At 50.9% G+C, this 60,948-nt stretch overlaps 1 protein-coding gene across 3 annotated transcripts; it reads right to left on the bottom strand.

The window, feature by feature from the left end:
* Positions 1–9,499: 9,499 nt before the first annotated feature.
* SEC14L5 (SEC14 like lipid binding 5) lies at positions 9,500–51,521 on the bottom strand. 3 transcript variants are annotated; one of them, XM_038540471.1, is made up of 17 exons: positions 51,317–51,521; positions 50,488–50,600; positions 43,057–43,215; positions 33,789–33,938; positions 33,295–33,426; positions 31,118–31,246; positions 30,263–30,458; positions 26,981–27,093; positions 24,641–24,830; positions 22,204–22,292; positions 22,041–22,111; positions 20,004–20,175; positions 19,717–19,851; positions 18,335–18,469; positions 17,589–17,816; positions 16,492–16,670; positions 9,500–13,649 (listed from the first exon to the last, which is right to left on the bottom strand). In XM_038540471.1, the coding sequence occupies exons 3-17, from the start codon at positions 43,195–43,197 to the stop codon at positions 13,541–13,543; spliced, it is 2,169 nt and encodes a 722-aa protein (XP_038396399.1). In that variant the 5' UTR covers positions 43,198–43,215; positions 50,488–50,600; positions 51,317–51,521; the 3' UTR covers positions 9,500–13,540. The 3 variants fall into 3 exon arrangements, with proteins under 3 accessions (XP_038396399.1, XP_038396400.1, XP_038396401.1); XM_038540472.1 differs by lacking the exon at positions 51,317–51,521 and adding an exon at positions 45,698–45,803; XM_038540473.1 differs by lacking the exon at positions 43,057–43,215.
* Positions 51,522–60,948: the final 9,427 nt, after the last annotated feature.

A 60,948-nucleotide genomic window follows, 5' to 3' on the forward strand; every position in this document is an offset into this window, starting at 1 on the left:
CTGCTCTCTCCCTTCCTCCCCTGCGGGGCCTCGGAACCATGGAACCTCTCCGAGACCATGTCCTATTAAAAGCCTGTTTCGACCCACTTCGCCTGACCTTTCTATTCCATTTCACTACCGATCGGATTAAACTGGACACTTGGTGCCGAAACCCGGGAGGAGATCGAGGCCCCCGCTGGTGGGGAGCCTCTCTCCTCTCCCTACCACGACCCTAACTGAACCCAGCGCCCGGAAACACCGGGTAAGTTCCCCTGATTCTGTGCCTCTGTCCGGGTGGTCCTGCCTGAAGCCACGGCCGCACCAGGGCAACTCCACCGAGCCACGGGGTGGCCCTCCGCCGGTCCCTGGGGATCAGGAGACGTCCTCATCCTCACGGTGACCTCGGTTTCTGTCCGTGACCCTGAGCTGCAAATGGGGACGCCTGTTTTCAGCCTCTGGGTTACCCGGCAGGAATCCTGGGAACTGCCCTTGGGTTGTCTACCGGCCAATTTCGAAACTCTGGGGTTCTCACAGGAGCCCAGAAAACGCCGTCTTACCAGATCCTTATGGATCCGAACAACCTCCGTCACTGCCAGGGTAAATGGTCTGAGGTCCCTTACATTGAGGCTTTTTGGAACCTCCGCTCTCACCCCTCCCTCTGTTCCTGATGTTCCACTGCTCCAGTCCTTCCGGTGCATGCGGGCGCCACCTCCTTCTGCCCCCGAAACAAAAGCCCCTGATGCCTATCCTCCTTCCCCCCTCTCAGAACCTCCCGAGGGTCTCACTTGTCCCCCAGTCAGGGGAACCTCTCCCCCTGCCCCCTCCCTATCTGAAATCCCCTGCTCCCTCTCCTCCTCCTCCTGCCTCCCAATCACACACTTCTTTTTTTTTTTTTTTTATATGATAGTCACAGAGAGAGAGAGAGAGGGGCAGAGACACAGGCAGAGGGAGAAGCAGGCTCCATGCACCAGGAGCCTGATGTGGGATTCGATCCCGGGTCTCCAGGATCGCGCCCTGGGCCAAAGGCAGGCGCCAAACCGCTGCGCCACCCAGGGATCCCCAATCACACACTTCTTTACCCATTTCTGACCCTCAACCTTCAAGCTCTTGCCTCCCCTCCGACCTCCGTGCGCACAAGATCCCACAAGGTCTCCTCCTCCTCTGACCTGGCCTCCCCCCTGCGAGAGGTGGCGGGAGCTGAAGGGGTTGTTAGGGGCCAGGCTCCTTTCTCGCTCCAGGACCTTTGCCAAATTGAAAAATGGCTGGGCTCTTACTCTGCTAATCCAGGAATCAAGGAATCAAGGATTTCCAAGATTTGGCCCAGGCATAGGACTTGACTTGGCCTGATTTGCATGTTGTCCAGCCTGCAGCCCTTGCACGGAGGCAAGGGAGGGTATTCAGGCCACTGCCCAAGAACATGCCGGGGGCCGTTAGACTGATGCCAGGCATCGACGCCGTGGATCCGGACGGGATCATCCGGAGTGGCTGCCGGCGCCGCGACCGCGTGGCCATTGTTTCCTCGCTGGCACGCGGGCGGCCTCTAACAAGGCCATCAACTATGATAAACGGGGAAGTCGTTCAGAACCCAGATGAAAACCTTGCCATTTTCCTTAATAGGCTCACTGAGGCCTTAACCCAGTACACCCGCCTGGACCCTGCCTCCCCGCCGGGACTACTGTCTTGGCGACCCATTTTATTTCTCAGCCCTCCCCCGATATCCATAAGACATTAAAGAAGGCCGAGGAGGGTCCTCAAACTCCCATTCCCGACCTGGTGAAAATGACATTTAAAGTCTTTAACACCGGAGAGGAAGTGGCTGAACTGAAGAGGCAGGCTAGACGACAGCAGAAGGTCCAGCTCCAGACCCAAGCCTTGGTGCAGCCCTGTGGCCAGTGGGCTCGCTTCAGATGCGGCACCGAGGGACACTGGGCCCGTCAATGTCCCAATCCCAAGGAGCCAACGCGGCCACGCCCTCAATGTCGAATGATGAGCCACTGGAAATCCGACAGCCCGGTCTCGGAGGATCCTCGGTGCCTCCACGCGGAGGAAACCCTGAGTCCGTAAGTCAGCCTTCCAACTGCTCGGGTTGGACAATGACTGGTGGGGCCCAGACATACATCAATCCCTACACATTGGTCCCAAGGCCTTACACCAGTTCCTAGAACCCCTTTTCCACTATCCACATCTCCGAAAGGTTATTGGAGAGGTGCATTAATCTTGTAAACCTGCTCCACTGTAAACGCTCAAGGGGGAATTCGCAGGCCGGGACCCAATCACCAGCTCTGCGGCCACCAACCTGGCGAGGACTGGCAGCTTGACTTTTCCCACATGCCGCACCATAAATGCTTTCGCTACCTATTAACCTTAGTGGACAACTTTACAGGGTGGATAGAGGCTTTCCCCACAGCTCAGGAGACGGCCGATGTGTGGCCACCATACTCATCGAACACATGATTCCGAGATTCGGCTTCCTGCGGACCCTACAATCTGACAATGGCCTGGCTTTCATCTCCAGCATCACCCAGCAAGTCTCCGAGAGCCTAAATATTACCCAGAAACTCCATATCCCGTATCACCCCCCAGTCTTCGGGTAAGGTAGAGAGGGCCAACAGCTTTCTCAAGGAACATCTCACCAAACTTACCCTTGAAACCTGCCTGTCCCAGCCAACCCTCCTCCCACTGGCTTTAACAAGGCTCAGAGCGGGATCCCTGGGTGGCGCAGCGGTTTGGCGCCTGCCTTTGGCCCAGGGCGCGATCCTGGAGACCCGGGATCGAATCCCACATCGGGCTCCCGGTGCATGGAGCCTGCTTCTCCCTCTGCCTGTGTCTCTGCCTCTCTCTCTCTCTCTCTCTGTGACTATCATGAATAAATAAATAAAATCTTTAAAAAAAAAAAAAAAAAAAACAAGGCTCAGAGCTACCCTGAGAGGGCTGTCGGGTCTAAGTCCCTTTGAGCTTCTCTATGGGCAGCCTTTCCTGCTCACTCAAAATCTTCCATCATCATCTCCTCCTCTCCTATCTTGCCTACCTTACCTAACTCTTCTAAGAGCCCTCCTGGGGCCCATGCGGATTCAGTCACCCCTACTCCAGGAGAACCCACATCAGATACTCCCCACTCCTGGCCCCAGGATATAGTGTCCTACTAAAAGAACTACACCCAAAAACTTTACAGCCTAAGTGGACTGGTCTCTATACGGTGGTCCTTACGACCTCCACGGCCGCCAAACTCACAGGACACCACCCGTGGGTACACATCTCTAAATTAAAGCGAGCCTCCTCGCAAGATGTATGGACGGCACAACCTTTGGGACCTACTCAAATACAGCTTTCGCGCCATCCTCCTCCTGGTCCTACCTCCTAGTCACTCTACCACTGACCCTGGGTTTAGGTGGAGGTTTGTTTTATTTATTTATTTATTTATTTATTTATTTATTTATTTATTTATTTATTTACGTTTGTTTGTTTGTTTGTTATTTTACATGACAGAAACCTGGGACCAGGGAATCCTGTCTCACCTTATTTCTACCCCTGATTGTCAACCTTTAGGTTGCCAGGCTAGCATCAATTTCACCTTTGATAGATTTTACTCCCTCCCTCCACCTGGTCCTAATCCTAGTTCTGATCCAATAATCTGTTTCACCTGTGATCAGACTCATCCTAACTGTCAAAATTATTGGGTCCAAACTAATGGGGGCTGTCCTTATTCGTACTGCAATATCTATCATCTTTGTCATGGTCCTTTCACCGGTCCTTCTATGGCCCATCATCAACCTTGTCGTTTCTACCAATAGTCCAGCAAATATGCCCTAACTGTTCCGGACCCTTGGGACCCCTGCTGGGCAACGGGGGTAATGGCGAAACTTTACCGCTGGGGTTGCTCCTCCTACCCTACCGCCTCCCTCCAAATCTAGATCATACATAAGGGTCTTACAAAACCAATCTACCCTAAAAGATCAAAAGCTGACCCTATACGTGCACAGGAACAACTTCTCCAAACCCACCTACAGACTAACCCACCTCAGGACCAGGACCCCTTCTCCTGGGTAAAACTTACCCAACAAGGCACTTCCCTTGCCAACCTTCCTGGCACGGGCAATCTGTCCCATTGTTTTATCTGTGCTGCTTTAGGCAAAACTCCCCTTGTGGCCGTTCCCTCCCCAATGCATTCAGCCCCACCAGCCCCACACCCAAACCTCCGGGTGCCTCATCCCTCTCTCACTAATGTTCCCCTATTTACTGACCCTCTTAATCATCAATTCCCCTTCTGTTACTCCACCCCTAACTCATCCCTTTGCAGAGTCACCCAGTCAAACGTCACCTCGTCACCTCTCGTCACCTCTCATCACGCTCCTATCAGTGGTTTATTTTGGTACAATGGCACCCTATCTAAATCTCTCAATACCTCTGCCTCCCTCCTCTGTGCCTGTCTCCCTAGTTCTATGATTAACTATCTATAGTCAGGCAGAAATAGCCCTCCTTACCAGCCCTCCCCCCAAAAAACAAAAAAGGGCAATCTTTCTCCCACTAGTTGTTGAGGTCTCCCTGGCCTGAACCCTGGTTGGGGACAGGGGCCTTAATCCACTCTGTAGATTCCACCAGGGACCTATCTGAAAGGCTTTGAGTGGCCATCAAGGCCTCAGCTGAGTCTCTGGCCTCCCTCCAACACCAGATAACCTCTCTGGCCCGGCTGGCGCTCCAGAACCGACGCACCTTGGACCTCCTCACCGCAGACAAGGGAGGAGCCTGCATGTTCCTCAACGAAGAGTGCTGCTACTACATCAATGAAACAGGTGTAGTAGAGACCAATCTCCACACACTCACCAGAGTTCGTGAGTCTCTCCAGGCCCAGTACCACCCTGGCGGCCCAACTACACCCCAATGGTGGCAGTCCCCACTAACCACATGGCTCCTCCCCCTCCTAAGCCCGCTCCTAATCATCGGCATACTATTAATGGTGGCCCCTTGCATTCTCCGATTCATCCAGGAACAAGTTTGGGAAATGTCTCGAGTATGTGTCCACCAACTCCTACATCCCTACTCCCGCTTGCCCACTTCTGCGGGACCCCACTTAGCCCCTATATCAGCAGGAAGTAGCCAGATCTGAAAGGACACCCTATAACAAGAAAAGGATAGGAATGTTGTAGGAATGTTGGGCCCGGCAGGATCAAGGGGAACCAGGATCAAGGGGGATCAGGAAGAATCAACACAATGGCGATGGACCACCCACCTTGTGGCCTCCACCTCAGAACGTTCCCACCACCAGCAGACTGCCAGAGGACACGTCATTGGGGGAAGCCTGGACGTCTGCAGGAAACCTGAGCAGTACTTCCCCAGACCCCATCTAAGGGCATGGGCAGTTACTGCCCCAGGCCAATTCCACCAGTAATGTGCCTAATATTCATCACCCTGTAGGACAACCAACCCCTTCCCCTCCCCCCTTAAAGAGCCCACTTGCCCTCCCCTGCACCACTTCCCCGCTCTCTCCCTCCCCTGCGGGCTGCAGAACCTCCCCCGAGAGCGCCTCCCATTAAAAGCCTGTTTCGACCCACTTTTGCCTGGCCTCTCTATTCCATTTCACTACCGATCTGATTAAACTGGACACATCTCTCTCCCTGAAGTTGAGAACTGCCATGCCAGCCTCCGATACTCCCTCCAGCGTGCTGTGTTTTGGTCCCACAGTAGGAGCTACAGGCCATGTTGTCGGTACCCTTGGGCATGCTGAGCCTACACCTAGTGAACCATCCCCGAAGGCCATGCTGCCCACGGCCAGGCTGCTGTAATTTCTACCTCTTGACTCAGCCTGTTTGCTGGGCTTGTGACCCAGGTTGGAGGGAAGGGAGGGGTGGTGTTCACAGTGTGTCTGGGAACCTCAGGACAGCTGCTTATCCATGGAACTAGGCAAATGCTTCAAGTTTTAATTCCTCCTTCCAGAAATGTAAACAACCAGCTGAACTTGTGTTTCAGCTCCACCTGGAAGTCTCATTTTGTGTTTTGCTCTCTTTTAGTGCACAACTGGTCCTTAGGCTCCTTTGGTGTTTTGCTCCCAGTGTTCAAGGGTAGGATGTAGTGACAAGAGCTTGGAGGAGTTCCCAAACACCTTTGAATCACGTTTGCATATTCCTAAGACACAGTTCCTGAGCCCAGCTGCAGGTCAGAGTGTATTTCCCCAACAATGTTCTCAGAGAATCATATTGCAGATGTCCAGATCCTGTCCCAGAGGGGCAGGGGGTCTGGGAATCTACAGGGAGCACCTCCAGGGGTTCTGAGGCAACAGGCTATAGAAACCCTTGTCCTGAAAACTCTGACCTCTGCAGAGTTTTCTCTGTCCTTGGCTGGGCTGGCAGCTGAGCTGGGAATGTTACAGTACTGTGAATGGGCCTGATGGATTTTAGGCCAGAGGGAGTGAAGAAGGTCCATCGTGGTGTGCCGGAGCGGTCCCTGGTTCAAGGACTAGGATACATTCACCCTCCCTGTTTGTGTGGAGTTATGTATTTTGCCTTCCCAACACCAGTTCCTCTTCTTTTAGTATGTGTTCTGTCTTTGGATCCCTCCCAGCAGCAAAACCTGAGATAAGAATATGAGGGCAAGTAGTTTATTTGGGAGGTGACCCCCAAGAAACCCTGGTGGGAGACAGGAAAGTGAGGTTGGGTAGGAAAGGCAGCCGGTACATAGTACACTAGTGAGCAGCTCCCCACTTGATCACCTGGGGTCTCTGGGAGAATGCAGAGGACAGCTTGCGATTGTGCCTCCTGTGGGGTGTTTGTCAGCCAACACTCTCTCATCATGGGTTGGGGGCTTCTCTTGGGGGTTAACTCACTGGCACTTCCAGCCTGCCCTAAAGAGGGGCTGAATTCTGTTTCAGCAACTAGCAGTAGCTACCAGAAGCTTGTAGTTTCTTGCATCCCAGATGCCTCCCGGTGGTAATGAGAAAGCCCAGAGAAGGTAGGCAGGACACTGAGAGCCATGGCTGTGAGCCTCCCTCCCATTGCCTTTATGGTACTATCTCTCCCCATTCTCCATCCCTCTGGTTTGGTTGGTACCATCCCCTCCAAGTCCCAGATGTCATGAATAAATGGGTCAGAGATACTCTGTCCCAGTGGGCTCACTAGAGCCCACCCTGGAACTTCTGCTAGAATTTGGGGAAAAACACATCCACCTGCCAGGTTCTGAACTATGTGGAGAAGGAGAGTGAAGCTAGTGTGGAGAAGAACCAAATTAAGAGAAAAGGGACATTGTTTCAGCCCCTAGATCCAGCTATGCTTGAAGCCAGTATCCTTCTTGGACCAATTACATGGACCATTTTTGCTTGAGGCACTTTGTGTTATATTTGGGGGTCTTTGGCTATCCAAAGAGTCTAACAGTCCTAATGTACTGTTCCTGGAGAGGCACATTTTGGACTCAGGCATTTGCAGAGCATAGATGGGACATGGAGCAGAGGCAGAAAAGTGTTTTGAGATTCTGACGCTTACCTCTGGTGGTGGGTAGAGACACATGTTGACACAAATATGCAAGAGCTCAAGTCCTCAAGCTTCGGGATTGCTAGTTGGGGTTTAATGTGGAATAGTTCTGGGGGCATGAGGATCCCCTCCCCACCTCATGGTAGTGATGAAAGACCCCTGGGCACAGAATGTGGACCAGATGTCTTGGTGGCCCAACTTGGAATCCCTAGAGTCCTGCATGCTGTGCAAGTTGCCATGGTAACACACAGCTGCTGGGATGCTCTATAAAACTCAAGCATCAGGAAAGTCTCCAGGAAAAGGTTCAATCCTGGGCTTAACAAGTGGGCTTTCAAAGGCTCTTAGCCTCAATATGGGAACAATTCAAGCGTGAGGCCCGAAGCTGTCATTGGATTTGCAAAGGGGTCTGTGTGTCAGAAAACTTTGGGCTCCAGGAAACTCTTAAGTGAGAGGTTTTAAGTTATGCTTTTTGGGGACCTGTGTTCCTCAGGAATGCCTTGGCAGGGGAGGGGAGCACTGAAGGCAGGAGAGGGAAATGGACTGGAAGAGAAGTTTGGAAGCCACAGCCACCTCTTCTGTCCCTGGGAACCACCTGGCACTTTTCCTTCCGGCTCCTTCCAGGCCCAGCCTAGACTCCCCACTAGTGCTCTGAGACCTGCCTCCGTGGAGGCCCCAGAGGTCTGCTTTGGACCTGACCCCTGGCCTCAGAGGAGGAATTGGTCCCAGAAGCAGCCTCTAGGCCACAAGGGAGCCCTGGCATGATCCACCCTCTCTGGGCCCCTCAAACCCCAAGGGGCATCTGGGGAGGCAATTCTGCCCAGGATAGACGTCAGCAGTGACTCATGGCTCCGACCTGATCCCAGCTGGCCTGCCCCAGGGACCTCTGTCTTTCTCAACACCCACCACATGCAGGAATCAGTCAGCTGTCCTTTAAGAGCTCTTGCCCGCAGTTGCAGAGAAATCCATGGAAAAATCCCAGAAAGTGAATATACGCACTGTACCAAAGCAGCCAAGGGCTGCTTCCTCCCCCTCAATTGGATGCGTTGGGAAGGGCTGGGTAACCAAAGCCAGTATAGACAGGTGGCCCCAGAGCAGTCACATAAAATAACTACACCTCCTCTGCTCCCCCAAGTGGGATCCTTGGCCTCCTGCTCTGTGTCCCAAGGAAGCTCACGGGAGGGACAGGTGGTGCCCCGGACAGGGCCCTCACCCAAACCCCAACCTCAGCACTCTGGCTGTCCTTGGACATAGGGCTAGGACTTTGGTCAAACTCCAGGGAACAAGGCAGAGTTGGCCCATAAAGATGGACGGCAGGGCCCTCACCTTCACTTGGACACCTGGCAAATAGAATCCAGGAACCCACCTCAAGGTTCCAAGTCAGCAGAGCCGGGGGATTTGCATTTAATGCCATTGATAAACTACACATATCTATTTATGCACGAGATGCACATGCAATGGTTTGAATAATGTCCCCCCCACCCCGGAATTAATGTCCACACAGAACCTCAGAATGTGACTTTCTTTGACAGTAGTCTCTGCAGATATAATCAGTTAAGGATCTCAAGCTAAAATCCTACTAGATTTAGAATGAGCCCTACATCCAGTGACTGGTGTCCTTACAAGATGCACAGAGAAGCAGCCATCCGCAGATAAGCAGAGATGGGAGCGATGTAGCCACAAGCAAGGAGCTGGAAGAGGCAGGAAGGATCCTCTCCTAGTGTTAGGAGGGAACGAATACCTACAAACACCTTGATCTCAGAATCTCAGACTTCCGGCCTCCAGATCTGTGAGGGAATCAACTCCTGTTGTTTTAAGCTACCAAGTTCGTGATAATTTGTTCGGGCAGCCGCACCCCTAGAGAACTACTACCGTGCATCTGTGCTTTATATGTAACGTGATTTTTTTTTTTAATGGGCTCCCCTCCACCTCCGCCCAAGAACCAACTTGCAACCCTTTGAGGGTGCTATCACTCCTTTTGAAAATGCTTTTGAGTCTTAGAAAAAACAGTGCGGAGTAACAAGCCCAGGGAAACCTCCAGGGTTTAAGGAGGTAGACAGTTGAGGTACATCCACACTTGAAACGTTTAATGCTTTCGGTTGGAGCAAATGATCAGGCAAATAGGGAACGTCATGTTTTACTGGCTGAAATCGAGTGCGGGGAACAGAATTACAGTATTCTCATCCAACAGTTCGTTTTACAGGAGGAGCAATATATTCCAGAGTGCAGGGTGGGGGGAAGAAGTTGTCAGAAACCCCTTATTTCAGCCTGTACAGAGAACATCCTCTAGCCAGAGAATGGAAGAGAGTGGAAATAACCACTCTGAATGATGCTCTTCCAGATTAGTGGATTTGCCCAGAAAAACGCAAGCAGTTTCTAAATGGGAAAGTAAGAGGGAAGGAATAGTCTGACACCCACTTTCCTCCAGATGCACGTGGTGCCGAGCCTTCTGTCCCATGAGAAACAGTGACAGGCGGGCATCCTCAGGAAGGAGTCTGGAGTGTTTGGTTGGGAAGCCTTCGATCATCAGGATAACCTGTGACGTTTATCATGTGCTTTTTTTTAAACTTTATTTATTTATTCATAGAGACACACAGAGAGAGAGAGAGGCAGAGATACAGGTAGAGGGAGAAGCAGGCTCCATGCAGAGAGCCTGACGTGGGACTTGATCCAGGGTCTCCAGGATCACGCCCTGGGCTACAGGCGGCGCTAAACCGCTGCGCCACCAGGGCTACCCCTATCACGTGCTTTCTGTGTGCTGGGCACTGGGTTGTGGACTCTACAGCTGCTCTCATTCGTCCCACTACAACCCAGTGAATGAGGTAGGCATATCCCCATTTTACAGATGAGGAAACTGAGGCACGGGGGAGTTAAGTCACCTGCTGGGGGTTACACAGCTAGTGAAAAGAAGGCTGGGGTTTGAACCCCGCCCCATCTAAAGTTTAAGACCCAAGCTCCTAAAACACAGTGCATGGGCAGGATCCTTTGGCTTGTGGGTTGTTTCTGTCCTGGTCACAACAGGTTAATGAACAAGATGGGGAAACACCAAGCCAAGGGGCTTCCAACCCTGAGGTCTAGGGAAATACAGAAGCCAGGAACTTGGCAGCCCTTCCTTGGATTTTTAATTTCACGCCTCCCAAAGGTAGGAAAGACCTATTGATTGATGGAGCTTCAGCTTAGACCCCAGAGACCTCCAGCAAGGGAGGGGGATGGCAGCAGATGCCGCCATGGCTATTTGCTGCTTCTGTGACCCAGCCTCCCTTGTCCTGGGGTGACCTGCTCTCTCCTATCCCACTGTTGTTTCTGGAAGAAATGGCAATCACAGGACCCACAGCCCCTTGGCCAATACATCTGTAGGAGCGACCTATCAACTCAAACAGGGCCAGTCAGAGCCTTCTGTGGGATTTGAGATGGAAAGAGAATTCTCTGAGCCTTAGAGATTGTGGTTGTAGGCTTGGGGCTGCTGGCAGCCACCTTTTCCACTGGGTGGAGGAGAGGATGAGACCAGTGTGAGAAGAGATACAGAGCCAAGGGGCCTGGGTGAGGTTGAGAGGATGAGCACACGAGCCTGGGGACACCACGCTCCTGGATCCAGCCATACTTGCAGCAAGAAAGCCCTTAGCCATCCCAATGGAAGTCCCTTCGTTGCCTAAGTCAGTTTGAGCTAGATCTTTCTTAAAGGAGAAAGAATGAGCTCTCAGGGGGAGAACTGAGAGAGTCTGAGGCTGGACTGTTCACAGCAGATACAAGTTCCAGTTGCCAAGCCATGTATAATCCCAAGTCAAGGAAAGGCTTCTCCATCCTTCCCTGGTGCTAGTCCTAGACAATTAATGCGATTAGTATGTGGGGAGTGCCAGGGCAGCTTACCCCAGAATGCTTCTAGGGCACACCTGGGTTTTAGAAAGCAAGCTAGAAACTCATCTAAAGACTGGTGAAAGTATCTCACAATCCTGACTGATAAATACCTGGTGACGTGGGGGCAATTCACTTGGAGAACGTCTCCAGGCTCCCCCTGTCTACCTCATGTGCACACACACCTCGATGCTGGATGCAGTTTTGGATTTTGTTCCTGTACCTGAGGAGCAAACAGGTGGATGAGACTCCCTCTCTGCAAGGAGAAAGATGTCTCTGACAAAATAACTCCTTCCCTCTGCTCCAGGTTTGGGGTGAGGTTGGTATGCAAGGAAGTCCTTGCTCTCCTTGCTCCATCACGCCGAGACTGCATGGAAGCATGAAGCCCATGGTTGTAAACCTACTCCTTGGGCAAGGCCCCGTAACTCTGGGTATTGACCAGAGATGACCTCAGCTGTAAGCAAGGCTATGAAAGAAGACTGACATTGAACCATCTGGCCCCACTTGGCACCTGGGGCTGCTACTGACAGAGCCATATCAGTGAGGTCCCTCCCAGCCAGATAATGTGACTGAGTGAGGTGGACTGGTTGATAGAGAGGTGAGGATTTGGGGTGGTCCCATCCAGGGACACAGTTGTATTGCCTTTACATGGCAAAAGTGGCCCCATTTTGTCAACAGTCCCAAATGCCTGAGGGAAGCCGGACAGCCTGATTTCTGTGTGAAATGCCCGTTTTTAAATCCTTCTATAGGCGGGACACCTGGGTGGCTCAGTCAGTTAAGCATCTGCAGTTGGCTCCAGTCATGATCCTGGGGTCCTGGGATCGAGCCCCACGTTGGGCTCCCTACTCAGCGGGGAGCCTGCTGCTCCCTCTCGCTCTGCCTCTACCTCTGCTTGTGCTTGCTCTCGCTCTCTCCCTCTGTTAAGTAAACAAAATATTTTTCAAAAATCTCTCTATAGGCATAAAACAAAAGCCAGATCAGACTGCAGGCTGCCAGTTAGTAACCTCTGACTTGTTGTGTTTTTGGAAGCCCAGGAAAGGAAAGAAGTATCCAAGGATACCCAAAAATCTGGAACTTAGGGAAAGTCTGTCAATATTGAAGCTGGTTCCAGGGGTCATATTTGCCCCGGGGTAGACACAACAGAGTCATAACCTCCTCCTCCCCACAGGGGAGTCCTGATGCCAGGACTGGATCCTGGATCCAGCCTTACCTGAAGCAAGGATTCCTAGACTGGCCAGTTACACGTACTCATGACTTGTTACCCTTTTGTGTGAGTCTCTGTGACGTACAACCAAAAAAGTCATAGTCAAACAGCTCCAAGGAAAGGAAAGGGCTTCCAGAGGAGTTTAAAGACAGCCAGAGCCACTTCGTCACTGCCTGGGCCTCTCTACCCTCCTCAAGTCAGCGGTGGTCAGGTTGACTTCCTAGCCAAGTGCTGGGAAAATGGATTTCCGGTCCAGGTGGGCTGCTCCCCACAGAAAGTGAAGCCTGTAACTCCTGTAAATGCTCATGATGCATGTCATGGGACACACATGTCTTGAGATACAGGACATCGTTAAGGAATCAGCTGTGAGCACAGTCATTTCTGCCTACCCAGAGTTCTTTCCCTCTTCTTTTTGTGGAGTACCCCAGTATTCCTAGAGGCAACCCCTTTATGCTTTGCAAACCAGTTCAGGTACAAGCATGTGGTCCAGGTGGGCCAATCGTTGAGACCCCATCCCCACATGGTGATGGGTCCAGATCGGACACAGGACCTGCTGGCCAATCAGTGTTCTCGGGTCTCCTGGAAACTGTCATTGGTGCAGTGTGGGATCCAGATGGGCTGATTAGACTCAACTCTGGGAGCTCGGATGGGACTTTGTGGGAGAGAGGTTCTCTTCTGCAGCTGAGCTGGTGGGAAAGGGGGAGCCTAACGGTGATGGGGCCCCCTGCATGGGGAGGGCCCCTGAGAAGGAGAGGAAAGCAGAGCCAGAGGTGGAGAGGGGATGCTGGGCCTGATGACATTCCTGAGCTCCCAGACCAAGCAGACCCACCTGCTCCTGGGCTTTTCCTTACAGGAAGCCCACAGGAGGTAATTCTGTCCTTGCATCCTCAAGAGTGCACGAGCTGGATCATTGCCATTGGTTCCAGATGCCCCAACTTAGTGTCCACTCCCTGGGCTGTAGCCCCCCACGGTCCCGGACCCCCTGGACACTCGCAGACGTGAGAGGCGAGCGGGCTGCCCCAAAGGGCTGCCCCACAGGGCTCAGTCCCAGCTATCTGGAGACCAGGGGGCTGCTGTGGGAGTGGCCCGAAGAGGAGGAGGTGGTGGCGCTGAGCTGGGAGAAGCCGCTGGTGCAGGATTCCAGGCTGGACATGGAGCCCCTGGGGAGGAAGAGCGTCGCACTCACATTACCTTCGGGTGGTGACGGAACCCTGGGGCCCTCACACAGCAGTGGAAAAGCTGGTGATGCTGCAGATGGGGCCCCAGGGCTCTTACCACAAGACTGGTAACCACCCCAGGCACAGAGGGCAAGTGCAGAGGGAAAAGCAAGTGAAGTTACGGTGAGAAACGAGGCTCCACCCATCCTCCTGCCCCAGCCCCTAAGATCCCAGCCTGCTACACACCTGCAGGGGCTCCCCTGAGCCGGGGATCTAGCATGGCCCAGAGGGTGCCCCACAGCCTGCCAGTCCCCAGCTCTATCCCTAGCCCCCCCACCCCCACACCTCCTTTCAGCTTCTCTGATACGCGCCTCCTGTTTTGGAATCTGTGCAGGTCTGCACCTGCTGCCAGAAGCACTTTCTCTCCTGACTGTTAACTTTGGTTAACTTCTACTCCAGACTTCAGAGCAGCGCTGTCCAGGAGAACCTTCTGCGAGCCCGGGCACATTCTACATCAGCTACGTTGGGGCTATTGGGCACACAAAATGTGGCCTGCGCAGCGGAGGAACTGATTTTTGGCTTTCATTTAGCTGTAACAGCTAAGTGTAATTGCTATGTGTGGCTAGTAGCTACCTGCTGGCCAGCGCAGCTTTAGGGGCCTGGCTACTGGGAGCCTGGTGTGGAAACCAGCACCGCCAGCACCCCCTGCAGCTTGTTAGAGCTGCAGAGTCTCCCCGGCCCCACAGCTGCAGGGTCTGCATTTTGACAACCACCTACTCCCCCGAGGCGATATGTGTGTAAGCCACCTAGGTCTCAACTCCAGTGTCACTTCCCAGGAACCCCTCCATATCTCCTGCCCATCCTGTGTCAAGCCCCTTGTCCTGTGCCCTGAAAACATGCTGTGCTGAAAATATAAAATATAAAACAAAAAAATATTTTGTTCACTTGACAGAGGGAGAGAGCGAGAGCAAGCATGATTGCTTGGCACCTCCTAGCTGTGTAACCTTGGGTGAGGACCCCAGGCTGGAATACCTTCATGGCATCCAGTACTGTTTTTGTTTTGTTTTAATTTTATTTTATTTTTTTAATTTACGATAGTCACACAGAGAGAGAGTGAGAGAGAGAGAGGCAGAGACATAGGCAGAGGGAGAAGCAGGCTCCATGCACCGGGAGCCCGACGTGGGATTCGATCCCGGGTCTCCAGGATCGCGCCCTGAGCCAAAGGCAGGTGCTAAACCGCTGCGCCACCCAGGGATCCCCAGTACTGTATTTTTTTGTTTTGTTTTGTTTTGTTTTGTTTTAAGATCTTATTTATTTATTCATGAGAGACACAGAGAGAGGCAGAGACCCAGGCAGAGGGAGAAGCAGGCTCCCTGCAGGGAGCCCAATGCGGAACTTGATCCTAGGACCCCGGGATCACGACCAGAGCCAAAGGCAAATGCTCAACCGCTGAGCCACCCAGGTGTCCCTACAGTACTGTTCATAATTACACACATGTGTCATGTGGTCTCCTGGTCCTTGATGGTAGACCTGTGTGTCTGGACCCCGGGGATCCAGCCTACTGCCTGCCTACTGGGGACAGCCAGGGACATGCCCTTGAACTGGTTCTCTGTGAGCTGTTGAAGGTCCGGGCAGCCAGGCTGGCCCACACTGACCAGTCCAGACAGGCTGGCCAGCAGCGTCTGGCCCACCCTTCAGCCTACCTGCCCTCCTGGAGGCAGCAACCCCCAGACCCTTGTGTCTACAGTGTCTGTCTCCTGCATTGGTGCCCAGTGGCCAAAACAAGCCGTTTACCGCTGGCCCAGTATCTCCCACACTGAGCTGCATGCGCCCTTAGGATACTTGGAGCTCCACCTGCATATGGATACAGATGTGACACCTGCCAGAGCCTCAATTTGACTCCATGGTAAAGAATACAAAGGCTTCTTTTTAGAGGGGTACTAACACAGGGGTGCCTGGGTGGCTCAGTTGGTTAGGTGTCTGACTCTGGATCTCGGCTCAGGTCTTGATCTCAGGGTCATGATTTCAAGCCCCATGTTGGGCATGGAGCCTACTTAAGGAAAAAAAAAAAGAAGAGAAAAATAAGGAAACTAACACAGATACTTCATGAAGCAGGATGCAAAATCATGTTTGTTTTTAAAAGATAAAATGTAAAGCCTTGAAGAAAATGCCTACTCCATCTCCTCACTCTCTGCTCCATTTTTGCTATCAAGTGCTCACTGTATACCTCAGTGAAGGGCAGGCTTCCCCCAACCATTTCATCCTGATGACAACCCCATGACGTAGGGGTTTCAGTGGTCCCCGTTTAACAGATGGGGAGGCTGAGGCTCAGACAGCTTAAGTGACTTGCCTAAGGTCACACAGCAACCAGGAGGTGCTGGAGGTCATAACCACAACACCTCCCTGCCTCTCTGAAAGCAACGCCTGGGGAGAGGTGTCTGCGAGACACTGTTCTGCAATGTTCTAGGATGGTCCAACCCTGTTTTATGGGTTTCTAGGAGTGAGAAGAGGTCCAAATAGGAGGGCCTTGGGCTCCCCTCCCCACCACGATCTATCTGGTATGTGGGGCTTCTGTCCAAAGCTTCATTTGAAGGGGAGGTTCTGTGGCTGGAGCAGCATTTGGACATAGTGTTTGATCCGATTGCTCACACATGTACTGAACCACTGGAGAATTTTAACAATCCCAGTGCTGGAGTCCTGCCTGGATAAGGTCAAAGGCGAGTAGGGGAGGTGAATCCAATGCCCCCAGCCCAGAAGGAAGGGGCTTCAGAAGTGCTGTGAGCCTGGCCTGGAGGGAAGTAGGGGGGCCCCTCCTGCCCAAGCTCCCTACTCCAGCCCCGCCTACCTGAAGTCCTCAGATGCCAGCACCTCGTAGTAGTAGAGGAGTTTGCACTTGGGACCGGGGCTATGCAGGGCCGTCAGGACGTCCTCCACACCCGGCAGGCTGCAGGCCACATTGCCAGGGGGGCTATGCATTTGCCACTGGAGCAAGTAGATGCCAGGCCACCGGGTCACATGGGAGCCCTGCAACACAGGAGCCCTGCCTGAGGCTCTGGTCCGCCTGGGGATGGGAGCCCCTTGCTAAACCAGTCCACCAGCAGGACTTCTTCCAGGGCTTCCCAAAGTCATCCTTGACCTCTCTGCTGTTACTCCTTATCTCTGGGGGCTGAGAGCCTCCCTCTGAATCTGGTGAGCGTGGAGGCCTGGGGTGAGGCTGTGGTTGCAGGACCACAAATACAGCTGGTTAAATGCGTGGATTTGGTGGGGCTTTTGTTCTGCTGCCCTGGGAGGGATTTGGGCAGGGAACTGGCAGGTTGGTTAGAGTTAGCTGAGGGCCTGGACAGTGAGACTGTGGGTGTTAGTTGTAAGAAAAGCAAGTTCAGGGAGGGCTGGGGGCGCTGGTGTGTGAGGTCAAGACAGCCTGCTGCCCAGGGACCTGTGGTGAGATCTGCTCACCAGAGCTTGTTGGCACACTGTGAGTGAGTGAGTGAGTGAGTGAGGCAGGTGTTAGAAGACTTGCAAGCTCTGGCCTCGTGGAGAATGTGAGTAGCAAGGGGGTTCATGTTCCAAGACTCATCTGAGTTCTGTCCCCAGACATGGAGCGTCTCTGCTGCATAGCTTCTGGAACTTACACATCAGAAATCACTGGGAGAGGGTGAGGGATGCAGAGTCTAGGCCTCGTGCCCAAAGGTTCTGAGTTACACTCCTGCATGGGGCCTGGCAATCTGCATCTTTGACAAGAGTCCAAGGGATTCTGGGGCTGGGGTTCTGGGGTCCCCAGAGTTCTGGATCTGCTCAGTCTTTTTCCCCGACTGTCCCACAGGGTCCCTGAGGTCAAAGGCCAGATCTAGTTCATCTAGTTTGGCGCTCCTGGAATAACTGGCACACAGTGAACACTCAATCCTGCGTGATGAATGACTAAATGAACAAAGGAATTCAAACCTGGATGCTCTCCCCTTCCCGGCAGACGAGAGGGGCCTCCACACGGCTATAATCCACACCTAGGACCCAGCCTTTGTCCGTCAGCTGCCCGCCAGCCCTGGCCCCAGGCTCCTGGGGGCCAGGCTTGGGCACCTGCTTGCTGTGATACAGGCTGAACACCACATCCCCTCTCAGGATGTCAAAGTCCCAGGTGATGACTGACTCCCCCTCCAGAATCTCCACTGCAACCTGCATGGGGAGGGGCACAGTCAGAGTCTGGTCTGGGATCCTACCTGGGGAGCTGGGATGGGAGGTCAGCTGCAGGAGGTACTGTGGGTACCCACCTGGGTCTCCAGTCCTCATTGTAGGGAAGATGGGCCACTGAGGCCCCAGCCTCCACTGTCTAAGAACAGCTCTGGGCAAATGGACCTGCCTCTGTCTGAAATGGCTGGGAGGTCCCACCTGTCACGGGGTGGGTGACCTACAGCCAAGGACTGACATGAGGGTACAGAAGGCCTGTCCATCTGTCATGCTCTGCATAGCCCAGTGCTTCACTGTGATCAGGCTGGGCGAGCTGTGGCTGCACCGCCCCTGTGCTTACATCCTTCCCCACTCCCATCCTGTCCCTTTGCTCCTTACAGGTTTTTCCTGAGCTCACCCTCAATGAGCCACTGGCACAAGAACCCTTGTCTCCGGCTCTGCTTCAGGGGACCCTGACCTAAGACAACACCCCAGCCCAGTGGCCCTCCAAGGCCAGGTCCCAGCACCTCATGGGGCGCCCCTCGGAGCACGCTGGCCGACTGGTAGGTCTCTCTCCACTGCCGTAGCTGGTCCGTGTGCTCCTGTTCCTCTTCCGTCAGATAGAGGGACTTGGGGACCAGCCCTCCTTCGGGGACATTACACTGAGAGACAAAGACAAACGTGGCAGGTCAGGATCCAGCCATGACCCTGAAACTGCAGGTGTAACAGCGACCCCTTAGTGAGTAGGGTACAGGGCTTCCATGACCTCATGTGCTCTCCAGAACCACATGTAGTCGGAGCTATTATTCTGTGCACAGAGAAGGAAAATGGAAGCTCAGAGAGGTCAGGCCACTTGCCTGAGGTCCCACAACAGCAAGTGGCTGAGCCCGGGCACAAACCCATGTTTATCAGGCCCCCCCAGTCTCTTATTACCATGCTGGTCTTACAGGCCCATTTGCTAAGCATAAATCACGTATGCGTATCTCAGCAAGTGGAGACAATGGGCAAGGTTGGCAGAAATTTCTGGGAAATGCCTTTTTTTTTTTTTACTCAGAAATCATGTAAGGTTGGAGTTTGGTGTTCTGTTACAGAAGGAAGAGGGGCCTGGCCTCCTGTAGCCAGATGAGAGATGACAGTTGTGACGCAAGGTCACCCATTCCTGTGTCATCTCACCCCCAGGGGGAGGCAGTAAAAGGGGTCTGTGGCTGCCCCTCCCTGAAGCAGTTGGCCGATCTTTCCACTCCGTGGGACTGTGGGTTGGGAATAAATCCCTTTGGGCACACCAGCTCCATGGTCCAGGCCACTGGGATGTTTGAGTCACTTCTCCTGGCAGCAGAGGGCGCAAAGTCAGCAGGTGAACTCTGACGGCTGCCTAGCAACACACTGAATGGGGAATAGCAAGGTAAACCTTTGACAGGCCTGGTCTCTGGGCTTCCAGAAACTTCCACGTGAATCACTGTGCCTGAAAGAATCAAGGTCAGGCCCCTCCTTTGGAGAGGACTCACCTCTCTTTGCAGCAGCTTCTTTTTAAAGATTTTAGTTATTTATTCCTGAGAGACACACAGAGAGAGGCAGAGACACAGGCAGAGGGAGAAGCAGGCTCCATGCAGGGAGCCCGATGCAGGACTCGATCCCAGGACCCCGGGATCACACCCTGAGCCAAAGGCAGAGACGCTCAACCGCTGAGCCACCCAAGTGTCCCTTTGCAGCAGCTTCTAAAACAAACCCTGCCCTCCCGAGAGAGAGAGAGAGAGAGAGAGAGAGAGAGAGAGAACGCATGGCCTCTCCAGGTCTCAGCCCCCCCAACGCCGGCCGGCCCCACTCCAGCCCCACCGGACCTCTGCAGCCCGGCCCAGCCATCTCTGCTCCTCCCAAGGCCACAGCCCAGGGCTTGCACCCGCACACTCACCACACAGTCTCCCCCAAGGAAGTCGGGGATCACGTCTCTGTCCAGGTAGTCCACGAGGCCTCCGGGGCCCTGGTAATTGCTGCCACTGTAGATGAGGAATTTCTGCCTGGTGTTCTCGTTGATAAAGGGGCTGATCTGAAGTGAGGGAGAGGAGACAGGATGGAAAGGCTTTGTTTGTTTTATATCGAGATGTCATTCACAGGACAACCATTTTATTATTTAAGTTTTCGTTTATTGAAGTAATGTCTACGCCCAACGCGGGGCTCGGACCCATGACCCACTCTCACCAGCGTCCAGAGCACCGGGAAGACACGAGGGGCTCGCACGATGAGCAACCGGCCCAGGGTCTCAGGGTAATTGTCCTCGACCACCTCGATCATGCGCAGCAGGGCCTTCACCCCTGGCCGCCACAGGTGCCGCATGTTGAGACCCTCCAAGTCCACCAGGCAGGTCCAGGAGCTGCAGCAGAGACAGGCCACTCACTGCGGCTTGCTCTGCCATTGCCCAGGGCCCCTGACCCCCTGGGCGGGGGGGGGACTCCGAGGCTGGCAGACAGGAATGGACAGGGAGGCTCAGGAAGCAGGGCTGGGAGTAGAGGGGCAGGAGCCATGGGACACTCTCGTGGATCCTACCACCCCTGACCCTTGGCTGGGGAGGCCCTGCGGTGAGGAGGTTCGGTGTGTGGCCTCTGAGGCTAGGCACCTGAATTCAGGTGTCACCTCCATCCCCGAGAGCTGGGTGACACGGGCAACTTCCTCATCAAGACAGTGGCCGTAACAGTAAGAGTCCCCATCTCAAGTAGTTGTTAGGGTTAAATGAGATAGTATGTATAAAGCTCTCTGTGGGGACAGGCCATAGCTCGCACTCGGAAAGCGGGTTTTGCTACCAGATGGTGAAAAGGGGGGTGCCTGGGTGGATCAGTGGTTTGGTGCCTGCCTTTGGCCCAGAGAATGATCCTGGAGTCCCAGGATCGAGTACCACTTCGAGCTCCCTGCATGGAGCCTGCTTCTCCCTCTGCCTGTGTCTCTGCCTCTCTCTCTGTCTCTCATGAATAAATAAATACAATCTTAAAAAAACAAACAAACAAACAAACAGATGGTGAGAAGGGGCCGACTGCGGGAGAAGCGCTGGCACGCATTCCCGAGCCTCAGGTGGCCTGGACTCAAATCCCAGCTCTGCCGCTTGCCTTGCGGCTTTGGCCAAGTTCCTGAACCTCCCTGCGCCTCCACGTTATTAATACTGATTCATTAGGGAAATGAGCGATATACTAGAGCGGCTAGTCCCCCCGCAGCCCCTTCCTCCAGCCCGCGCTGCGAGGAGTCCCTCGTGACACCCTGTCATCTGAGCCCTCTCCCGTGACCTCCACTTCTGATCAGGACCCTGAGTGGTCGACTTCCCCACCCCAACCAATGCATGTCCCCTTAGGAAAACTCCAAAAACAAAGGAACTGGGCAGCCCCAGTGGCTCAGCGGTTTAGCGCCGCCTTCAGCCCAGGGCCTGATCCTTGAGACCCAGGATCGAGTTCCGCATCCGGCTCCCTGCATGGAGCCTGCTTCTCCCTCTGCCTGTGTCTCTGCCTCTCTCTGTGTGTCTCTCACGAATAAATAAATAAATAATCTTAAAAAAAAAAAAAGGCAAAGGAACTTAATTTTCCCAAAGATCAGGCTGCTCTGGAATAAGAAGCTGCAGCCTCAGGACGCGCCTGGACTGGACAAGGACAACAGGAATCCGGGATTTCAGAAGCGCCCACTGCGGAGTGTTAACACGCGCATCTGTGGGGCCCTCAACGGTCGTTGTCCCTGATCCACACAGAACCCCCGGGACTGGTGATGTTGTCCCCACATGACAGATGAGCGAGCTACAGTTCAGGAAGCTTCAGTACACCGCAAGTGCTCATGTGGGAAACTGAGTTCCGGCAGAGGAGTGGGGGTTACTGGATGTGCAGAGACACCTGCGAGTCCACCTGCCTGGAAGACAGAGTCAAGGTGGTGCTTGGGGGTGGGGGGCGCAGAGCTGCCTCGGAAAGCAAGGTCCACGGGGCGATGTGGCACAGGGGATAACGTCCTGGAGCCCGAAGCGGACAGGAGCAGGTTCAAATCTCGGCGCTGCCACTTACCCACTTAGCAGCAGCCTTGGCTGAGCATCTGAGCCTCAGTCTCCCCACAGGAACAAGAACAGTCCCTGCCTCACAGGATCATTGTAAGAATTCAGTGAGGACCTTTCTGTAAAGTACCCAGCATGCTGGCCGGCCCAGCGTCTATGCCCAATAGACCTTTGCTGTTTTTACTATTTCAGGGGAATTGGCTCCTGGCGGGGGTTCTTGCCTGATAGGACGGCCAAACTGCTTTGTGTTCCCTTCACATCTCTTCTGTCCTTCCTCGTTAACAGAAAGAACCTGGAAAGCAGAGAATATGCTGGCAAACGTGCACTTGGCTGCTCCACCCACGGGCAGCCCTGGGATCCAGGGAGCGGGGGACCCCGACTCACATGCTTCAGCAGAGCCTCCTCCCCCACGGCCTTCATCAAGCCTTTGGTGTCCATATGGCCCAGGCGCAGGATATAGAGGGGGCGGCCGTCTTTGTAGGCGAGGAGGCCGAGCAAAGAGAAGGGACATTATTTCAGGGGTGCTGGTGAGAGGGCAGGCCCAAACCTCTCCTCAGAGAAGGCTCCTATGGCTCAGCCCACCCCTCCCGTCCACATATTTACGAATACGGATTTACATCGCAGAGGAAACTGGGTGAGGGGCGTGCAGCAACTCTCTACATGACCTTAGCCACTGTTCTGAAAACTTGTCCTAAAACTGAATGTTTATTTTAAAGCTTTTTTTTTTTTTTAAGATATGAACCATTTTATGAAGGAGTTTGGAGAGAGTGGATAATGTTGGCTCTTTGCTTGCTGTCAACTAAAGCAAATAGGAAAAAGAAGGAAGTATCTACTAATACAGTCGATTCTTATTATTCAGGGTAGTGATGTTTTGGGTTTTTTTTTTTAAACATTTTATTTGTTTGAGAGAAAGAGAGAGAGCACAAGCAAGGGGCAGGGAGAGGGAGAAGCTCAGCAGGGAGTCTGACACAGAGCTCGGTCCCAGGACCCCGGGATCATGACCTGAGCTGAAGGCAGATGCTTCACCGACTGACCCCCCCAGGCACCCCGATAGTGATTGTTTTCTAAAAGTTACCTAGAACACTGAATTTGGGGAATAATGATGCATCCCTTCAAAGGAAAAATATGGAGTAAGGTCTCTAAGAGCCTCTAGACATAACATTTTTGTCAACTGATCAATACATAACCTTGTCCTGTGTGTGTTTCTATTTAAGGACACCTTATGGAGTACATACATGTACTGTTGATTCATCAGCATCAAGCCAAAACAAAAAAAAGAAAACAAAGACAAAAAATCTATTGAACAAGCAGCACCACACTCAAGCCCAGATGAAGCTTAACTAACGCACACATTTCCTCCATGAGACACATCACAGCCTTCTTGTGCTTGGGAACACCAGCCAGCACTTCCACACTTCGCCTGGGGGCCATTCTAAAGAGCAAAATCACACACACACACACAACCACAAAAATGCAAAAAAAAAAAAAAAAAAGTAGTGGGGGCACCTGGATGGCTCAGTTGGTTAAGCGTCTGCCTTCAGCTCAGGTCATAATCTCGAGGATCTGGGATCCAGCGCCTCATCGGGCTCCCTGCTCAGCCAGGAGCCTGCTCCTCCCTCTGCCCCTGCCTGCCTCCCTCCCCTGCTTGTGTTCTTTCTCTCCTTCTGTCGAATAAATAAATAAAATCTTTAAAAAAAAACAAAGTAGTACTAAATGGACTTTAAAAAGGACTCTTGTTAACTTGTTAACATGTAAGAGCTGAAACAAAAAGGCAGAGGGACATCTTGTTCAATCACAGCTGGGGGACACGCAGGTCGGACAACTGATTTTTTACCACTCTGTCCACATTCGTAATTGATCGGAGAAGCACCCTGAGTATTGACTTGGGAGGGGGGGTTACAAATAAATTTTAGTGAGTAGGCAAATTCACAAATATGGAACCCATGAATAATGAGGAGTGACTGTATATTAAAATAAAGTGCTCCAACCGGCTCTTCAGGAGAGTCAAACACTCACCCTAATCAATAGATATGAATTTTTACATAAAGGGCATTGAAAAGCATAATGGGCGCCGGCGTGAAGGGCAGCTTAGTAAGAAACAAAGAGAAGTTATTTGTCGTGAGTTGAATAGCCTCCTCTGAAAGTTCATGTGCACCCAGAACCTCTGTATGTGACCGCATTTGGAAATAGTCTCCAGATGAAATTAGTTAAGGACCCTGAGATGAAATCCTACTGGATCAGTGGGGGCCTTAAATCCAGTGACCTGGGGTCTTCGTAAGAAGAGGAGAGGACACAGAGGGGCACCCAGACGGAAGCCATGTGAAGACAGGCAGAGATTGGGGTGCTGTGGCAACAAGCCAAGGAAGGCCTGGAGCCACCGGGACCTGGAGGAGGCGGACAGAGGTTCTCCCCTAGAGCACTGCAGGGAACGTGGCCCTGCCCACACCTTGATTTAGGGCTTCTGCCTCCAGAACTATGAGAAGATACATCTCTGTTGCCTCAAGCCACCCAGTTTGTGGTAATTTGCTATAGCAATCCCGGAGCACAAACACATACTCGTGCAGCCCTTAGGTGTGCGATCCCAGTGATCAAAAGCAAGGGTGGGCTAACGCTGCCACTGCGTGAGAAATGCCATTTTGAGCTCAGATGTCCATTCCAGCCCTACCTTCCTCATGGCTGAGTGAACCCCAAGGGCATCTCCAGATGCCCAGATGAGTCCAAGGGGAAAAAATACTAAGATGCCAACATGAAAAGTGGCCTCCAAAGCGCCTTTGGAAGTGACCAAAGTTTGCCTGTGCATTCTGTAGGTAAAGGGACGCACCTATGTCCTGGTAGTGCCAGCCGCCAGCATAGAATTCCTCCAGGAGGGCAGGGGGTCGCCAGGTCTGAAGGAGCAGATCCACCTGGTGCTGCTTTCGCCAGCTCAAGGACTGGCATAGCATCTCCCGGGCTTTATCCAGGTGGAAGTCCCGAGCCCGCAGGAACCGAAGGATGTGCTCATCTTTGGGAATCTAAGAGAAGGAGAAAGCCTGTGGAATGGTGTTCCCTAACCCAGCCCACAAAATTATGGAAAACGAGTCTCCTGTCTTATCTGCAAAATACTTACTGGGAGAAGGACCATACGGTTAACCACGATGCTGTCAAGGGTGAGCTGTGGTGAATATCTGTGAGTTTTGGCTGCCAGACGTTCCTCCCTTCTCACGTATCTCTTTTCTTTTGGGGGAGCTGCCTTTCCTCCCCACGCCCCAACACCAGTCCTGGTTTTACCCGGTGTGGCCACTCAGTATGTGTCCACTCCCATGGTCTCGGCGGTGGCACAACCCAATCAGAGCACTCAGACAATTTAAATCAGAAGAATGGATCCTGAACCCCTTGCTCTGCAGTGACAGAGGTGAGCCTGCAAGCTACCAGGGCAGCCACAGCTCCAAGCTCAACAGGGCAGGGAGTCTGACGGGGATGCAGCAGAGAACTAAACCGATACAAGAGCTCGGGAGTCCCGACTGTGTGTGAGTCCTGGTTCAGGACACCCCTGAGACAGGTTGCGTGGCCCCTTGTGCTAGACTCAATGACATCTCTTCAAAATTCACGTCCACTCAGAACCTCAGAATGGGACCTTATTTGGAAGTGAATCTATATTGATATAATTAGCTAAAATGAGGTCACGCTGGAGGTGGGCCCTCTACTCTAGGAGGGGAATTTGGATACACACACAGGATGCACAGAGAGAAGGCGGCCACGTGATGACGGAGCCAGGACTGGAGTGCCACATCGACAAGCCAAGGACCGATGGCAGCCACCAGGAGCCAGGAGGGAGGAGGCATGGCTCAGATTCTCCCTCAGAGCCTCCGGAAGGAACCAACCCTGCCCACGCCTTGATTTCAGACTCTGGCCTCCAGAACTGTGAGAATAAGTTTCTGTTGTTTTGAGCCACTCAGTTTGTAGCATTTTCTTTCAGCAGCCCTGGAAAATTAATACACCCCGCTCAACAGTTCCATGAGCCAATAAATATTCCTCTCTTTATTTCTTTGCCTTGACTCAAGCTGCATTCCTCTTTTTTTTTTTTTTTTTAAGATTTCATTTATTTACTCATGAAAAACAGAGAGAGAGGCAGAGAGACACAGGCAGAGGGAGAAGCAGGCTCTCTGCGGGGAGCCCGATGTGGGACTTGATCCCAGGGCCCCAGGATCACGCCCTGAGCCCAAGGCAGAGGCTCCACCACTGAGCCGCCCAGGTGCCCTCAAGCTGCGTTCCTACCACACGTAATGCAGAGTCTAACTGATACACCGAGGTGACAAGCTAAGACCCTGCCAACTCTCCTTCCTTCCCTCAGGCAAATATCAACAGGCAGGGAAACCCAGCCCCAATTAAAGCTCCTCTTTCCTGCTCATACTGAGCCAGACACAACTCTAGGCACCTTATGTGGACTGTCCCTTGTAATTCACTCCAGATGGCATGTGCTAGCATTATCCCCCTTTCACAGATGAGAAAACAGGGGGCAGACAGGTTAAATCACAGCCCAACATGAAACTACCTCCCTTGTCTGCCCCCCCGACCCCGCCCCGCCACAGCATGAGGAAAGAACTTCAAGCTCAAGTTCCTATTCAACAAAGGTGAAGGGCAAGTCCATGCTTGGGACCTACATGCACGATGAACATGCATGTTATGGGGCTTAGAGCCTGGAGCCACTTTTGGTTGTCACAAATGGGGGAGAAGAGCTCCTGGCATCTAGTGGTGGTGGCCAGGATGCTGCTCGGCACCCTACAGGGCACAGGACAGCCCCACCCCATAAAGAACTGTCCAGTTTCAAATGTCAACAGAGCAGAGGATGAGAAACCCCACGATCAGTGGTACGCACGGCGTGCATTATAGATACGTGAGACAATATATATAAAAAAAAGGCAAAATAGGGGAGCCGGGTGATGGGCACTTGAAGTAATGAGCTCTGGGTGTTGTATGCAACTGACGAAGCCTGAATTCTACCTCTGAAACTAATAACACAGTTATATGTTCATTTAATTGAATTTAAAGAGAAGAGAAGGCAAAATAGAAGTTTCCAGGATTGCTAATTACATCAGCTTATTTACCTGCCCCCTGCCCCCATGCCTGAGGTGAGTAGCCATCATTGGATGTGTTCTCTCATAGATCCCAGCTCTGCACCCACCTTGCCTTTGTGGGTCTCCTGCAACCAGCGCCGAAGCTGGATCAAGCAGCTCTCCTGCACAGGTGTGAGACGGCCCAGGTACCTCTCAATGTAGTCTGCATCCAGCTTGTCCCCTGCAGGAGAAGATGAGGAGTTCAGGACCAGAGGGCAACGCCACTCTCCTCACCAGGCGGTCTACCCTTTCTGGAACCCTCACCTTACTGGCCGCCTCGGATCTGAAACGTGGAGTACAGTGGCCCTTTCACCAAAGAGCAGCCGTGTGGGCTCCACATGCTCTGGTCTTGCTGACCCATTTCTGAGGTGATTCTGAAAACTCAGGGTGGGGCCAGCCCGGATCTCACTGAGGCAAGTGATTTGTCCTTTGACCCTTGGAAATCAAGGTAATTCCCATCCCCTGGAGCTGTCCTGCCCTCTGAAGATTATTAATGATATGTGTTCATGTTTCTAGACATGCATCATCTCAGTGAGCTCTCCCAACACCCCTGTGAGGCAAACACACTACTGTCCCCACTTCACAGAAGACAAAACTGAGGTCAAGAGAAATTAAGTTGCAAGTGAGTGCATGCGGTGCACCCAGCTTAAAAGAGATGGTATATAAATACGATTCCTTTTGCCTTCCCACTTCCCGGCCCCCTTGTGGGTCTGAGGCTTTTCTTAGACAGAGCCCTGACCCCAAAATACAGCCCGGGAGCTGCACAGAGCATTCCAAGTGTTCAGTTCCATCCTACACGATTGGGCTGTTTGGGGTCAGCGTGTGCAGGCATTCAGAGGCTAGGTTCCCACCTGAGGTCCCGGCACCCACTCTTAACTATTGGGGTGGCAGGTGCTGGTGTGGTGAGGCTCATAAGCATGTTAGCATCTCAGCAGTGGGCAGACGGCCCACAAAGAGCAGCCCCCATGGGCACAGCTCGTTTTTTGTGTGCACAATAAGAACATAAATGGAATGTGTGCACGTCCAGCAGCAGGACCCAGACCCAATGGTTCCCTCTAAAACAAACAAACAAAAAAAGTCCAGGCCTGGAGATCAGTAGGCATCTGGGTAAACAGAGGCAGGAGAGATGCTGGTGGGGTAGGGAGCATCCAGACCCCAAAACACCTCAGAGTGGTCAGAAGTGGACATGCTGGAAGACAGGAAGGGGGTATGGAGAGGATGAGGGAGAAAGCACGAGGGAGGCAGGAGATACCAGCCTCCTTCCGGCCTCTATGCAGCTGTGAAGGTCCCTTTCTCCTGAGCACAAAGGCACAGTGATCCACAGCAGGGCGGAAGGGGCATGACTCTGCCTCTTGCCAGCCTTCCTGAGCACCGGCCCTGCTGGTGGACAGAGCAGACGGAGAAGGAAGGACAAGCCTGATACAAAATGAGGGGGGCAGAGGGCATGACCACCCGGCAGTGTGCACAAGAAGGGGCAGAGTTTTAATTTTTAAAATATTTTAAAGTGCACGTACCACAGCAGCCAGCTAGTGCATGTAGTTGGTACAGAGTAAGTACTCGTTGAACGAATGAATTTTGTTCTCCCCAAACACTGCCCCTGATGTAGTAGTGGTTCCATGGCGTTGTCTCCAAGAAAGCCAAGCCCTACACTTCAGTGGCTCCAGAGGAAAAACCGAATCATCATGAGCACACATGCATATGGTTAAAACTGAATTCATGGGGTATGTATAGTTTTGTGTCCTAGGGTTGGTTTTTTATTTTTCTAATTTTAACATTAAACTGTGAGCATTTCCCATGTCAACTAAAATCTAAAATATGACAAAAGGCTAATTGCCTTCAATGCAAAGAGCTCTTACAAAGCAGTAAGAAATCAATGGGCAAATAGGAAAATAGACACAGTTCAAGAACAGAGATTCACAGAAAAGCAATACAGAGTCACTAAGCACAAGAAAATAATATTTGGCCCCACTCACCTACCAGTGGTCTCTTTTTGCTTTCAGTTTATTTTTAACAATTAATTTTTTTATTTGTGAGAGCAAACTCATGAGCAAGTGAGGCGGGTGGCGGTGCAGAGAGGCAGAGGGACATGACATGGGGCTCGATCCCAGGACCCTGAGATCATGACCTCAGCTGAAGGCAGACGCTTAACTGATTGAGCCACCCAGGCACCCGTCAGTTTAAAACATTTAATAATAGTCTTGTGGGGAGCTGGCATGGCGTCAGGAACAGACGCAGCTACATACCTTTGGTGGGAACACTGGTTAGTACAACCTCTTTGCAGGCCTAATTGGTAAATCTGCCAAAATTTCAGCTGCATATAATCTTTGACCCAGCAATTCTACTTTAAAAATTTTATGCTACATATATACTCATACAAATATAAAAACCTTAGGTACAAAGATATACATATTATTTATATTTTTAAAAAAATGAGAACCGGGGCACCTGGTTCTCAGGTGGCTCAGTTGGTTAAGCACCTGCCTTCAGCTCAGGTCATGATCTTAGGGTCCTGGGTTTGAGCCTCGGGTTGGGGAGCCTGCTTATCCCTCTCCCTCTGCTTTTCCTCCTGCTTATGCCTGTTCTCTCTCTCTCTCTAATAAATAAATAAATAAAATATTTTAAAAAATAAAAATAAAAAACCGAGGGCCTAAATGTCCATCAATGGAAGATTAGCTAAATTAACTGAAAATAACCAATAATCACTAAATGTTTATCAGTAAATAAGTTATGGTATCACCACACCATGAAATACTGCAAAGTGCTAAGACAAATGCAGTGATACAGAAAGCTGTTCAAGCAACATTGGTAAATGAAAATAAGCAAAACATCAAGTAGAATGTATAACATGCTCTCATTCATTCAACATAAACTGTACACATGTGCATGCCTGTATACACGTGTGTGTGTACATGTTACATACATATAGATGCCTAGATAGTTCAGGAAATACAAACACATGCCTCAAGGCAGAAGAAAGGAGTCTTATTTCCTAAATTTACATCTTCCAAGAAGTTTGAATTTTTTTTCTACCATCATTGTGCATTACTCATATAATTAAAAATAGTATTAAAACCAGAGAAAAGGGCAGCCCTCAGGCACCAGATCAGATCAATTCCTGATTTAGAAATAAACCAGTTCTGGCTCTTGGGCTGGAAAGAAGAGAGGATGAAGCAGCAGGAAAGGGAGGAAGCTGAGTCATTCCAGGTCCCAGACCCACTCCCAAGGGGATGCGTAGCAATTCTCCCCCCACAGAGTGAGCAAACCTTAAGGGGGCTTCCAGGGACTGGGTGGTTGGGGGTGGGGGTCAAGGACATGGACCCAGCCAGCTGGCCTGAGCCGCAGGGACCTACCGTCTGTAATGACTGTCTCAGGAGCAGGACCTGGGCCGCTGCTGCAGGGCCTGTCAGCCTCCAGGGAGCCAGGATCCCTCGGCCCAGCCTGGGAGCGGGCGTCCTCCTCGCGGACGGGGGCAGGTGTCCACCGGGGAATGTGAGAGGTGCCCTGGGAGATGAGCTCGTTCAGGTAATGCTCAATCACCTCCTTCCCCTGGAAGCCAGAGAGACCAGAGGCACATGAGCACCAGAGCAGGATAGTGGGGTAACCGCGTCAGCCTGGGAGTCACCCCCACCTGGCCGCAGTCCCAACCCTGACATGTGGCTATTGAGCAGTTGAAATGCTGCTGGTCTGAAGGGAGATGTGCTGTGTCAAATATGAGCTGCATTTCCAAGAGTTTATACAGAACAAAAAATGTAAAATAACTCATTAATAATTTTTCTGTGGATAACACATTGGATAAAATATCTTGCTAAAGTGAGTTTCACCTGTTTCATTATATGGAAAGTCTTCCATACTCAGTGATGGGCTGGAGATCTTTACACAGCAACCTTTTTAACCAGGAGAAAGCATCCCAGAAAGCCCTCCCTCTGTCCAGAGTTTATCACACAAGCCCCAGACATCAGGGAGCATCAGGATAATATTATGGTGCCTCCAATATGGGCTGAGTAGTTTCCACTTATCTTGTGTGTTATGGTCATTATTCGGACACCCATTCTATGGATGAGAAGACTGAGGCCAAGGAAGGTGAAGGATCGATCTTGCCCAATGTCACTTGGGTTGTCAGGTGACAAAGTGGGTTCTGAGCCAGGACAGCAGGCTCTGAGGTCTATGTACCTTCCTTCTGGTGACTGACGGAGCCCACCCCTTACCCTCTTGACGTTGGCTGTGTACTGCTTCATGGCAAGCTTCTCTAGGGCACTTTCGAAGCCAAAAAAGGACCGGATGTCGAGTGAGGCAGATTGCTCAAAGCACGTCCACTCTTCATTCTCAGGGTGGACCTGAAAGCCAGGCAGGGGTGATGACAAGGTCTCAGTGCAGGGGACGTCACGCCCTCCCCCAGGGGCTCTCTTGGTGATGTGGGCCTAGCCAGAGCATGCAACGGACAGCATCTCACAGCCTGGCAACACCGGAGGGTGGGGGCAGCGGCCCTGCTCAGAGAACAGTTCGAAGTGTTAGAAAACAAAGAGCCTTCTCTTGAAGGGACCAGAGAAAGTGGGTCTGGTATCTGCATGCCTCTCCCTTAAAAACTGTTATATAAATAAATATGTATATAAAAAAATAAAAAATTAAAAAATTGTATAATGATATATTTAAATGAGTAACATATTTGATATATAATTATATATAAGCAAGTTATGCATTAACTAGTATATATTTTAGATATATATTTTGAAGTACTTATTATATATATTTTTATATTATTATATATTATTATATTTATTTTTATTTATTATATTATGTTAATATATTTACTTTTATTTACATATACTATTTATTAAAATTAACATATATATAAGCAAGGACAAACTTGGTTGACACAGCTACTATGCAGACCCAGGGCTGTGTACTTCACAAACATGGGGGCAGAAGCATTACTGTGGGCAGAAGGAGTCTGTTAAATATGCAGATGCCTGAGCCAAATGGGTCCAGTGTGGAGCCTGGAAACCTGCAATTCCCAAGTAGCCTTGGTGATGCTGATTCAGCTACTGGCCAAACTCACTCTCAGAAATATTGCCCTAAAAGTGACTTATTAAAAAACTGCCACCCACACTTTCGTACAGGTAAACATCTGAACATCCTGGGCCCAGCTGCCAGAAGGCCCTAAGGGGAGCTGGACGTGTGGAAAGAAAAAGCAGTGGGCATTTACTGAACACCTGCTGTATATGAGGCACCATGCCAAGTGCTAGGGACCAGAATGTTGAACAAAGCAATGCTCCCCCTATGGAGGAGGCTTCCCCTGAAACATCTCTAATGCACCAGAGTTACGACGCTCGACTTAGCATCATGAAAACCACCACTCGAGATCTAGCACAGGCTAAGGGGGCTTTACCTACATTATCTCATTTGCTCCTGCCAGCACCTGATGAGGCAGGTTCTGGTGGCAGATAGGCAAGGGGTGGCCTGGGAAGGGGAAGCAACTTTCCCAATTTCACTCAGCAAGAAAGTGGCAAATGCCTCCAGACTCCTCCAGCCCCTGGGCCAGCAGGACCCTGTTCCTATAGCCCCCATCCCCAGACTTCACTCGCCTACTTCAGGGTCTTCACACATGCTGTTCCAACCCCAGAACTCTATTCCCAGCCCTCTCAACTGTCAGCTCTCAGCTTCAGTGGCTACTCCTCAGAGAAGCCGGAGGGACACTGTCACCTAAGACAGTGCCTCTCCCCTTCCCTTCCCTAATCCTGTCTGCTGGACCCATTCTTAGCACTTGCGACAAAGCTGTAAGAATATGTTGACTTTTTTTCCCTGTCGGTGTCCCACTGGAATGGAAGTCCTTGTGAGCGCAACAGTCAGGCAGACTTGTCCACCCCTGGGTGCCCTGGCAGTGTGCCTGGCACATAGTAGGTGCTCAATCAGTGTAGACCGGAAAACAATAGCATTCGCTCTTAATTATATTAAGAGGTAACACACATAGAGGGCTTAGGGCCAGGCACTCTTCTAAGGGGTTTGGATACTTTACTTCCTTTAAGTCTCAATACAACCCAAGTGTCAGGTGCAATCCTTAACCCCATTTTACAGAAGAAACTAAATGAAGGCGCGTTTTTCATGGAGGAAGGAAAGGAAAAAGAGAAGAGGAAGAGGGAGGCATGTTGCTGGATTTCACCAGCAAAATACAGAGTGCCACATTTGAATTTCAGAGAAACAAAGAATAACATTTTGTTAAGTATGTCCCAGCAATATTGGAAACTACTTAAACGAACACAAAAGTATCAGCTGTGTATCTGAATTGCAGATGTAAGTGAGTGTCCCAAGTGTCCCACATCTTTTGTGACAAGTCCTGGGGGCAAGGGAGGGGGGGTGATGCACGGACTGCAGGGCCCAGGCGCACCGTGTAGCTGCAGTTCTCATTGACCACGACGCGGCTGGCGAAGGTCTCGTTGTGAGCTTCGATGAGGAGGGTCCTCTCCCTCCAGTTCAGCACGTTTCTCTGCACGAAGACCACGTGCTCAACGCCTGCAATCTGCAAGGGAAGGGACAGCGGGGGCTTGCAGGACATGGGGCATCCCCGAGGCCCTGCACCTGCCCACCCTCTGGCCGGGATCCCAAGCCCTGCACTGTGCCCCCAGACCCGCCCCCCCCCCGCCCCCCGGCACCTGCCCTCCGGCCCTGGCCCTAGTCCTCAGCCTATCAAGCAGCCCCTAGGCCTAGGGCCTTGGCAGACAGACGAGCGGGTGACCCACACCCTAACCCCAGTAGCTTAGGGGCAACTATGCTCCCACACATTCAGTCCACCACCTGAACCCACCCCAGGTCCCCAGGCCCCCATGCCCCCGACCCCTCCGGGTCTGCTCCTCCGCGGGGTGTCCCCTCCTCCCCACCCACCTTCCGCAGCAGCCGGGGAGCCTCCACGCGCAGCCTGCAGCTCCGCTCCACCACGTGCACCGCCCCATCGGCGCTGCGGGACTCGCGCAGGACCTCGCTGCCCAGGAAGACGGGGATCTGCGGGCAGGTGGGGAAGCGCTTCTCGTAGGCCTGGGGGCAGAGCCGGAGTGAGTGCCAAGGGGGCTGGGGCCAGGGGTGTCTGCTGCCCGCTGCAGCCCAGACCTCAACCCTCCTCCCTCCTGCTGGACTGCCTTCCTGGCCCAAGGTAAGAGCAGTGGCCACTGCTGTTTTGCCAACAAGGCATCATTTTAACACCTGTTTCAGAGCCGGGACACCCGGTGCGTGAACAGCAGTTTGGCAAATCCCTCTTTGGTTCTGCATTTGAGATTTCACCCTCGGAAGAGTGGGTTTGCCTGGGGGCATTTTAAAAGAAGGCGTCTTTCAGAAAATAAAAAAAAACCACTTGACATAATCTAAACCTCTTCATGACAAAAGCACTGAACAAACGAAGAATAGAAGGGAACTTCCTCAACCTGATAAATCACAATCAACATCATACTCTATGCTAGAAGATGGAATACTTCCCCCCCCTCAGATCAGGAACAAGGCAAGGATGTCCACTCTGGCATTGTCTATTCAACACTGTCCTGGAGGTTCTCGGCCTGGCAGTTAGGAAAGTGAAAGAAATAAAAGGCATCCAGCTTGGAGGACTAGAGTCTGCGCCCAGTTCCAGAAGTGCCGGGGTAAGAGCCACTGTAGGGTAAGCCCTCACGCATGGCTGACTGTAGCCAAGTGGGGTCTGCTCCAAGTGCCTGTCACAGCCCACGTGCCAGGCAATCGGGATCAAAGCAGCTCCAAAAATAGTGCAGGCATCTGAGGACAGCACCTCCTCTCCCATCCCTCAGGGCTCCTCCCAGCTCAGAAGGGCAGAGGCGGGGGTGGGGGGTGGGGATGGAACTCTGACTGGTGCCCTTGGTATCACCCCAGGGCCCACAAGGCCAGCCCACTGTGTCTTCCTGCCATACGCTGAGCCTTGTACAGACACAGCAGACACAGCAGGGTTAGAATAAGGAGCCCTTGTTCCCCAGGGAACAGTGCACCGGGGGCAGGCATTTGTCCACTGGGGAGGAAGCTGCATAGCAAAGTGAGCAGATCCTGCGGTGGTGGCCAGCGCAGGGTCTGAGGGGGCCCAGCTCCTCCTCCCCCCAACAGAGGCAAGTCCTTTCCTCCTGTAAGCCTCTTCAGCCATCTGGAAAATGGGCAAGTTGGCCTCCCTGAGTATGAAACCAGCTTGGCTACTTACGCAGAGCCTGGCTTGTTTAAAGCAACCAGAATTTTCTCTCCTTCAGGGAATAAGACCCAAACATAGCCGGACACGGGTTTGCAAGAACTGCACACGGCTCCCTACCAGCCATATCTGAGTAATCCTTTGCCACCAAATGTAGAAGGGAGCCAGAGGAAATGGCTTGGGCTCACCTCCATGATTGGAAGAGGGATGCTGACATGTTTTGAAAGTATGTGGAGGGGAAACTGGTGCATGCTTGAGAAATGGGCAGGCTCAGGTCATGTCTCTGCTACTTTCTTACTGAGTGACCTTCTGAGCTTGTTTTCCTCATCTGTAAAATGGGTTGGTGAGGAAGTCACCAGATGGTGTCTCAGAGCAGTCTGCACACAGGGAGCCCTGATTGTGCTCCTCCAGCTGTGCGCTTTCTTCCACTTAATCCTCTGGATGGCCTCCCCATTGTCCAAATGAAAGAATGGGAACAGAGAGGCTCAGTAACTTACCCAAGGTCACACAGTGAAAACTGGTGAACTTGGATTTGAATCCCAGTGTGGCCCAGTCCCTGTTCCCTAAGGAAGGCTTTGCTCATTAGCCAGCATGTTCTTCTGGGTGGCTGGGACACAGCCAGGCATTGTCTCCAGGGCCAAGTGGTCATGATTTCCTCCTTCTCCACCATTAGGACTTCAACTCCTGCAAGCCCATGGGCACACTGCCCATGAGTGTCTGCACTTCCTCTAACTATTCCACAGGCTCTCCTTTTCTCCAGATGAAATGACGTACTCAGATCAGGCCTGCGAAGCCCAGGACATGTCCCCTACTCCATACTGTGGCCCACCAGCCCCCTTCACTCTGCCCCAGCCAGGCTAGCCTTGCTGTTTCTAGAACATTTTTATGGGTTCCATTGGGTGCCAACCCTCCTCCCCACCACCCACAAAATTCATGTGTCCTACCTTGTATCTCTGAATGTAACCTTATCTGGAAATAGGTCATTGTAAGTGTAACTAGGATGAGGTCATACTGGACTGGGGAGACCTCTAATCCAATATAACTGGTGTCCTTATAAAAAGGGGAGATTTGAAGAAAAAAAAAGCAGGGGGGAGATATGGTCACAGACACTCATACAGGGAAAACACCACGTGAGGATGAAGGCACAAGTCTGGGTTATTCCTCAACAAGCCAAGGAATGCCAAAGATTACCGGCAACAGCAGAAACTAGTAGAAAGGCATGGAACAGATTCTCCCTCAAGCCCCCAGAAGGAACCAACCCTGCCAAAGCCTTGATCTCAGACTTCTAGCCTTCAAACTGTGAGGTAGAAAGTTTCTGCTATTTAAGCCACCCAGTTTGTGGTACAGGACACAAATGCACCTACCATCTCTTCCTACCACAGGACACGAATGCACCTACCATCTCTTCCTACCACAGGGCCTTTGCACAAGCTGTCCTCTCTTCTTGGACCACTAATCAGTTCACTTGACAGTGAAAGAGGAGGGAGGCCTAAGTAACTGAGAATTCCAGACAGGTCGGAGACCTGGATCAGGGGCTAAGGAGATTCTCTAGCTTCAGGGACTCATCTGTGCTGGTCCCTCCTCCTGGGACATCTTCCCCCACCTCCTCCTCAGCAAGGCTGTCTCTCCTTCCCTATTCTGTCCTTTGAGCCTATTCATTTCCTTGATACCATTTATCACACCCTTTAGCCATATCCTAGCTTGCATGTGGCATGCCGAAGGCCTGGGCTGCATGCTTTTCCACGGCACTGACCTCATACGTGCCTGTCTCAGTTCTTGGCACACAGTAGGACTAATAAATGACCACAAGCAAAGAAAAAAATAATTTAAACTTGATCATCCAAAAAGCCCCAAGAGGGACGCCTGGGTAGCTCAGTGGTTAAGGGTCTCCTTTGGCCCAGGGCATGAATCCGGAAGTCTGGAATCGAGTCCTGCATTGGGCTCCCTGCTTCTCCCTCTGCCTGTGTCTCTGCCTCTCTCTGTGCATCTCATGAATAAATAGATACAATCTTTTTAAAAAATAAATAAAGATTTTATGTATTTACATGAGAGACACACACAGAGAGAGAGAGAGAGAGAGGCACAGACATAGGCAGAAGGAGAAGCAGGCTCCATGCAGGGAGCCCAACGTGGGACTCGATCCTGGGTCCCCAGGATCATGCTCTGGGCCGAAGGCAGCGCCAAACCACTGGGCCACCCAGGCTGCCCTAAAATCTTTAAAAAAAAAAACACAAAGTCCCAAGAAAAGTGGCCCCAGAGGGGAATGACAGGCCGTGGAGACAGAGCATCCAACTGAGCTTCACCAGGCTGACTTCCTGTTGTAAGAGACCTCTAGAGTTAGAAGAGCTCCATCTGGAGCCCCCAGATAACAGTGGAGGGCAGAGGGCGGAGGGCTGGTCAGCAGCAGACAGCTGCTTGGACACAACTTGCCCTGACCCTGAAAGGGAAGATGCTACCTCCCTCAAGTAGCAATGACGGAGCTATGCCAGGCACTGGGGCGGGGAGTGGTCAGAGCTCAGGTCCCATCTGAAAGGCAGAAGCTCCTAAAGAGTCCAACCCAGTGCCAGTGCCCTATCTCCTGCCGGAGAGTTCCCAGGGTTGTGCGGTCCAGCGTCAGACATTGTTGCTACTAACATTCACAGGGCACTCACTGCATCATCAGCGCCCCAAGATGGAAACTAGTATTCCCCCATTTTACAGATAGGCAAGTGCAGGCTTGGGAAGGCATCCCACAGTCAGTAAGGGGTGGGTCTGACCCAGACCCCAGCCCTGAACCACCCTATCCTGGCTCTTAGGGGACTTTGGCTACATCACAATTGTCAACAGTTTGGAAATGCTGAGACTTTCTGGCCTAAACCTGTGAGCCAGGGGGACCTTCGCCTTTGGCACATGGCAGGGTCTTACAGAACCAGACAGTCCACAGGACCCTCCCTACAGGCTCGTGTCCCCACAAATCAGGCCTGAGCTTCCTTGTGCTGAACAGGCACATTGTTTGGACCCCTCAGGGACACAAGGTAGCAGAAGGATTCGGTTACAGCCCTCTGCCAGGTGGCTAGAGAGGGACACCCAAGCCTCCTCACTCAGAAAGGAAGCTGGTCCGAGGCCCAGAACCCGCCCATGCAGGGCCGCAGCTGGGGTAGGCAGGGACCAGTGGAAACTTCCGTTGACTGCCTCCCCTGGGCCTCCATCCTGTAAAAATCCACAGTGACACACTTAGGATGCAGATGGGCCCCTGGACTCCTGGCCAGACTTGCCTACCTCCCACTGGGTGACCTTGGACACGGGCAAGTCCTCTCTCTCCCTTTTCAGGCTCATCTGTAACGTGGAGTAATTCACTCGCAATGAGCACTTGGTTGTACCCGTTTCCTTTATTTGTGCGTCATAACTGCTGACAAGAAGTCATCGGCCCAGGCAGTGAGATTTTTCCCCTCCCACCAAATCCTCAGGGCTTGTCAAAATGACATAGTCAACACTCAGTAGACATTTACATGATGAATGAGTGAATGACAGCATTCCGTACCCATTAAGGGCATGGACTCTGGGGCTTGGGTCCAAATCCCTGCTCTGCCTCTTACCAACTGTGTGGCCTTGAACGAGTCATCAAGCTCTCAGTTCCTTAATGTACTCATTTGTTCAAAGGAGAATAAGAAAAGTAGCTACCTTGCTGAGTTGTGGGATGTGTGGGGGGGAGTGAAGGAGTCCGTTTTCGTAAAGTGCTGAGAACAGTGCCTGGCACATGGTTCGTTCTACATAAGCATTTGTTAAATAAATTTAAATTTTAAAAAAGAGTGAGATTCTATAAAGTACAGAAAAGCTATTTCTGCTAATCACTTGACAGCTGCTGCCTCCTCCCCCCCCTTCCTTCCTGCTCTTCCTCATGCAAATTCAAAAAAGGCTGGAAGCTGCTTACCCCAAACCTTCCACCAAGACTGTGGAAAGAAGATCCTAACTGCACTAATGTACTCTGACCCGGTACTTTGCCTTCTTTTCCATGCTGCAGCCTGGATTCGGGACACTGACCACTGTGACCTCATGCAAGGCACACGCCTCCAGTCACACTCCTCAGGAGCCTTCCTCGATGACCCCCACCTGCCCGCTGCAAGCCTGGGAGACCCCCACCCCAGACAGACGAGTATCAAGTATCGATATTCTCTCATCTCCCCCAACTTCTTTTTAAACTGAGATGGGGGCAGCCCTGGCGGCTCAGCGGTTTAGCACCTGCCTTCGGTCCAGGGCGTGACCCTGGAGTCCTGGGATCGAGTCCCACATCAGGGCTCCCTGCATGGAGCCTGCTTCTCCTTCTGCCTGTGTCTCTGCCTCTCTCTCTCTCTCTCTCTCTCAAGAATAAATACATAAAATCTTTAAAAAATAAATAAATAAAAATAAACTGAGATAGAGAGACGCCTGGGTGGCTCAGCAGTTGAGTGCCTGCCTTTGGCTCAGGGCATAATCCTGGGTCTGGAATCGAGTCCCACATTGGGCAGCCTGCGTGGAGCCTGCTTCTCCCTCTGCCTGTGTCTCTGCCTCTCTCTCTCTCTCTCTCTCTCTCTCTCTATCTCTCGTCTCTCATGAATAAATAAATAAAATCTTAAAATAAGCTTGAGATAGAATTCTCATACCATAAACTGCACCCATTTAAAGTGTCCATTTCAGTGGGTTTTAGCACATTCACAAAGTTGTGCCTCCATCACCATCATCTAATTCCAAAACATGTCAGCACCCTGAAAAGAAATTCCCTACCCATTATAGTCAACCCCTAGGGTCCCAACCCCGGCCATAGGCAACCAGTAATCCTCTTTTGATCTCTGCAGATTTGCTTTCTCTGGACATTTTTTTTTAAGATTTTATTTATTTATTCATGACACACACACACACACACAGAGAAGCAGACACACAGGCAGAGGGAGAAGCAGGCTCCATGCAGGGAGCCTGATGTGGGACTTCATCCCGGGGGTCTAGGATCACACCCTGGGCTACAGGAGGCACTAAACCACTGCACCACCGGGGCTGCCCCTTTCTCTGGACATTTTATGTGAGTGGAATCATATAGTATGTGGCCTCTCGTGTCTGGCTTTTTTCATTTGGCATCGTGTTTTCAAGGCTCATCCACCTTGTGGCAGGGTGTCAGTGTTTCATTCCTTTTCACAGTTGAGTAATATTCTACGGTATGGATCTCTCAACTTAGGCCAGGTTGCTAGCTAGAGCTTTGTGGCTGAGACATCAAACATCTGAGGGCAGCAGTGTCACCCCAGCTGATGAAGGGTAGCAGGCAGGGTAGAACCAGGGCAACATTACACTGGAGCCTTTTGACTGCTGTCTACAATCTATAAAAACATGTATACCTGGGGGGTCCTATAGCTGAACAACCTGCTGCTATTTCTAGTCAAAGCCAGCTCGGGAGACACAAAAGATGGAGACAAAGGGTGAGAAGGACCCTCCAGCCAGGACACCTGGATACAGCGAGGGGACAAGGCTCAGGTTTGATGGCATGTCTGAATCAGAACACAGGGTTTAAAAAAAAAAAAAAAAAAAAAAAGAACACAGGGTTTAGATGCTGCCTCTGTCACTTGCCAGCTGGGTGACCTCGACTTAACCTCTCTGAGACTCAGTTCCCTCAAAAAAAAAAAAAAATTAAAAAGAAGAAGAAGAAGAAGAAGAAGAGAGAAGATAATGAGAATGATTGATGATACCTACTTCATAAGGACTACAGTAAAGATTCAAGGGAGATAATATGTTTAAGGGACTGAGCACAGTGCCAGACATGACATCGTAGATTTTTTTTTAAATGCTAAGAGAATCTTTTTTTCCAAAGATTTATTTATTTGAGAAAGAGAGAGAAAAAAAAAAAAAAAAAAAAAGAAAGAGAGAGAGAGAGAGTGTGTGTGTGTGTGTGTGTACACGCACGCGAGCATGAGCAGGAGTGAGGGGAGGCAGAGGGAGAAGCGGACTCCCCGCTGAGCAGGGAGCCCAATGCAGGACTCGATCCCAGGACCCTAAGATCATGACCTGAGCTGAAGGCAGACGCTTAACCAACTGAGCCACTCAGATGCCCCCAACATAAGAGCTTTTTTTAATGGATGAGAGTAAATCAACAGGGACTTGAACAGATATTTGTACCGAATCATTCACAACGGCCAAACAGCAGAAACGTCCCAAATGTGCATTCAGGGATGCATGGATAAACAAAATGTGGTCCATCCATATGGTGGAATATGATTCAGCCATAAAAAGGAAGGAAGTATTGAAACTTGCTGCAACACGGTTGAACCTCAAAAACATCACACTCAGTGAAGGAAGCCAGACGCAAAGGACAAACGCTGTGTGGTTCCGCGTGTATGAGGTCCCTGGAATAGTCAGATTCGTGGGCAGAGTAGAGGGTGCGTGCCAGGGGCTGGGAGGGGTGGCCAGGGTGGGGGGTTGGTGTTTAAGGGGGGCAGATTGTCAGTTTGGGAAGATGAAAGAGTTCTGGGGATGGATGGCAGGGAGGGCTGTACAACACTGTGAATGCGCTTCATTCTGAACTGAACTGTACTGTACACCTTTAAAAAAGGTTAAAATGGGACATTTTGCATGATATGTATTTTACCACAATTTTTTTAAGATTTTATTTTATTCATGAGAGACTCAGAGAGAGAGGCAGAGATACAGGCAGAGGAAGAAGCAGGCTCCATGCAGGGAGCCCCATGTGGGACTCGATTCTGGGACTCCGGGACCACGCCTTGAGTCAAAAGCAGATACTCAACCGCTAAGCCCCCCAGGTGTCCCTACCACAATTTTTTTTTTTTTAAATTGAGTGAGCCATCTCCTTGGTGGCTTTTTTTTTTTTTTTAAGGATCTTTTAAATTTATTTATTCATGAAAGACACAGAGAGAGAGAGGCAGAGACACAGGCAGAGGGAGAAGCAAGCTTCATACAGGAGCCCGATGTGAGACTCGATCCTGGGACCCCAAGATCACACCCTGGGCCCATGGCAGGCCCTAAACCACTGAGGCACCCAGGGGTCCCCTCCTGGGTGGCTTAAAACCCTACCAGGAACGTTGATTGTGATTTGGAGTAGCCTATCATGTCTGTGTTTGTTTCTAGTCAACACCTCCGTCTCTATGTCTGTTTTCTTTGCCACTGGATTCCCCGGCGTCCTTGTAAAACCCCTGGGAGCCCGTAGACACCTGAGCAATGTTTGCTGAAGGAGGGAAGGAAGGAGGAAAGAAGGCTGGGAGGGAGGAAAGAGCAGGTGTTGAGAAAGAAAGCAGAAAGTTGGACCCATGGACATTTGTCCACCTGGAAAAGCAGGTGGAGCAGCCCAGGACCCCATGTCACCGTGAAGTGGGCTCCTTCCGCACCTGTGCCCAGGTATCGCTGTTCGTGCTCCACCTGCACAGAGCAGGTGCCTACTGGCAGGCGAGTACAAGCCTGGATGGTCCGGTCTGTGGTCGTGAGCACCGTGCAACTGCCGCTCTGGACCAGTGAAATCGGCCTTGAACACGGGGCTGGGAACAGTTCTGCCTGTTTTTTTTTCAGTTTCCTGGTCCTGAGGCTGTAGCATGGGGTGCAGTGAGTGGGCCCTAGGTATTATCTGCTCCTGTTCTTTTTTTTTTTTTTAAGGTTTTATTTTTATTTAAAGATTTTATTTATTTATTCATAGACACAGAGAGAGAGAGGCAGAAACACAGGCAGAGGGAGAAGCAGGCTCCATGCAGGGAGCCTGACATGGGACTCGATCCTGGGTCCCCAGGATCACACCCCAGGCTGCAGGCGGCGCCAAACCGCTGCATCACCGGGGCTGCCCTATCTGCTCCTGTTCTATCCCTTCTTCGCACGAATCAGATTTGGATGTCCCTTTGCCGGGCCAGGACTGTGTCTCTGCCTCGTGAGGTCACACCATCAGAATGCTTGGCCTCTCCAGCACCAGGGGTGGGGGGGAGACGCACAGCCTGGCCAACCCACCCAGCAACTGCGCAAAAACCTGCTGTGGAGTCTCACCCACGCATGGGGAGCAGGGTGGAGGAAACTCTCCTCCTCTGAACACACTCTGTGCCCACAAATTTCCAGGATCAGCTGGTGCCTTTGATGCTTCAGGGAGGGACTCGGAGGCAGAGAGGCCAGCCCAGAGCGTCTTGACATTTAGCGGCATGTCAGGACCTTGATGGGAGGGAAACACTATTTTAGATTTTTCAAGTGTCTCAGGAATGTGCCCAGCCCCTGTCACCTCTGCTTCCCCACGTTCTCCTGGCCTCTGGGATGGAAAACCCCCTCCAATCCACTTAAACCCTAAATCTGATCATGTCACTCATGCTTAAACCCTTTCAAAACTCCCAAGGTCCTTGAACAGACAAATTGACCCTGCCAATCACTTTCTAACTCACACTGGAGCCCCAATGAGCCACATTTATTTCTTCAGAGAAAAGGTCTCCTCCTTCTCTGCACTCAGTGGGCCCTCCTGCCCTTGGCAAGGCTCAGCCTGAATGACCTAAAAGACCCTCAGCTGGCGATCAATGGGCCTGTCCCCGTGTTCCCACAACACCCCGTTCATTCCCTGTTAGGAATCATTCTAGGGACGCCTGAGCGGCTCAGTGGTTGAGCATCTACCTTTGGCTCAGGTCGTGATCCCAGGCTCCTGGGATTGAGTCCCATGTCGGGTTTCCTGCATGGAGCCTGCTTCTCCCTCTGCCTGTGTCTCTGCCTCTCTCTCTCTGTGCCTCTCATGAATAAATACATAAAATCTTAAAAAAAAAAAAAAAAAAAAAGGAATCATCCTACATGGCACTTGCCTGATTCCTTCTCTCTCTCACTCTCAGAAACACACACACACACGCATGCACACACCACTGCAAACTCTATGAGGGCAGGAAGGGATTGTGTCAGGAGAACCAGAACACGATGGACACAGTCCCCACCTTCCCGAAGCATACTTTAATGAGAAAGTCCCATATAAACAAGCAAGGAAGCAGACTAACAGAATCATGATGCATTTCAAAAAGTGCTAGGAATCAACTATGTGGTAGCCTGTACACCTGGCATGCTGCTTAGCACAGTGAAACCCAATAAATATTTGTAGGATGCATACACGAACATGTGTGTGAATTACCATCCACATAAATTAGTCCAAAATTTCCTTCCGAAATCATAAGATCACTTTGCTGGGCTGTGGGTCACCTCTGTTCTCCCAGCCCCAATCAGAACGCGTCAGGTCCCTGTAAGTAATCCAGAATGGAAAATGTCGGTTCCCTTAATCTGTTAGCAACAGGATCAGATGATGGGCTCCAGGGAACTAATTTAAACTCATTTAAATAAAACCCCTGCTGCTTTATTAAAACTACATCCATAACAACGGGTCCAACTGTAAGGGCCCTGGCCTGAGCAAAGCCACAAGGATTTACCTCTAGATGCTGCTCCTTATTAATAACCCATTTGCTAAATTACAAGCTGTTTATCAATACAAAAGGCCAGGTCTTTAAATATTTTAACACTTAATTGCTGACGATAGCTCTCACCTCCGTAACCCTTCCTCTGTGCGAAAAGCCTATTGCTAAGGAAATTCTACTCCGAGCCATCTTCCTTCTTTAGATTTGCAGAATCTGAGATGAGCTGAAGTCACGGGGCCTGGGAGTCCCACTGGGATCCTGGGGCATTGCCCGGACAAGAGGCAGCTGGGTCACTGGTGGAGCGGCCTGGGCCACTGGTGCACAGGTGTTTACTGAACGTCCCAGCCAGAGTCTGGAATGTCTGCCTGTGAGCACAGGCTGCGGGGTCAGATTTCCCTAAATTCAGGTGTCTGCCATTTACAGATGATGCCATTTACTGAGCATAATGGGCTGAATTGTATCCCCCCCAGGAAAGGTAAGTTGGAGTGCTAGCCCCAGGCACCTCAGGATGTGACCGTATTTGGAAAAAGGGTCTTTACAGAGGTAATCAAGTTAAAATGACGTCACTAGAGTGTACTTATAAGTCCAATATGACTGGTGTGCTTATAAAAAAGGAAATCAGAAAAAAAGAAAAAAAGAAATCTGGACCCAGAGGCACACATACACACAGAGGAAATATGCCACGTGGAGGTTGGAGCTATGCCGCCACAAGCTGAAGAACTACCCGGAGCCCAGAGTGAATCCCGTTACAGATCCTCCCAAAGCACCTTAGGAGGAAGACTGGCCCTGCTGACACTTTGATCTTGGACGGCTGGCCTCTAGATGTCTGTTGTTCTAAGCCACCCAGTCATCGTGGTGCTTTGTTACGCAGCCCGAGTCAATGAACATACTGACCAGCAGTACCCTCTGCAAGCCTTCGATTCCCACCCCCCACCCCCCACTACAGCCAAGGCTGCTCTGAAAGTTCCTGCCTCTGAGCACGCCTCAAGCGCCAGGCACCCAGAGCATTTGGTAGGTAACTGCTGCCACCACCCCCCACCCCCCACCCGCCTGGAAGGTCAGGGTCTGTGGGCTCTGGCTGTGCTCCTCTTTGTGGGGTCCTGATGGAGTGTAGGCATTCAGGACACAGTCCTGGTGGAAACCACTCACTGGGCCCAGATGCCACTCCAATGGATTGAGATCCTCAGCTCTGAGAAATGGCAGACTCATGCTTGGGAATGTAAACTCTGAGGCTGAACTGCCTGCAGTTAAGTCCTCACCTGCCTCATGTTTGCTTTGTGGCCTTGGGTAATCCATTCATCCTTCCAGTGCCTCAGTTTCCTCCTCATAGAATGGTGCCACCCGCAGAACACATCTCTTGGGGTGCTTAGGAGAAACAAATGACTTAATACTCGAATTGGCTCAGAACAGTGTCTGGGACCTCATAAGCAATGCGAATATGTCAATTAAATAAAATTTAAAATGGAATTTGCCTCAACCCACCAAATAATCACTGTTATTCATGGCAGGGATTTTTTTTGGAAGGAATATGTCAACACAAAACATGTCCATTGGTGTGCGTAGTGGTGTTATTTGTGATAGCCCAACACTGGAAACAACCCATCCACTGATGAGTGGAAAACGAATGTGGGGGACACCTGGGTGGCTCAGTGGTTGAGCTCTGCCTTTGACTCAGGGCGTGATCCCGGGGTTCTGGGATCGAGTCCCACATTGGGCTTCCTGCATGGAACCTGCTTCTGCCTCTGCCTATGTCTCTGCCTCTCTCTCTGTGTCTCTCTTGAATAAATAAATAAAATCCTTTAAAAAAAGAAAAGAAAAGAAAAGAAAAGAAAAGAAAAGAAAAGAAAAGAAAGAAAAGAAAAGAAAAGAAAAGAAAAGAAAAGAAAAGAAAAGAAAAGAAAAGAAAAGAAAAGAAAAGAAAAGAAAAGAAAATGAATGTGGTCTATCCAGGCAATGGACTATTACTCAGCTTTACCTTGAAAACATGATGCTAAGTGTGAGAAGCGTGTCACAAAGGGTTACAGGTCCTAGGATTCTACTTACATGAAATATCTAAAATAGGCAAGTCCACAGAGAAAGAAAGTAGACTAGTCGTTATCAGGGGCTGGGGGCATAGAGATGGAAGAAAACTGCAAATGAGCACAAGGTTTCTTTATGGGGTGATAAAAGTGTTCCAAACCTGACAGGGGTGATGGGTACACAACTCCACGAATACTAAAAACCACTGACTTGTACTTTTATTTATTTATTTATTTTTTAATTTTTATTTATTTATGATAGTCACACAGAGAGAGAGAGAGAGGCAGAGACATAGGCAGAGGGAGAAGCAGGCTCCACGCACCGGGAGCCCGACGTGGGATTCAATCCCGGGTCTCCAGGATCACACCCTGGGCCAAAGGCAGGCGCTAAACCGCTGCGCCACCCAGGGTTCCCCGACTTGTACTTTTAAATGGGTATGTGAGTCATAGCTCAATAAAGCTGTTAGAACAATAAATAATAACAATAAACCCGAATCATATTTCACCAGCATGAACAATATGCCAAGGCCCTATCCGGGCACCCCTGTCCCTTCATCCTATCCTCACTTCCACTCTCAGAGGAGCAGCTGAGAAACTGGAGCAGGGACCCAGCTGATGGATCTGGCTCTTAATCACCATCCATCTGGGAGGAGAGCCCAGACAACCCAGAATCCATTCACAACAGGCTGTAGGCCTGACCAGAGAGTGGCCTCTGACGCTCAAGTGACCACCGTCTGAAGTTCAAGACACCGTTTTTGTGTTATATGCATGAAGACCTCACCACCACCTTCTGGGACCCCACATACAAAGGGGCCAAAGACCCTCTCCAACCTTGGGTACACAGCTACCTCCATTGTCTTCATTGTTTCCTTCTGTTTACCAAGATAATACAAGCTCACTGTTTTGAACCAAATAATACAGAATACAACCAGGAAAGAAGAAAGCCTTTGCTTTCTTCCCTGGAATCCCACCTTCAGAAATAGAATTCATGGCAGGGGATTTGGCCCAACGAAAGAGACACCTCATTCACTGGATTAGGTAAATTTTTGAAATGAAAGAGAAAAAAAATTTTTTTGGTAACTTTTTAAGCTTGGTCTAGAAAGGTTGACTCAGTGCTATTTTATAACCAATTCCTTGAGCCCAGTGTTAGTCATCTGAGTTCATTGCTGGTGGACTTCTGAAGCAAGGAATGCTTCAATTCTCCAGTCAGTTTTGTTAAGCAGAATAACCAAAGGCCATCTCATCTGGTCACTCGGATATACCAAGAATAGCTGAGTCCATCTGAAACTTCCCTGGCATCTGACTCAAACTGAGGGCAAGTGTTTAGCTGAGAAACAAAGACAGACATTAAGTGCAGAAAAACCCTTTTGTGTCCACACAGCATGCAAGTTATGTTGAGTTATGCAGCTATTTTGGGGACAATGATGTTTTGTAAACAGTCGGCAAAGTGGCTTTGTCGGTAACATTGCAGAGGTTTGGGGCCCTTTCACCAACAAGGATTGTATGGAAGATAAGAAAACATGGCAAGGCTGTCCCTTTGAAAAATACAAATAAATTAATGCAGATACAGATAATAAGTATCTGAAAACCTTTGTTTCCTACTCCCACAAGCCTCTATGCATCAACACTTAGGGACTGTTAACAGCTAGGGCAGTAAAAGGAGTCCTGCCTTCATTTATGAAACAGGAAGCTTGCAAATTATGCTTAACATACTCTAGTAAAATCAATGTGAATAATTAGTCTTATTAATACAGACTCACATGCTACTTTAGCCAGCATGTTCTATTTTAAAGTGCAATAATTGTAAATATTTTTGAGAATCCTAAATATGTTAAATTAAATTTACGTTTATTAAGCTCATGCAATAATAAAACAGTGTTAGTTTTCCATTTTACAGTTATTTGTCTCAGCTTCATGGTAGAGAATCACAGGTCCCTGGATTGTCCCAGAATGGTGAGGACAGTGTCTCTCTGATTTTAAATGAATGAATGAGTCTTAGGGTCTTAGAAAATGTGAGCTGCCTAGAGCCTTAGACAGAGGACAAGTATTTATATTTAACTTACATTTATTGTCTATTTGGTATGGACTAAGCCCTGTGTGGGGCACCTGCCCCCAACACTTTATTCCCCCTACATTACTATATATATTTTTAATTTTTTAAATTTTTATTTATTTATGATAGTCACACAGAGAGAAAGAGAGAGAGGCAGAGACACAGGCAGAGGGAGAAGCAGGCTCCATGCACCAGGAGCCCGATGTGGGATTCGATCCCGGGTCTCCAGGATCGCGCCCTGGGCCAAAGGCAGGCGCCAAACCGCTGTGCCACCCAGGGATCCCACTATATATATTTTTAATATATATTTATAACCTATATATATAAAACCTTTAATCCTCATGACAACCCTATGAAATGCATATAACCATCCTCATTTCACAAATGAAGAAACCAAGGCTTAGAGAAATTCAGTGACTTTTCATCAGCACACAGCCGGACCAGAGCAGAGCTGCAGCAAGGACCCCACACTTCTGACTCTTCATCATCCCCTGGTGTCCCACCCTTATTACAAATGAGGGAAAGTCACACAGCCAGATGCGGCAGCAATCATAACAGTAACAGCATTTGGCCTGTGCCAGACCTTGCACTGGGAGCTTTGCATATATCAACTCATTTAATCCATGGCACAAAGCCTAGATTTGGGAAACCACATACTCCTCATTTAGAGATGGGGAATGGAGGCTCAGAGAGGTTAAGTAATTTGCCCAAGGTAACCCAGCTGGTCACTACAACCCCAGGCCTGCCCCTGCCTCATAGTCTGGAATCATCTGCAAATAACAGCACAACATGTATGAATGGCTCCAGATGCTTCAAAATCCATTATGGGATTATAAACACATATAGGTATATTTGTAGAATAAGGCAGGACACATGCCCACAGAGGTACCCATTGATATGAAAGTCCTTGAATCAAAGGCTGAATTTAAGCACCCAGGCTGGGACGGGGAGGATGCAGATGGATGCCGGTGTTTCTTGCACTTTCAATACAATCATTTATAACACCCTGTGGTGGAATAACAGGGACAACCACATTTAGTGAGTGCCAACTATGTGCCAGGCGCTGCACCAGAGGCATTACACAGTATCTCATTTACTCCTAACACAACCCCATAGCATTGCCCCCTTTTTCCCCCACGGAAAGGGACTTCCGAGAGGCAGAGGGATGGTCTCAAGAAGGAAAGTTAAATATGCCTGTTGACAGCACCTGCTGTATGGTGCAAAGACCATTGATCCAGGAGCCCAAGAGCTTCGGAGCTCATTCTAGTCCGTCAACTGACTGGCTGCCTGACTTAAATAGTCAGTCTGAATACATCCTGCAAATGACTGCCCTTGCTGCACACTCACCCCCTCTCAGCTTCCTTGAGGAAAAGGAGAAGGGGTGTGCAAGCAGAAGGAGGACCGTGGGGGGGATGTTGTAAAAATCATGGCTCCAGAGTACCCCCTGCATTGGTCTGAGCCCTGGCTCTGCCTCTTCTCAGCCACAGAACTTGGGACCACCCCACCTCTTCACCTGTTCAAGCTTCAGTTTAGCGAAGGTAAAATGAAAATCATGAAACAATGTAAGTAAAGACGGCCCTGTAAAACCCTCGGTGAATGGCTGCTACCATCACCATCATTGGTATATGTACCATTATTATTATTAGCCTTACACAAAATGACAGCAGTGGTTTGCCCCACAATATCCTTGTTTTCTGTCAGAGGAGCTTGAGATGAGAGAACAAGTCTGGTTCATCAAGGAGAAAGAAAGATTTTGTGATTCGGTCAGTGGGCAAGGATTCCAGAAGCCGTGGTGAAGGCTGGGGTAGCCGGGTGGTGGGGTCACTAGTGAGAAGCTTGACCCACCAGGTCAGTGGAACAGCTCAATAATTCCTTCTCATCTGGGGCTTCTGAGGGGCTCCCTTTCATCCCTGCATAGCTGAGCTCCTGTATCCATCTAACCATCATACAAGGGGCTGGGGAATCAGGGGTCACTCACCGCCATGACCAGCTCAAAAGGGTACTTGTAGATGCGGACAGGAGACTGGTACTTCTGCACCATGTTCTCACAGGAGCGCCAGCAGAAGCCACCCAGGCAGGAGTGAGCAGAGCCTGGGTAACAGGTGACTGGTAAGGTAGCAGCTCCCTCCACAGAAGCCAGAACCCTGCCCATTGTTTCCCTAAGCAAGGGGCAAGCCTTTCCCCCTCAGGCTCCACCCACACATTTCTTCAGCCCTCCAAGCAAGGGGGCTGATGTGATCACCAAATTACTCTGAGCCAGGACCCAAACACCTGCCCTGTCCATAACCCACTGCTCCAGATCACACTCATCCCTCCAAGAGCGATCAGGACCCAAACTTTCCTCCGTCCCCACCTCTTCACACTGAGGCCCCCAGGAGCACCCATCACTGCCACTCACATGGAAACACACGTTTGCAACTCTTACACTCCCACAATTCACCACCCACCCCCGCACCCCGCAGCTCGCCACAGACGTCCTGACACCATAGACCCTCAAATATCATTGCACCTGCCCTCTCATTTTCCTCCAAGATACCGTGACATACACACAGCCTTCACTAAATTTCACATGCACTGTCTCTGTCGCACACAGGCACACACATGCACTACCCACCTCCTACACAGGACTGCCCTTGCACACACATGCAACTTCGCACACACACACTCAGCTAGCTCCCTGGAGCTCACACCTACCCAACTCCACGCACGCACACAATTCCCTTGGTGCACACAAACGTCCACACACTCGCACATGCACATGCACGCACACACGTATGCACTCGCAGGCCCCCCGCAGCCCTGCTCACCGTCGCCCTCGAAGTCTCCGGGGACGTAGCCCCGGGAGCAGTAGGGAGCGGACTCCGCCGGAGCCCCCCGCGGACGCCTGGCCCCGAGCGCAGCGTCCGGCCTCACGCTCCCCCGGGGCCCGGCCAGTCAGGGAGGGGCCAGCGGGGCGGGAGCGGGACCTGCCTGGCGGGAGCGCTCCAGGACCTGGGACAGCGGAGAACCCGGTCTGGCCCCGCCCCTTGGCTGGCCCCGCCCACCTCTACCGGGCCCCTAATTGGCCCTGCCTAGCCACGCCCCCAGGTTTAGCCCCTCCCCCTTTTTACTTATCCCCTGTCGGACTACGCCCCAACCCAGCCCTGTTTCAGATTGGCCACGCCTCCTGTAGGCCCCGCCCCCAAGCTCGTCCCTCCCGGAAGGCCCGGGGCCGCGGAAACGGCCCAGCCCCGGGAAGACCCCGCCCCGAGGCTCCACCCCCAGCCTAGCTCTGCCCCCACCAGGACCTTGACCCGCCCGGTCCCTCCCCTCTTGGTAAGGTCTACCTTCCCCGTCGGGTCGCCCCGGTCGCCTAGTCTCTGAGCCCCGCCCCTCCCGTGGGGCTGCACCTGGAGCCCTACTGGCTCTGCCGCCCTGACCCGCCCAGGCATCATTCATTCACTCTGCATGGGTTTACAGAACACCCTACTAAGTGTCAGGTCCTTCCGGGTGCTGGAGACTCATTGAGTGAACAAAACACGAAAATCCTTGCCCTCCTGTAGCTTGCATTTCTGGGGGGGACAGACGTTAAATAAATAAGGCAAATATAAAGTATGTGGGATGGTGAAAAACTCCAAGGAGAAACAAGTGAGCAGGGAAAGGATTCAAGAAATAAATGAAGCGAGGGTACTATTTTATTTATTATTTTATTTTATTTTATTTTATTTTTATTTATTTTATTTTATTTTTTTAGGACGAGGGTACAATTTAAAACAGGTTGGGGGGATCCCTGGGTGGCGCAGCGGTTTGGCACCTGCCTTTGGCCCAGGGCGTGATCCTGGAGACCCGGGATCGAATCCCACGTCGGGCTCCCGCTGCATGGAGCCTGCTTCTACCTCTGCCTATGTCTCTGCCTCTCTCTCTCTCTGTGACTATCATAAATAAATAAAAATTTAAAAAATAAAAATAAAAAAAATAAAACAGGTTGGGTGGCAGCCCGGGTGGCTCAGCGGTTTAGCGCCTGCCTTTAGCGCAGGGCCTGATCCTGGGGACCCGGGATCAAGTCCCATGTCGGGCTCCATGCGGGAGCCTGCTCCTCCCTTTGCCTGTGTCTCTGCCTCTCTCTCTCTCTCTGTCTCTTAATAATGGATAAATAAATTTTTAAATAAATAAATAAATAAATAAATAAATAAATAAATAAATAAATAAATAAATAAAATAAAACATGTTGGGGGGCACCTGGGTGGCTCAGTGGTTTAGCATCTGCCTTTGGCTCAGGTCATTATCCCCGGGTCCCGGGATCAAGTTCCACATCAGGCACCCTTTGAGGAGCCTACTTCTCGCTATGCCTGTGTCTCTGCCTCTGTGTGTCTCTCATGAATAAAAAATAAAAAATAAAAAAAGGATGGACTGGGGCCTTCCTGATGTCCAAACATCATCCTCCGTTTAGCTCACACCTAAATCCATCTACCTTCTCAAGACCCCTAGGGAACCGACTTTCCTTCCTGTTCCCTATCTATTCGTCATGGAAGAGCCAAAAGGCTGGCTCTGGGCGGCCTTGGCATCTGTGTGTTCATTCATGGGACACTTACTGAGCACGTGCTATGTGCCAGCACTGGATGACTTCACCCATTCACAAGGGGAAATCAGACAGACACACCTGCCCTCACGTGGCCCACCGTCCTGGGCAGGCAAAAGGTGTGACAAGGCTGCTTAGCAAATACATAGGCCTTTGCAGCCCTATGATAACCAGCCCTTGTTCGTTCCCTTTCTAGCGCGTGTCACACTCGGTAATCGTTTATTCGTTCGTGTTATTTATTTGTGCGTTACTGACTGTCCCGGGAGACTGTGAGCTCCGCGAGGCAGGGACCATTGTCTGTCTTATTCACCTGCCCCCAGGTCCGCAGCATCTTTCTGGGTACCGGGCGCACAGTAGGTGCTCGGTGCATTTTCTCAAAAATTAACCAAGAGGGATCCCTGGGTGGCGCAGCGGTTTGGCGCCTGCCTTTGGCCCAGGGCGCGATCCTGGAGACCCGGGATCGATTCCCACGTCGGCTCCCGGTGCATGGAGCCTGCTTCTCCCTCTGCCTGTGTCTCTGCCTCTCTCTCTCTCTCTCTCTCTCTGTGACTATCATAAATAAATTAAAAAAAAAAAATTAACCAAGAATGGAAACGGAGCGCAAAGTTGCCATCGCTGCCACAAGGTGGCGGCAAACGACAGTCCACGACTCTAAAGGTCCTCACTCGCAGGGATCGGATTGTTGGGAGAGATGGGGTCCAGGGTTATGTCACTGGACCCCGAAGGAAAGTCGCAAGGCTTGTCCTGGGCTTCGGTCCCGGGCGCGTAGTGAGCGTGGACACTTAGCTGCTGTGGGCACGAAGTAACCACAGAGCGGGATGTTTCCTTTCTTTTTTTTTTTTTTTTTTAAGATTTTATTTATTTATTCATGAGAGACACAGAGAGAGAGAGAGGCAGAGACACAAGCAGGCTCCATGGAAGGAGCTCAACGTGGGACTCGATCCCGGGTCTCCAGGATCACACCCCGGGCTGCAGGCGGCGCTAAACCGCGGCGCCACTGGGGCTGCCCTTAGGGTTCCCTTCAAAAGGCAGATTCCCGGGCACCGCTCAGAGGAGGCTGGGAATCTGCCTGTGTAACAAGTACCCCCAAGTGACTCTTCTAAGGGGACGGGTCTAGTGGTGCTGGCTGGCAGGCCTTGGGGTGGGGGTTCCTTCCAAGCGCGGGGGGACCCCGGAGCGCCCCAGCACTGAACGCCGCTCCCAGGGCGCGCGCGCGGGGGGGTGGGGGCGCTCCGGAGCGGGACTCTCCAGGGCTCCTCCCAGATGTGGGCGTGCCCCCCTCCAATGCACTCCCTCGCGTTCTAGCGGAATCTTTTTGGCTACCCGCCCACACACGTGTCTCCTTTGCCACAGAAGGTGACAGCTTGGAGGAGCAGGAGTGGGCGTGGGAGATGCAGGGAGCGAGCCAGAAAGAGCCCCGGGAGCAAAGGAGAGGCCGGGAGGCTGCGGGGGAGGCCTAGGGTTTCCTCGCTCCTACCATCAGCGCCCCTCTGGTCCCCCACCGGTGAGGATGCTACCCTGGGCCCGGGAGGGGGTGGGGGGCGACAGCTGGGTGGGTACCGAGAGCTCAAAGTGGAAAATGCGGCCAAAGTGGAGTGAGAACCTACCTCCCACCTCCTCCAGCTCAAGTGAAGAGAACTGCTAATAAATAGCACTGCCCAGCACGTGTTACCTATTAGGAGCGCTGTTCCATTGCTGACTTCTCCTGCCATCTACTGAGCACTTAATTTGCCACGGACTGTTCCAGGCACCGTTCTCAGGCTTTACAAACATTTAATCCTCAAAAACAACCCCTGCAATGTTGAAAATGTTTTGGAACTCTTTGGAGGGGGTGATTGCACAACATTGTGAATGCACTCAACGCCACTGGATTGTGCACATCAAAATGATTAATGTCCGGTTAAAAGGGTTAGTGGTTATGTTGTATGATTATCATCTAAATTAAAAAAAAAAAAAAAAAAAAAAAAAAACCTTGGGCAGCCCGGGTGGCTGAACGGTTTAGCACCGCCTTCAGCCCAGGGCCCGATCCTGGAGACCTGGGATCAAGTTCCACATCCGGCTCCCTGCATGGAAGCCTGCTTCTCCCTCTGCCTGTGTCTCTGCCTCTCTCTCTCTCTCTCTCTCCCCCTCTCTGTCTCTCATGAATAAGTGAAAATCTTTAAAAAATTAAAATAAAAAAAAACCTTTAAGATCAAAACTATCTTGGGACACCTGGGAGCCTCAGTGGTTGAGCGTCTGCCTGCAGCTCAGGGCATCATCCCAGGATCCTGGGATCGAGTCCTGCATCGTGCTCCCCATAGGGAGCCTGCTTCTCCCTCTGCCTGTGTCTCTGCCTCTCTCTCTCTGTGTCTCTCATGAATAAATAAATTAAATCTTTTTTAAAAATCAAAACTATTTTATTTTTTAATCAAAACTATTTTAATCCTCATTTTAAACATAAGGAAAAAATTAAAAAATAAATAAACATAAGGAAAACTATGGCACAGAGAGATTGAGTAACTTGCCTAAGGTTACACCACTACTAAGGAACTCAAACCCTGGACTCTAATTCTCCAGTGCCTCCTTCTGCCCTGGACTGTAGCTTAATTACCCAAAAGATATGATTTTCCAGCCAGGATTGTAAAGATATCCAGGCACCTGGTTCTGGACTAAGGAGGTACCAGAAAGATGGGCTGATTCTGTAGGATCTCCGGGGCTGGGAGGTCAGTCCCATGGGCAGGACCTTCAACCTTTGCTGCTTCTTGCTTGCCCTGCAGGAATAACCAAGCCAAAGCTGCCTTCTGGTGAGGTAGGTTTTGAAGACTCCCAAAACCACCCCTCATCTCTGAATAGCTCCTCCACAGACGGGGCCTCTGCCACAGGAAATTCAGCCATTTGTAATGCATTGTTTGAGTAAGAAACACTAGACCCAAGCGCAGATATGCTCAGAACGTGTCCTGTACGGAAATGTCAGTATGGTGTCATAGTATGACACCAAGGAACTGGTGGGGTGAGGAGGGGATTGAGAGTGAGGAGGTCCGAAGTCTAGACCCTTGTGGGAACACAGTGGCCCTCGATCTGGGCCCTTGAATAACATGAGGGCCCTGGGACGATGCTTAAGCTGGAGAGGATGGGGCATTTTTTAAATCGTGGTTAATATACATCAAAGGTATCATCTTAACCATTTTTAAGTGTACACTTCAGTGATTTTTATTTTTTTAAGATTTTATTTATTTATTCTTAAAATATTTTATTTATTTTTTCATGAGAGACACAGAGAGAGAGAGAGGCAGAGACACAGGCAGAGGGAGAAGCAGGCTCCATGCAGGGAGCCCGATGTGGGACTTGATCCTGGGACGCCAGGATCATGCCCTGGGCTGAAGGCAGTGCTAAACCGCTGAGCCACCCAGGCATCCCTTTTTAAGATTTTATTTAAATATTCATGAGAGACACAGAGAAAGGCTGAGACACAGGCAGAGGGAAAAGCAGGCTCCCTGTGGGGAGCCCGATATGGGAACCTCAGGATCACGATCTGAGCCAAAGGCAGACACTCAACCACTGAGCCACCAGCCCACCCCGCCACTCTGCTTTCCACACATCTCATTTGTCCCAGGGCTGCCTCTTAGTTCCTCTCTCTTCTCAGAGTACAGCGCAGGAGGCTCCTGGATTTGGGAATCTCAAGGGCTGTAGGGGTCCTTGGTAGGGTGGCCATGTACAGGGGTGCATGCTGTAATCCGCACCACTCTATGCAGGGGTCCCTGTCATTGGGCAGCTCTAATGGAACAAGAGGCTGAGTCTGGAAGGGCCTGACCCAGGAGGCTGCCCAGCCAGGCACTCTGCACCTAGACCCCCAGCCCACCCCCAGGTCTCGTCACTTCCACACAAGCTTTGGGACTCTATCAGGCCCTGCAGGTGGGGTCAAGGTCCAACGGTGAGTAAAAGGCTGTCTGAGCCCCAGGAGCTCTCAGTGAGGAGGGATGAGAGAGGGAGCAAAGGTAGGGTGCACCAGGAGTCAGTGTGGCGCTCGGGAGGGGGCTGGGTGGCAGAGTGGTGAGCAGCAGGTGCTGCAGTCAGGTCAGCCTGGGTGTGAATTCTGGCCCTGCCCCCTTTTAGCATCCCTGCAGTGCATATGGCCTGAGTGTCCCCTCCTTTAAAGTGGGGATACCATGGACACTGTTTGGTCTTAAAAAGGAAGACAATTTTATCTGATGCTACAACGTGGGTGAATCTTGAAGATGTGATGTTCAGTGAAAGAAACCAGTCACAAAAGGACAAATACTGTGTGATTCCGATTGTATGAAGTACCCAGAGGAGTCAGATTCATAGAGACAGGAAGGGGAAGGGTGGGTGCTGGGGGAAGGGGAAGGGACAGGAGGAGTTAATGTTTAATGAGGACAGAGTTTCAGTTTTGCCAAACGAAGGTCATGGGGACGTGTGGTGGTGGTGATTGCACAACATCATGAGTATATTTGGTGCTGCTGAACTGTACACCTAAAAGTGCTTAAAAATAGTAATGGTTTTTTCCCAAGTTTTTATTTTAATTCCAGTTGGTAAAATCTAAGTTTTATATTATGTATATCTGACCATAATAATTCAAGAAATCATGTTGGGGAAAATTATTTTTTTTAAAAGTTAGGGGTAAATTGTATCAGCTAGGAGAGAAGGACCGTTTTCCAGGGGACTTCCTGGAGAGGGTGGCATTTAAGATGGCACGGCGTAGGAATGTGATAATTCTGCTTTATTAGAACATAATCCTCACACCATACAGTTCACCCACATACAGTGTACGTGTCAGTGGTTTTTAGTATATTCACAGAACAATGCAACCACCACCATCGATTTTTTTTTAGAACATTTTCATCATCCCAAAAAGAAACCCTGTAACCTTTAGCAGTCACTCCCCATTTACCTTCCAAACCCCTGGCAACCACTGATTTGCTTTCTTTCTCTATGGATTTACCTATTCTGGACATTTCATATAAATGGAGTCACATGCGACATGGCCTTTCGTGTCTGACTTCTCTCACTGAGCATCATGTCTTCAGGATTTTTCCATGGTGTGACAAGTATCAGGGCTTCATTCCTTTTTATGGCTGAACTGTTTTTACTCTCATTTCTTTTAAAGAAAATTATTTATTTATTTATTTATTTATTTATTTATTTATTTATTTATGAGAAAGAGAGCAAAAGCAGAGGGAGAGGCAGAGGGAGAGGGACCCTGGTGTGGGACTCCATCCCAGGACCCTGAGATCATGACCTGAGCTGAAGGCAGAGGCTTAACTGACTGAGCCACCCAGGTGCCCCACTCTCAACACTCCTGACACCAAACGTATGAGGTTTTTCTGCACACCAACAACCAGTTCTCCAAATATCTGGACAGCAGTTGGGTATCCTACAATTCAACTCAATTCTGACATGAATTACTTGCACACACCACAAGGCTGTCAAGAAGTAGCATGTAAGAAACTCCCCCTGGGGCTGTATCTCCTCATTGGCCTTTGGGGGGCAACCAGAATGCCGCTCCACTCTGGGTTTCTATGGTGGGAGGGTGTCCAGGGTGAATGTGCCTGGGAGTGCAGGGAGCAGAGGGGGCACTCCCCAGCCTCTACCCTCCTGCTTTCATCCATGACCTTCCTCAGACCCAAGATTACCTTGATGGTAGCACAAAGTCCCCCCTTGGGGCAGGGAAGGAGGAACCTCATGTATTAATTTCCTACTACTGCTCTGGTGGATTTTTTTTTTTTTTTAAGATTCTACTCATTTATTTAAGAAAGAAAGAGAAAAAGAGAGCACAGATGGAGAGTCAGAGGGAGAAGCCAGCTCCTCCCTGAGCAGGGAGCCCAAAGTAGGGCTCCATCCCAAGACCCCGAGGTCATGACCTGAGCTGAAGGCAGATGCCCAACAGACTGAGCCACCCAGGTGCCCTTCTAGTGGCTTAAAAAAAAGACCCACCCATGTATTATCTTACAATTCTGGAGATCAGACATATGAAATCAGTCTCAGTAGGCCAAAATCAGAGTGTCGGCAGGATTTGCTCCTTCTGGAGTCTCCGAAGGGAGAATCCATTTCTGTGCCTTTTCTGGTTTCTAGATCCTGCCTCCATTCCTTGGCTTATGGCCCCCGCCTGCATCATCACATCACATCTATCTCTGGCTCTGCTGATCACTGTGCAGCCGTCTTTTCTCAGTGTGTCTCTATGCTGCAAATCATCCTCTGTGTTTTTCTTATAAGGACACCTGTCATCGGATACAGGACCCACCCTAAATCCAGGACAATCTTATCTTGAGATCCTTAACTTAATTATATCTATAAAGAATCTTTTTCCAAATAAGATCACATTCCTAGGTTGCGGGAGGTTAGGACTTGGACTTACCTTTGGTGGAGGGGAGGCACCATTAACCCACTGCAGGGCCCACCTTGTGGCTGTACCTTGGGTCGGTTTGCCTCCTCCTGGTGCATTCTCCTTCTTGCCCCTGCTTCCATGGCCTGGGGTCACTGCAAAAGCAAAGTCCCTGCATACAAGCTCTGTGCTTGTGGGGATCAGGACCAGGACCAGGACAGCTATGGCCTCTGACTCCACTAGGTTGGAAGGATGATGCATTGCCATTGCCCTTCAGCAAATTAAATGTGACACCAACTCCCCATCCTAGGTTCCTCTGGAACAGTGCAGGTGGGAGCAGGGATAGGAAGAGTAGGAGGTGGGATCTGAAAAAGGTTGGACCATGGTGCTAGAGTTGAGCGTTCCAATATTAAGGGGTCAGCCCAGGTCATGATTTGCCCCCCAGATTGGGGTCACATAAAAATGCTGGGCAGATTGGCCACAGGCACCAAAATCTAAGCTTGGCCCCATTAACAGAGCAGACCCCAAGGGACCCCCCCCCCCACATTCACCCAGCTCAATCTCTGAGGCCCCTGCTGCCCCTGCCTGGGGGAGAGCCAGGGGTCCTGGGATGTCCACTTCTCTATGCCTAGACTCAATCTAACTCTCTGGAGCCACTTAAAGCAATAGCCAGGAAGCCATGCAGCTGTTTGAACTTAATCACATGGATATTAATATATCATATATTTATATAAATAATGATAAATATGAACAATAAAATAAAAAATTCACTTGCACTAGCCTCATTTCAAGTGCTTGATAGCTACATGTGGCTTAGGCCTCCCATGTACACAGAATATTTTCATCATCTCAGGAAGTGCCATTGGACAGGGCTTCTCCAGAGTCGCCCCTAGACCGGCAGAGGCTGAGTCCTTTCCGGAGAACAGGATGGACTGGACGAGGGTGGGGGCCATCAAGGGGGTGTTTGTCCAGAGCCAACTGGTGTTGACTCATCAGTCCCGAGGTCTGGGCCCAGGCGAGGGATTAAGCCTGAGCCAGTGACCAGAGAATGGCCCGGGAGGGCAGTGCAGGGGGGCTTGGCCACCCAGGTCCCTGGCAGGAATGTTTGACCTCAGCAGAGAGAGTGGACAAAAGGCCCAAGCATACCCAGATGAGGCAGGCTGGAGGATACAGGGGGGCAGCTCTATTTGACATCACAAATGGCAAAAATGCAATATGCAGTCGTGGGTCACTTCCTTTTTTCACTTAATACACCCAGCGCTTCCCTCGTGAGGCCTACAGACTCCACCCCCCCGACCATGTGCCCGTCTCCTTCCACCTGATGTCCGATGTCTGTCTCAACATGTGTCAGCCACACGCCCCTCCTTGGTGGGCATTTAGGTTATTGCATTTCTTTAAAATGTGTTGTCTGTCTCCTTTTCTATCTCTTTCCCTTCCAGGCTGAGAATATGTGGGTTGTATCTTGTTAGCTGCTGTGTTCCCCGGGGCTGGGCATACAGTAGGTGCCCAATAAATGGATGGGTGAATGTGTGGGAGGCACTGTGGAGGCAAGAAGTCAGTAT

The sequence above is a fragment of the Canis lupus genome, chromosome 6, assembly GCF_011100685.1.
Source record: "Canis lupus familiaris isolate Mischka breed German Shepherd chromosome 6, alternate assembly UU_Cfam_GSD_1.0, whole genome shotgun sequence".
Lineage (NCBI taxonomy): Eukaryota > Metazoa > Chordata > Mammalia > Carnivora > Canidae > Canis > Canis lupus.

Bases quoted from the DNA above. Each gene is read 5' to 3' on its own strand.
- SEC14L5 (XM_038540471.1), bottom strand. From the start codon at position 43,197: ATGTCAAGACGCTCTGGGCTGGCCTCTCTGCCTCCGAGTCCCTCCCTG. The intron at 30,459-31,117 runs GTAAGGGGTGGG...TCTGGCTTCCAG, and splicing joins ACACAGCCAACGTCAAGAGG to GGGAAGGAGGTGATTGAGCA. The intron at 22,112-22,203 runs GTGAGTCGGGGT...TCTGCTTTCCAG, and splicing joins AGGAGGCTCTGCTGAAGCAT to GTTCTTTCTGTTAACGAGGA.